Below are 72,089 nucleotides of genomic sequence, written 5' to 3' on the forward strand. Positions count from 1 at the left end.
GGAGAATCACACGCGACCTATTCTGACAGTGTCCGAGTGATAACCCATAGCTCTCCCAGGGACTCTAGGAAAGAGGAAAAGTAGGCGTGGAATCACAAGGACTGCATTAAAAGAGCAGTAGCGTGCGACCACGGGGATTTATTCCAGGACTGAACCCGCTCCTCCCGGACCTAGGCTCCTAACAAATGTGTCTTCTTGATTTTGGTTCTTAGCATCTTTATCATCAGTTCCTGGAAGGAAGCCTTTTGTCTTCCTCAGCTAACCTGTTGAAAGAGGCCACATGGTCACCCACATATTTCCTCATTTGAGCTTCTGAAAAAGCAGTGGCCCCCTCCAGCTTCTGCTCTTCCTTCAGAATGTCCTTGAGACTAATCATTCTTGGTTCTCCACCTGAACATGATGGAAATGACAGTCTCAAATTCACGTGGTACCTTTCACACACACACACACACAAACACACACGCACGCACGCACGCACGCACGCGCGCATGCATGCACAATCTCCCATTCAACCTCATCTTTTTGCATTTAGCAGATGGGAAAGCTGAAACGCACACAGATGATGGTAGTGAACCCAAACTTCCTGCACACAGAAATAACAGCATATAAGTCGTGGTTTAGTCTTGGGCTCAGCACTTTTCAACTGTTGTCTTATTTAGTCTCCAAACCCCTCTTAAAAGGATACAATATGAACCCGTGAGACAGCGAAGCAGCTAAGGGCCTTTTCTCCCAAGCCTGATGACCTCACTTTGGTCACCAGAGCGCACCGAGTAGAAGGACAGAAGTGACTCTTGAAAGTTGTCCTCCAAACTCCACACTTGTGCCATGACACATGAGCCTGTGCCCATGTGTACATACACAATCAGGATAAATAAACAAAATCATAGAATTTTTAAATGGCTACCATTTGGGTTCCTTACTTTCAAGTTAGAAAACTAGGGATATTTTTATTCACAAATGTTGCCATAATGCGGTTTAACAAATGACCACAGAGCCGGGCGATGGTGGCGCACACCTTTAATCCCAGCACTCGGGAGGCAGAGGCAGGCGGATCTCTGTGAGTTCGAGACCATCCTGGTCTACAGAGCTAGTTCCAGGGCAGGCTCCAAAGCCACAGAGAAACCCTGTCTCGAAAAAACAAAAACAAAAAAAAACCAAAAAACAAAAAAAACAAAACAAATGACCACAGATTCTCAAAGACACCCAACGGAAGTGATTGTGGGCCACAGAGGTCTGTGAGTTTCTAGGAGACTGGCTACACTAAGTTGGGTTCACACACGATGGCTCTACCATGTGCCTCTTTTATCTTCATTGGACTGGTGGTATTCTGAGTCATGCTTTCCCCTGACGGCAGAGAGGAAGCCTACAAGTGTGGCACAAGAAGCCACTTATACTTAGAACAAGCATAGGAGTGCATGTACCCACGCATGTCAGTCAAGCCATGTGGCATCTGAAAGTTAAGGAATGAATGAGGGTGCTTTAGATGGACCTTGGCAAAGGTGGCTGAAGGCAAGGGTTACGAGAATGCAGCTAGCTAAAGTTGGGATTTGGCTTTGTAGCACGGTCACCTGGCTTTAAAATCCAAGCTTTCAGCTGCAGTTACATGCAAGAAGACTTCACAAAGGGGCTGCTATTGTCATCTAAGAAACTCAGGTGGATCCGTGGAGACACGTAAATGAACATGGGCAAGGATACGTGGAAGACTATGAGGTGGGAGATGCATTGAGGCTGAAACTCCGCTGCCTGGTGTCCACCGTTAGAGTAGCCGCTCGTGTTTTACTTCTCTATTTCAGCCCAAATGAACAAAATGGCCCTGTTTCATCTTCTGAGATGTTGATATTGGCACATGCCAAATGATTTAAGATTAATCATCCACTTTAAATGATGCGTGGGAGATGGGTGTGGTTATCACATTGTGTTTGGCTTTAGCTGTCTGTCACGAATGATGCTCTTCTGAAAGACTGCAGACACCTCAGCACCATGCTTAAGAGGCGTCAACCTCAGAACACAAAGTCAGCCGCACAAATCAGGGGGAGATACGCCGGAGTGACTGGAACAGCATTTCAAAGTGACCCTTGAGTATAAATGGATTTTCAGAGAAATAACAGGCGAACTGGGGAAACAGTGGGTAACTAAACACACTAAAAACATTTTGCCTGCCAGGGGAGGGAGAATCTATTTTCTATTTTAGGAAACTAAAAGACAGTTTAGTTAGTGATTGGTTTAGCATTTTACACCTGGAACTTTGGACCTCAACCTAGAGCAAGATTGCTGGTGTCTGCCAGCCATAATTTCACCGGATAGTGACCTGTATCAAGATTAGCCTCCAAAGGTCATCCCCCAGCAAGGAGCTGGAGAAGAGCTGAAGACATCCTTCTGAAAGAGAGATGACTAACTCCAGGCCATCCAATGCCTGCTGCCTGGATTATGACTTCCGACTTTCGTCCTCTCTTTGGCCGTCACTAATTTGGATAACTTCAAACAATGATCCTATTGATTGTCTTTTTGCTCTTTATCTGAAATAGCATTTAAGAAGCCACTCTTGCTTTGCCCTAGATGTGTGTGTGTGACACAGAAATTTGGCTCACTGAGAGAAATGAAGAGCCAGCTAGGCTGCTGAACACCAGACAACTGTGGGAAAATCTCTATAGAGGCAATGATGGGGACGAGGGCAATAGAGGTTCTTATGGGATGAGAGAGTTAGCTCTCTCAGTGGCATTGGTGGGGAATGGATGTGAGTGTGAATGTGGAGGCTGAGCAGGCAGCAGGGATGCAGAGGACCACTGCGATATTTGCGGATATTCCTTCATTAACACTTGGTCATTATTCCTTATACCACCCAGCCTTCAATTCCATGTGTCTTTCTCGAGGGGGCAAAGTCCTTTTTAGTGATACCTTATGGATTCCAGAATAACAGACTGCTGGAGACTCGGAAGTAAAGGAGAGGATATTGGGAAAGTCTGTTCACTGAAAATCAGATCACACACAATAAAACATGTCACCAGAAGGGAGGATGGTAAGTAGCTCTGTGTCCTGAGATGCTTTTCTTTTCTTTTTTTTTCTTAAATAACTGTGAGAATTCCCTTCCTGTATTGCACCTTCTTTACAAAAGCTATGGAAGAAGAAATAGGAATCATAGCCTTAATGACCAATATTTACTCTGCCCTTTGTCTGGGATTGGCGAGGTGGGCCAGAGTGCTTTAATAGCTCTTCCTTTAAACATCGATGTCACTGAAAGTTCTTTACAATCCAGGTCAGCAGACAAAGGCTAGCCATCAAACCTGACTGCCTGAGTATGGTCCCTCAGGACCCACATGGGAGGAGAAGAGCAACACACACACACACACACACACACACACACTATGCACTCACACACACACATGTGTGCGTGCGCACATACACATACATGCACACCCCCCCACAAGTGCACACACATACAGAAACACACACTTTATAAACATTGATTGGAAAAATTTCTACTCAGAATTTTGCCCTTTACACTTCTTGAAAGCATCTCCCACTTACACGAAACCCAAGCACGGTCCATGAAGCAGCTACTTAAAGACTCTGTAGGAGTACACTATGAGCCGAGGACTCTGTCTTTCCTCCAGGGGACTCTGATTCTGACTTTGGATGTATGCCCAGCCCACACTGAAAAGCAAATTGTCTCTTTTTCTTTGAGAAAATGTGATACCCTGAATCTGGATGTGCGGTCTCTGGGGCTGTGGAAAGCCCTATTCCTTTCCTGTTGCATTTTGACTGGCCAGTATATTATCACTCTTTATCCAATAACAACACCGTGACGTCATTTCCTGTGGGTCATCATTGTCTGTGGGTCGGGGAGCCAGTCTGTGGGTGAGTGTATGACCTAGATTTGGGCAGTTGCATATTCCAGCGTTGGGCATAAATCCAGGAAGACGATGTAGTTCTTATTTGAGAACTGTATCTGGACAGTGAAAAAGAAAATCTTCCATGGGTCATGTTGAGAATGAGCTCAAGGCCCCAAACTGCTGAAGGGCTTAGTACCTTATAAATAAAACTTTCAGGGGAAAAAAAGTCATTGCAAAATTAAATACAAAAACCTGCTAAATCTTATAATACCTCTAGAATCTTTGGATCATTCTGCTCTGGAATTCTCTCTCAGTTTATTTTAGTTCATTGAACCAAGCCCATTCTTCTTTTTCTGTTTAAACCAAGTTGTTTTGTGTCCCAACTCATTGTATCCAAAACCCTTCTCTCCAGTTACAGTCTGTGAGTCCATGGAAGAAGGCACATCTCTCGATGCTGGGCTAAGAACTCAGTTCTTTAGGAGCAAGATGTGGAAATGTCTTCATCTAATGGGGACAGCAGCCGTTTGACTTTATCAGAAGCAACAAGCCAAAGACAGCCCATGTATTTCTGGATTGAGCTCTAAATCCCTGGGCAGAAGAGTTATTCCAGGCTTGTCTTCTCTTCCCCTTCTCTACCAACAGCCCCGGACTCCCAACTCTCCCTATCCTCTCTACCTCAGGTTATTTAAATTACAAAATAATTGAGATTACACCGAGAGCCCCTGATTATTAATAGAATCCCAGACTATGTATTCTTGAGTGGACCATAACTCATTTTGGCAGTCAGACCACCTTCAAATTCTGCTGAAGTTTTAACCCATTCAGGAGACTCGCCCTCTGCCTCCCTCCTACACCCAGCCCACCTGAGGTGAGTCAATGGCTCCTCTCAGCCTTTTGCATGTGACCTCCATTTCAGGATTTATCATTATGCTGTTTGTTTTTCTTTACTTTTCCACTGGATTCTAAGATAAGAGACTTTTATCCTATTTTGTCCCTTTTTACTCTGTGAGTACATAAATAATAAATAATTGTTCCCCTGTACACTTAGTTGAGCTTCATCCTAATTATGAGTCAGTTTCTCCAGTCACCTCATTCCCTGGGGAAAATATATTGGCCTTACTTGGGAACTTGTTAGCAATATAGATTCTCAGGTCCCATGCATTGAATCAAATTCAAGATGGGCATAGTACCTTTCACCAGGAGATTCATTGCCCTAGCTTATTCCTACTTGATGCATGAGTCTAAGGACCACAAACATCAGCATCTTAGGAGTTGTCAAACACATCAGATCTCAGACTTCACCAATGACCTATTGATGTAGTCAAGAATCGGGGTTTTAACAAGTTTCCAAGGTTGTTTATGTACTCTGAAAACTACTGGGCTATCTAAATTGTTGAGAGCATCAAATTCCCTAGGAATCTTTCTGTTGTTGTTGTTGTTGTTGTTTTTCGTTGTTAGAAAATTCAACACACTATACCCAAAGATCGGTGCCATCAGTCCACATGAATGAGTTTAAATTCTCCAGGACTGAAGAAAAATTAGGGAAGGGGTTTCACTTCAGACGTACCATCAAGCCTTCACCCCAAATCAGACAGGAGAGCTATGTTCTCTGACTTATGTGCTATGTTTCAAGGTAAAAATTTATTTCAAATGAGAATTCTCTACTAAACAAATCTTTTAAGTAACAGTCTTAGAGAAAATAGTCAACCTTTAAAGTGATAGACTTGCAAACCTAATTATAAAGTAAATGTCATAGGGTAAATTAGCGTGTGTGCAAGAGGAAGCTGGTGGGGACTGTAGTTGTTAAATTCTCTAAAAGTTTTTTTTTTTGCCAAATCTCCATATTGAATAAAATTTGGAATATGGGGTTGAAATGAAAATCACTGATTTCTAATCTCCTGATTTCTAAAGTCATAACCAGCCCTGGGTCTCCGCTGGCACTTCAGCTGGCACCTCTGCACTGCCTACTTCCTGTCACAAGCTGGATGGCCCTCGTGTTTACATAGTGCTCTCCTCTGGCGTCCGTGCATTTAGAAGTCAAGTTGAAGCATTTTCATATTTTCCCAGACAGAGACGTAACCAAGCTCTCTTGGTCTTATAACAGCACAGTTTCCCTAGTAGCATCGACCCCTCTTTCCTGACATCTCCGTTTTCAGATGGGTGCCACATTCAATCTTTTGGAATAATACCTCTGATTTCTCTTTCCTTTTATGTTTATGGCTGTCAGCTCAATGCACAGCTTACTCGGTTTGTGTGTGCAGTGTATAACATTGACATTTTGCATTCCCTTCCCCTTATGTCTATCTGACTTTAGTTCATTTTGCCAGGCTAACTTCTGTGTAACCTACGCTATGCCCCACCCTTGTCAAGTACGTTGGCCATTTCCAGAGCCTGGAGAAAAAGAGAGAGAGAGAGAGAGAGAGAGAGAGAGAGAGAGAGAGAGAGAGAGAGAGAGAGAGAGAGAGGAGAGATTTCTGCTGATGTTGGTGCTTCCAAGTTTACAAAACAAACACTCAAAGGCAGAAAGGGTCAGAGAGGACTGGTAGAATGATAATGGGAGACTTGAATGCCCCTCCCTCATCTTTATTTATTTACTTCTTTCTTTATTTATGCAGTGTTGAGTGTGTGCTATATGGATGTGTTCATGGGAGTGTTTGCAAGTGTGTGTGTAGGTGCACATATGCAGAATACAGCCTCGCCGAACCAGTGAGTTCCAAGAATCCACTTGTCCCTGCCCCTCTAGTGTTGTTACACCAAGTTCTGGATCCTCTTTTCTAAAAAGAATCCAATTTATTTATTTACATATCTGTTTTAAAAATTCCTAGTGTCAAATGAAAATGACAGCACAGCTCACAGGAACCTCTGGAATATAGCGAATGCAGTGCAAAGAAGAAGGTTTACAGCTGTGTGTGCTTCCACTTCGAAATCAGAGGGATCACAAGTGAGTTTTTAAGGATGCACCTCGAGGTTCTAGGAAAACAAGAAAAAGCCAAATCCAAATGCAACACTTGGCAAAAGAATCATAAAGCTTGGGGCAGAAGTTAATGAGACAACACCAAAAGAATAATATATACAGCCAATTAAACAGGGGCTTATCTCTTTGAAAAGATAAACAAGATTGACACATTCCTAGATAACCTAACCAAGACAAAGTCCCAAATTAAAATGAAAACTTAACGATGGAAAGGAAGTTGTTACAACAGATTCCGAAGACATCCAGAAAATCATTAAGGATAGTTTGAAAATTTCTATTTCAAAAAGGTGGAAAACCTGGAGGGAACAGACAAACTTCTAAATACATGTGTCAGGCTACAATCAAATAGACACAGACCAGCAATTTTTCCAGAGAGGTGATTAAAGGAGTCCTCATGTAAACTGAGGACCAGAGGTGTTCCCTACTGGACACCATCACATTTTTAAGGGACAGCTGACACAAATTCTTCTCAAACTATTCTGAAATAGAAAAGAAACACTACTGTGTTAGTTAAGGATTTTATTGCTGTGGCAAAACACCATGACCAAAAAGTAAGTTGGGGAAAAAAGGTTTATTTTTGTCCATATCATTGTCCATCGGAGAAAGTCAGGACAGGAACTCAAACAAGGCAGGAACCTGGAGGCAGGAGCTGATGCAGAGGCTATGGTTGGGTGCTGCTTACTGGCTTGCTCGACATGGCCTGCTCAGCTTACTTTCTCTTGGAACCCAGGGCCACTAGCCCAGGGATGGCTCCACCCACAATATTCAGGACCTTTCCATGTCAATCACTAATTAAGAAAATGCCCAGCAGCCTTGCCTACAGCCTGATCTTACGGAGGCATCTTCTCCATCAAGGCTCCCTCCTAACTGATGAGGCTAGCTTGTGTCACATTGACATAAAACTAGCCACTACAACTACCAAAGTCATTCTATGAAGCCAACAAACTCTGAAATCAAAAATAAATAAGAATTCATCCCATCCTTTAAATAAGAAGAAACAAAATAAAACTATAGACAGATTTACCTGATTCTCAACAATTTTAGCAAACTTAATTTAAAAAACCATTAAAAGGATCACATATCACAACCAATTTGATTTCATACCAAATAAAAGTATGGCATAAATCAATAACTGCTAACGTGTTGCCTGAATAGATATAATGAAAGAAATCACATAAATATCTCAATAGACACAAAAGACAATTGAAAACCTTCAATGCACCTTCATGACTAAAGTCCCGAAGAAATCGGCAATAGAGGAACTTAATGTAATAAAGGATACATATGACAAATCTATAACCAATATCATGTTAATGGAAAAAATTCAAGATATTACCACCAAGATCAGTAACACTGATTCTCTTTCCATTCAGCATAGAGCTGGAAGTTGCAGCTGGAGAAATGAGACAAGAAAAGGACAAAAAATAAATACAAACAGAAATATAGTTCTATTTGCAGAAGATGTGATTCTATAATAAGAGACCCTGGAGACTCCACCAGAAAAGTCCCTAGAGCTGATAAACACATTTAGAACAGTGGTAGGACACAAAATTAACATACAGAAATCAGTAGCTTCCCTGTGTACTAGTGGTAAACATGTTAAGAAAGAAATCAGGGATACAGTCTCATTCATAATAGCCTCTAAAAAATTCTTCAGATTAAATAGCTGAGGAAATGAAAGCCTACTACAATGAAAAGAGTAAAGCATTGAAGAAAGAGGTTGAGGCAGACATTAGATAGAGAAAGGCCTGACTACTCATGGATTAGAGGATTTAATCTTATAAATCTTTACAAGATTATTTACAGAATTAACAGGATCCCAATCAAAACTGCAAAGAAATAGAAAAAGAAAAACTCTTATAATTAATCTGGAAACACAAGAGATACCACTAAGTCAAAAAGATCCTGAGCAAAGAGAATAATGTTAGATGAATTAATACGTAATTTTAAGTTATATTATGGAGCTTTCATAATTAAAACAGAATGGCACTGGCACAAAACAGAAATGTAAATAAATGGATTAGAATAGAGGATCCAGATTAAAAAACTCCACACAACTACAGCCACCAGATTATTGACAAAGAGGCAAAGCACACACTGGAAAAAAGAGAGTGTCATTAACAAATGGTGCTCAAAAAGCTGGCTCTCTACCTATGGAGGAATTAAACTAGATCGTTATTTCTCACTGTGCACAGATCAACTGCAAATGGATCAGAGGCCTCATTGTAAGACCTGAACCACTAGAGGAGAAAATTTAAGTATAGTACATATCAAAGTATAAGCATTGGTACAGAGTTTCTGAATAGGACTCCAATCAGCAGGAAATGAGTTCAACAACTGACAAATGCGAGCTAAAAAAATTTAAAAGCTTCTACATTGCAGAGTAAAGTGTTAATTGAGTAAGAGGCCACCTATATAATGGGAGAAACACTTCAAGAGCTATACACGTAACAGGATTAATAAGAAGCATATACAGAGAATTAAGAGAGTGACAACCATAAACCAACTTAAAAACCAATGGGCTAAATACTAAATATTAATACTAAAGAGAGTTCTCAAAAGAAAAACAATAGAAATGGCTACAATTTTTTAAAAAGTGTTCAACATCCTTATCCATTTAGGCAAATCAAAACTCCTTTGTGGTTTCATTTTTATCATTGTCAGAGTGAATACCATCAAGAAAACAAATGACGACAAATGCTGGTGATCTGTGGGGAGAAAGGGACCCTTACTTACTGTTGCTGAAGTCTAAATTGACAAGGCCACTGTGGAAATCAATGCAGAGGTTTCTAAGAAGGAAAATAGAGTTTCCATACGACTCACCTTGGCATATACGCAAAAGAATCTACACTGCTGCAGAGAGACAGCTGCACGTTAACGTTCAAGCTTCTCTACTCACATAGTAGGCAGTGGAACCAGCCTAGATATCATCAACCAACAAGTGGATAGCGAAACTGTAGTAATACACACAATGGAATTTTATTTATCTATAAAGACAAATAAAATCATGACATTTGTGGGAAAATGGATGGAATTGGAGAATATTATATTAAGTGAAGTAGCTTGGACCCAGAAAGCCAAACACAGCATGTTCTCTTTCATATGCAGATCCTATGTTCAAATTCTTAGATTTGTATGTTTAACTTGAAGTTCCTAATGCCAAAAAGCTTAGGAAGGGACTGCTGGGGGAAGAAGGGAAAGACAGACTTTAAGTGGGGGGATATAGCAGGGTATGTGCATATGAAATAGAGGGAAATGTTAAGGATAGAAAGGTTTAAGTGGAGATTGGGTTAGAAGAGAAGAGGAGAGGAAGGAGTAGAGGAAGAGTGAGTCAAACCAACGATAAAATAAAAATAAAATAAAAATTGCCAAATGAAAACCTACTACTTGGTGAATTTATTTTAAATTATAATTTTTAAAAAATTTTAAATGAAGATACTCTAAACGTTTGGGTGATGCCCTGCCTGAAGCCATAGATTGCTGAACAAAACTCCCAGTGACAGACAGGAGATAACCTCATTAGGAGTTATTGGCAGTGGAGGTCCCAGAGGCTCCAGAGTTCCCTCTCAGTAAGGTGAGAGCTATTGCTCTTGGTTGCCCACCACAAGCAGATGATAAGATGCATTGGCTCAAGTCACCACACACTCGGTCTTAGGAAACAGAGAGGTCTGGCTGGAACTGACCTGGAAGGCTCTGTTCTACAGATTAGCTTCACAGTGCCAGAACTATGTCAGAGGCTGGGGAAGAAGTCTTCGGTAGTCTTATCCAGTTCTCATCCCTAAAAATACATTATCAACCTTCCAAGCAAAAGCACTCACTGGTGCAATAGTGGTATCATTATCAAGGAGTTAACCAACCTCTATATGATTGAATTTGAGGCTCACTCCATGGGAGGGACCTTATGAGTGTATTGTAAATCTAGTCAAAAGTCTGTGACTGGAAAGATCACATATCCTTAGGGTCCATGGACTAATAACATTGGTTTTAGCTTATAGTGTGTTGAGTTGTTCATTTGCTAAATGGTAATGTGTTTGTATCTATAGATTAGTCCCATTCTTGGCCTTGGTCAAAGAAGCTTCTTTTTTTTTTTTTTTTTTTTTTTACAGTGGGCATTGATTAATGCAAACATTAATTAGTCATCGGTCATCAAAAATAATTGGTCATTGTGCTGAGAATAAGTCACTATTAGTGTTCAGCCATAAATGTTACTTCTATATCATTCCTTCCAAGGTTTGGTGAGCACTGTGGAAGAGGGGGCGGAAAGAGTGTAAGAGCTGGAAGACAGAGGAGAGGGCTACAACAACGGCTTCTAGACATGATGCGGCCTTCCACTCATGAACTTGTCAGAGCTGTGGTCAAGGGGCTGATGATATCACCTGGGGAACTATTCATGGCTACCAGTTGCTGGGAGAAGAAGGTGTTGTTTTTCTTTAGTGGTGTAACTGCTGATGAGTTGCCCATTCTTCAGTAAATGACCATCCTATCCACGCACCTGCAAGCAACCCTAGTTAAATTCAGTGCACCATAAACAAATAGAGTTTAAAGGAAATAGCTTGGTAGTAGGAGGGAATGTGTTGAGAAGGATAATTTGAGAGGGAGAGAAGGAGGATGAAGAAGAAGATTAGTGGATAAAAAACTAATAAAAGAAAGGAGACAAACAGAAATCCTCGTTGGGAGGAGGCATTTTCTGGGAAGGAACATGTTGACAAGATGGGAATGAATTAAAACCCTTAGAAATAAAATTCCCTTTTCAGAATAGTAAGAAAATATCACACAGTCTCAATAACAGAAAGGCAGAAAACTATGTATGTGGCTATTATCTTCACACAATACCAATCACTTCAAAAATTTACTAATCAATAAATGTGAACCTTTCTTCCTGACCGTTTTGTGGGAAGAAATAGAAACAGGAAATGAAGAATAGTCAAATGTCTGAGAGAGAGAGAGAGAGAGAGAGAGAGAGAGAGAGAGAGAGAGAGAGAGAGAGAAGAAAAGGCATTAAGGAAATTGTTTTATTAGCATGGGCATGGTATTAAATTGAACTGTATTAAGTTACCAGTGCTGAAGTATTTAAAACCTTTGAAAGCTGCAGTTTCCTGTGATTCCATCTGATACATGAAGCCCCTTGGGAGGCGGTCCCTTACTGACCTCTTTTTTTCTGACATCCTGTTTATGATGCTAGGAGAGCTGGGAAGACCACTCCTTATCCATTGTCTGTCTGCAGTAAGCAAGGGACCCAACATTAATGTGATGTGAAAGTATCTGTGAGATGGAGATCAGATGCACTGGCTGCTCGGACCCAAGCTGTGTGTCTCTTCCAGAGGAAATCTCTCTGTATATGGCATTGGGCTTCACTGTATCGTCCCAATGAGATTAGAGTGTAGGGCGTGGATGTAAATATGCCCGTGTTTGTGTTCATTGATGTGCTGTGAGGAAAAAAAAAAAGGCCTTGACTCTGACCCAGGAATAGCCTCTAACATCCATGCAAATAACAAAATAATTTAATTTTAAAGTGGGATCAAAAATCAAAACCCAGTCTCAGAATAGAACATAGCACAGGCTGTTCTCAATATTGTAGATTATAAGCATTGAACCATGGCTTAGATCTCTCAATGACCATTTTAGAAACAGGAGTCTGAAAACACCTTCAAGAAGAACCTTCATCACCTTTCCAACCTTATCCTTCAGGATTTCTTCACAAGAAGTGAAAAAGCTGGAAGGAGAAACAAAAATGGGTTGTGGCCCCAGGTTCCCCTCTTAGATAACATATCAATTTCCTGGGCAAGGGATCCTGTAGTATGAAGACATCCAAATCCTTCTATTTTTAAAAACCCGGGAATTGACACTTGGGCAGCGACCTGAGATTATAAGCATGGCTGCCTTTGAATGTGGCCCTGAGTGGGTCACATCAGCTTTCTTCTTTTCTAGGCTGACCATTGATGAGAACTAACTGGTTCCCCCCAAGAATGCCACAATTGTGGAGTTGGCTTTTTCATGTAAATCTTTGGTCCCTGATTCATGCAACACCATTGCCCCTGACATTTCCTTTCTGACCCTTATCAGCCGCACACTAGGAAACCATGGAGACAAAGAGGACAAAGAAGGACCATGAAAGGCTTACAACCAGGAAGTGTATTGTGACTGTGGCCAACAAGGAAATTTGGAAACGGGTGACTAAACACTAGGGACATCCTGTCAGCCAGTCACAACTGCATTTGTTCAAAGTGTGTCAAATGCTTAGCACCATTTCAAGGTGTCACATGGAGATACATAGGAAATGACAGTCTCGGTGGCTGCCTAAAAAGCACTTGGAATTTAATAGGCGAGAGAGTGCAGTTAAGTGCCTAGATAGCGGCAAACACACAAGCTGGCCCTTCCCCTGTTCCTTCACAGCACTTGGAATACTTAGCTTATTTCTTTATGTTCTTGCTATACAGCTTCCACTAAGCTGGGATTTGCCCTGGATGAGACAGTGTGTCCGTTCTAATTACTCAAGGCTGCTGTTTGGATTTCACTCACTGTAATATAAAACCAAGTACATGTGTACCATGCCTGTGAACTCATAGCCATTCTAAACACACCTAGGAGATGCTAAAATAATAAAAATAATGATTAACAAATAAACAGAGCAGTCAGACAAATATTTCAAGCTAGCAGCAACTCTACAAATTATATAACCTATTTTCTAGATGCTGCTACTAACTCATGAATAAAAAGGATCAAAGACACAAGCAAATTTCTGAAGAGTTGAGGTGGTAGCTACTAACAGCACAGTCAAGGAACTCCTTTGCACTTCCTTTCCTTAGTGACTATTGGGATCATAAATTCAGAATAATAAGTAGAGCACAGACCTTGGTCAGCTGGTTTCTAATTAGATTCCAAGTGCAGTGGGATTCTCCTGCACAAAACACAGACTTGGAAGAATCAGAGTTGAACACATCCCTGCTGAGGTGTCTCATATACAAAGTTAGAGAGTGAAGCTCAAGGCTATGACACCCAACAGCACGCAGAGGGATCGTAATGAAGAGCCTGGTCTTCCCCACGCACTTGCCTTGCCCTTTGTCCGGCCCTTCGACTCTCGCTCAGACACCTCCTTCATTCAATGGTGTCTTGCTTAGGTTTCTGTGGCTGTGATAAAACACGTGACCAACAGCAACCTTGGGGAGGGAAAGGTTTCTTTTGCTCATACTTCCACGTCACTGTCCGTCAGAGTGAAGGAAGTCAGAGCAGGAACTCAGGGCAGGAATCTGGGGACGAGAACTAGAGACCAGAAGGAGTGCTCTTGATTCTCCTGGCTTGCTCAGTTTGCTTTCCTAAACACCCCTTCTAGGACCACCTGCCCCAGGACAGCATCCCACCTCAATCATCAATCCAGAAAACACTTTAGACTTGCCTACAGGTCAATCAATCATACCAAGGCATTTTCTTGATTAGGATTCCATCTTCCCAGATGACCCTACCGTATGTCAAGTTGACATAAGGAACTAGCCAGCACAAATGGGGTGTTAATAAGTGTGATATAGTCAGAGGTTTGAACAGTGTCTGGACGCTGGGGCTTGATCCCCTCCTGCAGATCATGTCAAACCTGCTGAAAAAGGGCACAGAGAGCATGAATATGGCCCCTCATGCAGGTTCAGACTGAGGCTGCTCAACCAGCTGCCTGCCACTTAGCTCCAACGCATCGGTGAGTACCGCCAGCTCAGCAGAATTTTCTCACAGGTCTACAGGTGCACGCACCACTGAGTTTTAAAAGGGCTTACTTTATAGCTTTCGAGTTGTAATAGCTAGGTAGTACAATATTCTTCTAGAGCAATAAAAATTAATTACCAGCAAAACAAATGTTTAAAATGCTAACATGACTCTTTATTAGAATATAGAGTATTTTTAAGCTCATGGCTTGGCCTCTGTGCAACAGCACACTCCTTCACCTCAACCATATTCCCATCACTATGGCTAAGCAGGCCAAGGCAGGAGGCAGATGCGAAGAAGTGCAGCATGGTCCGTGCCCGCTTTGTGGTTGTCCTTCCCGGCACTGCTGGCGACGTAATTCTCATACACACCATCAAGGAGTGAAAGCAGAGCTTCCATGGTTTCCTCACAAGTGGACTGGAGTTGGGCTTCAGGCAGAAAGAAAACCATGGGCAGCATTGTCCCTCAGCTCAACCGTGTATTTGAAGGGGATCCCAATGTCTCGAGTCCAGTCTTTGTAGGATCCTGACATAGCATCTGTAAAGAAGACAGGAGGTAAATGTAGAAATGAGACCTTGCAAGGTGGGGTTCCATAGCCACGCCAGGGAATATGAAGGAGCTGTCCCTGGTTAGGACCCTCTGTCCTTGGTAAGCAGCCTGTATTTTATTTGGTCCCGTCTTCCTTCTGCCTGGAACAAAGCAGCAGAGACTTAGTTAAAAGTTTCTCAATTGATTAAAAAAAAAATAAAAAATTTAAAAAATGAGGCAGCCTCGAATTGCAAGGCAAGAACAAATGGTCTAATCCTCATTAGAGGAATATAAAAAGAAAAAGGAAAACTGAAAAACCAAAAAACCAAATGAATCACAGGAAAATTATGACACCAATATTAGGGAGGTGGGCCCCAGGGGCTCCTGGGGAGTGGGGGGCAAGCACTGCATCTTCCTTCGGCTGACCTCTTTCTTCCGACTGTTTCCCCAGCCTTTCCTACTCTGCCTTCCTGGCAGGTGGCTCCTCTGGGACCCTAATCAACTGACCAAGGCTGAAAGGACAATGCCCTTCCTGTTAACTCCTGTGCCTTCCAACTTGCCAGCTCTTTTTAACTCAAGCCAGGGAAAGTTCTGGTTTGAGCCAATGCGCCGTTGTTTTTCCTTTGCCCTCATACCTTATCCCTAGAGAGTACAATACTGAATCACACAGACTGCCTTTTATCCCCGGTCATTTTGATTCTTCCAGCTCTCAGTGGGTCACAGGAACTCCTGCTCTCCGGCCCATCTCACCATCATAACTTCATTGATTTCTCCTGTGCCTTAGATCCCATTAAAGAGACAAAAAAGTATTCTTACATAAAATATCTGCACTTGATCCAACTCTATAATTGGTTCCACGCTTTGCTTTCAATGCATTTGCCGCCTTCTGTCCAACTTGAATCTGTAGGTGGGAAATGCCGAGAGAGCTGGTTTTAAAAATAAACCCGACGATCCAAGGGTTTTATGTTTTGTACAGATCTATCCCTGAGGTTTTAGACTTTCTCTCTGACCTCCCATTGGGCATTTGTGTCTAGGTAGCCTGTTGGCACCCCACACTAACCACACCTACATTCCTTTTCATTACGTCCTCCACCAATGAGGCTGTTGCTATTTCTGGTCTTGCATATTACTACAACACACATGTAAAAGTCTGTAGATATCTTTAGCTTCTTTCCCCCCCTCAAAGTCACCAACGTGGATTTCCATTGCTATTACTCCTTGTCAGACTCCTTACCTCAGAAATGGTCTGTTGTGTCTTCTAACACACTTCCCTTCCTCCCACCAGGCTCTATCCCAACTGGTCCCACACAGCTTCCAGATTCATAAATCTGTGTTCGTGAACCTGCTGAAAAGCTTTCCGTGTCTTCTCATTGCCCACTGAATTAAACACAGATTGCATAGCCTGGACTTTGTGATCCTCCACAGTGTGTTCCTAAACTACCTTCCCAATACTGAATCCTCCTCTCTTTCCTTACATTGTAGTCAAACGCAAGCTTCCTTACTGTTCCTTGGATATACACCATGTCCCTCAATGTCCCTTTCTTTCTTCAGAGTGCTCCCTCTACATGGAGTCTCTACGTATTGACCTAACTTTGAGGCACTTTCTCAAATCATCTTTCTTCATCCATGGTCTTTTCCTGATCCCCCCTACGGGGTTCGCTTTCTTCCTGCTGTGTCTCTTCCACAGTCCTTTCTTCATAGTCTCTTATCGTTTCTCCCCTTTATTTTTTTCTTACAGATAATTTATACACCCCATGTCTCCTGATTCTACAAGAAATGTCTCAGAACTAGAAGATCTTCTAGGTCTCAGCCTTCCTTTCCTGAGATTCTTTCCTGAGATCCTTCACTATTAAAGCCCAACACTTTTTGGACTTCTGCTAAGTCCTGTATTTACTGCTCTCCTGAAAATCTATTCAAAATGGTCTGTTGACAGACCTTCCAAGTGTTTCTGATTCTAGACATCCCAACATGATAACCCATGTACTAATCCTACAGCTTTTCCTTAGATCCTACACAGTCCCCAAACCTCTTGTCCTTCCTGCTAGCACTGTGATGTTCAGCTGCTGGTCCCAGATAGCCATTATCAGGTCTCCTGGCACTCTCAGCTAGTAATGGCCTAGTTTTATATGGCGTTTTTGCCTTTCCTTTTGTAATTCACTTCTGGATGCTATAATGCAACAGAGAGGTGCTTGGATAGAGGTGAGAGAAGCCCAGAGAAATTCCAAAGAATTAAGCAGGCAGCAAATTGTGGTAGTGAGGTCAGAGGCAGCATCTTTTAGGTATTTGGGACTTTCTGCATGTGCTTCATGCACACACACACACGCACATACACACCTACACACGCATGTACTCACGCACACACACACGCACACACCAAACACACATGCACACACTTGAATATATTTGCCACCTTCTTACTTCTCTCCCCTCACTGCTGGGAATTCATCTATTTCTGCTCAATCATCAGCTCTTTTTCTTTTTACTCAAAAACAATTCTGAGTCTCTCAGTTCCTGGGTTTGTATTGCCCCAAGTGGAGAAAGGGGCCGAAAAAACTGACGATAAAGCGCGGGATAAAGTAGTCCCATCATTCGTACCAGGAAGAGGATGCTGAAGAGGAAGCAGGAGGCAGGAAGAGGAAAAGTCTTGCTAAGAAAATGGGGAGGGCTGGGGACAGGATTCAGGGAGTTACCGTGTGTCATACATGAAGTGAAGAACAGACCTGGGGACTTTACATGTCAACCATATTCACTGGTGAAAATCACCTAGCAAAGAAATAAGTTGTTCCTAATCATTTTCGGTTCTCATGTGCCGGTCCTTCCTTCCCTGGATGAAATTCCATGCCAGCTGGTCTGAGAAGGTCACGTGAATCACATGAATCAGCCTTAGGCCACATTTTTTTTAAATCCAAATTGTTCCTCGATTTGGTTTATTTTTATATTTCTGAAGCTCACCCCAAGCACCTATTTTATGGCCAGCCTTTACTAAGTCCATTCTTCGTAGTTCATTCTTTTCAAAATTTAGCTGTAGGGTAGCAAACTCATTTTCCCTTCTTTGTTGATGGAAGAACCTTAGGGTTTTTTTCCCCGTTATTAATTACTATGAAGAAGTAGAAAAACAGAATTGTGATTCTCAGCTTATAGATGGATTTAGTCCTTTCTGAGAAGACAAAATAGAAATTCCACAAATTTCAATTTGTTGTTTTATTTAATTTTGTTTTATTTTATTTGTTTGTTTTTATTTTAAACTTTATTTTTATTTATTCTTTATGTTTTACATTTCATGTATCTTGATCCCATTTGTCTCCCTGTCTCTTCATATCCACCCTCTGTCCTTGCACCCTCCCCCCAAAATAAAATAAAATCTAAGAGATAAAAAAAAAGAAAAGAAAAACCTTATTATGGAAGCTTTAGTGTGACGCATTGAATCATGCGTTATACCCTTATATCCATATATCTTTACTTGAGTGTTCATTACAAAGAGTCATTGGTCTGGTTTGAGGCCTCTGGCTTCTGCAGGGCCCTCACTGAGGCTCCTCTTGGATATCCTGTGTTGTCCTGTGTCATGGAGACCCTGAGCTTTGAGTTTGCAAGACCCTTTCATGTTTAATAGGTCTTTGAGATAGGGTCATATTGTGTAGCACTAGTTGGCCTGGATTTGATTTATAAGCCAAGTTGGCCTTGAACTCACAGAGATCCCCCTGCCTCTGCCTTCTGAGTATTAGAATTGGTGCCACCAGGCCCAGTCCTCCTTAGATTTACTTCGTCTCAGAGTAGAGCGCCAGAGTAGACTTTTCTTCTGAACGTCACTGAGAGGCTGAAAGAGTGGTCATGTTTCTGTCCATCTTCTGTACTTGAAGGTGCTTCCTAGGAAAAAGGAGAAAGCCACCTTTCCAGTGGAAAATTATATACTTCTAAAGCCTTCTAGCCTGCTCAAGGCTCTTCCACTGCCCTGTAAGGACATAGGTATAGGCAGATGTACAAATGGTTTGGTTAAAGGCCCTGATGTATGCAGAAAGAAACAGCTTGATATGGAGTACAGAGGTTGTTATGAGAGGGTTTAGATGTACATAGTTCCTCGCCTTGGGAGGCAGAGGCAGGCGGATCTCTGTGAGTTCGAGACCAGCCTGGTCTACAAGAGCTAGTTCCAGGACAGGCTCCAAAACCACAGAGAAACCCTGTCTCGAAAAACTGAAAAAAAAAAAAGATGTACATAGTTCCAGGATGTAAATGTAAAACATTACAATTCTGAGAGGTGCTCTAATTTCAAGAGCAGTTCAGATATATATATATATATATATATATATATATATATATATATATTCCCATTTCTTCTACACAGAGGCTGCCAAGTTGCCCACATGCAATTTAATATTTACCATGGCTCTGGAAAGCTTTGGTTTTGTAAATACAGAGTTGTTGTAAAATAGCTCTAGAATGGAAATCTCCTAGGAACAAGGGGCTTGGTTCAGTGCAGTTGTGCACAGTATTACAGCTTCAGCCCAGGAACCCAAGGACACTGCCAAGATTCAATAAGGTTGATACATTGTGCAGAATTTTCATGCTTCCTATCAAAACATTTGAAGATGAATGGTTATGCTTATTCTTCCGCACCCGAGGCTGCAAGGACACAGAAAACTTTCCTGGTTTCTGTGTGTGAACTGATGACTTCCCAAGATTTTCATCTTAGAATCACTTCCCAGCAGTTCCCTATGCTACTGATCCAAGCATCTCCCACATACCCTTGCTAACCTGTGGCCACAGGGCTCTAACAAGAAGGGCAATCTACAAGAGGTCCTCTGACTTTTGGATACAGATCATGTAATATCTTAATTCCTGAGCCAAAAGGAATGACATTCCCATGAAAAAAAATTGAGGTATTATTATATTGAAAGATGATATCTTCCATGAAGGCCTTTCTGTTGGTGGGAGATACCTTCTCACTGAAGGTCTACAATGTCTCTGGAGAGTCAACTGGCTTTGCTTCAGTTCTCTCAGAGAGAAGAAATCTATAATGACTATCATAGAAGATGAGGAATGAGCCTAGTTCTGGGCTTGATAACTAACACATTTCTGCAAATTTCTCTATCAAGAAAAAAAAATCCAGGGATTATAATTGAGGATGAAAGAGCACATGGTTGACTGGAAATCTAAATTGACTAACGGCTTCAAAAAGTTAAAAATTCTTTCTAAGCAGAGAGGGGCTTTGTGGGGATGATACAAGTCTTTGGGCATGCAGGGTACAAGTCTAAGACCAACCTAGACGCTACCATGTTCTCCCTGGAGGGGTTCTGGGAATGTAGCTGCCTCAGACTCTCTGTCTATTCCCAAAGTGAGTTCATTATGTCCTCATAAGAGTCAAATGAGACAGATTCAATGCAATGCCCAGCAAAATCCCAGCAAAATTCTTCATAGCCCTTGAACGAACAATACTCAACGTCATATGGAAAAGCAAAAAACCCAGGATAGCCAAAATAATCATATACAATAAAAGAACTTCTGGAGGTATCACAGTTCCTGACTTCAAACTCTACTTTAGAGCTACAGAACTAAAAACAGCCTCTTATTGGCATAAGAACAGACATAAGGACCAATGGAACTGAATAGAAGACCCAGATATTAATCCACACTCATTCGAACACCTGATTTTTGACAAAGAAGCAAAAAATATCAAATGGAAAAAAAGAAAGCATATTTAACAAATGATGCTGTCATAACTGGATATCAACATGTAGAAGAATGAAAATAGACCCATATCTATCACCATGCACAAAGTTCAAGTCCAAATGAATCAAAGACCTCAACATAAAGCCAGCCACACTGAACCTTAAAGAAGAGAAAGTGGGAAGTACACTTAAATGCATTGGCACAGGAGACCACATCCTAAATATTACCCCAGCAGCACAGACACTGAGAGAAACCATTAATAAATGGGACCTCCTGAAACTTAAAAACTTCTGTAAAGCAAAGGGCATGGTCAACAAGACAAAACAACAGCTTACAGAATGGGACAAGATCTTCACTAACCCCATACCAGACAGGTCTGATCTCCAAAACAAACAAAGAACTCAAGAAAATGCTTACCAAAAAAACCATATAATCCAATAAAAAAAATGGAGTGCAGACCTAAACAGAGACCTCTCAACAGAGGATTCTAAAATGGCTGAAAGACACTTAAGGAAATGTTCAACATCCTTGGTCATCAGAGAAATGCAAATCAAAGCAACTCTGAGATTCCATCTTACACCTGTAAGAATGGCCAAAATCAAAAACACTGATGACAACTTATGCTGGAGAGGCTGTGGGATAAAGGGAACACTTCTGCATTGCTGGTGGGAATGCAAGCTGGTACAACCCCTTTGGATGTCAGTGTGGTGATTTCTCAGAAAATTAAGAAACAACCTTCTTCAAGACCCAGCAATACTACCTTTGGGTATATATCCAGAGGATGCTCAATTGTGCCACAAGGACTTGTGCCCAACTATGTTCACAGCATCATTGTTTGTCATAGCTAGAACCTGGAAACAACCTAAATGCCCCTCGACCAAACAATGGATAAGGAAAATGTGGTACATTTACACAATGGAGTACTACACAGTAGAAAAAAATAACAACAGCTTGAATTTTGCAGGAAAATGGATGAAGCTGGAAAACATTATTTTGACTGAGGTAACCCAGACACAGAAAGACAATTATCACATTACTCACTCATAGGTGATTTTAAACATAAAACAAAGAAAACCAGCCTACAAACCACAATCCCAGAGAACTTAGACAACAATGAGGACACTAAGAGAGACTTACATAGATCTAATCTACATGGAAAGTAGAAAAAGACAAGATCTCCTGAGTAAATTGGGAGCATGGGGACCTTGGGGGAGGGTTTAAGGGGGTAAGGGAGAGGCAGGGAGGGGAGCAGAGAAAAATGTAGAGCTCTATAAAAAAAAAGAAAGAAAAAAAGAAAACCTGAAGAAAAGAATCAAATGAGATAATGCCTTTAAAATACCTTTGTAAATTGTAATAATTAAAGAAAATATTAGCTACATTTTTCAAAATTATCACTTAATAAAATTTTTTGTGGAATTTTGTAGAAGGAAAAAATGTATTGCTGGGCATTTTTGACATCTGGGACTCCCTTCAGCAAAGGTCTCTAGTGGGTTATCCTTTAGCGTTGGCCTGTACTCTAAGGGTCACGCTCCAGTGGGGAAAGGACAAGGGACATAAACTCACCAAGAGGTTTCCCGGCCTCTGTGATAGGGTAGCACTTGCTCTCATCTACCCTATTATCTGTTCATGGTGAGGGTCTTCTTTTTAAAAGTTTGTTTAAAAAAGTAATGATAATAAACAGTGACAAGACTTTGATGAAGTGTGAGATTGTGCACTGTAGGTAGATATTTTAAATGGAACAATAGAAATGGAAATCAGTAAATGAAATAAAAAAAATCAAAATGAGAATTATCATTTAAGCCTGAAACTATGCTTCTAGATGTGTCTAAGAGAAGTGAAGTGAAGTCTTGGAGGGAAACCTGCACAGCCATGTTCTTGGCAGCATTAGGCAGGAGAGTAGGCTAGACCTAGTGCCCACTGCCAGGTGACAAACAAGGCATGGTATATGCATACTCGGGAATATTGCTTGCTCTTAAAAAGGAAGAAAATTCTAATCCGAAGAGACAGCTAGGCCATTAAAGGCTCACAGCCAAAAGGACAAGAAAGGAAATTGTGATTTACCCTACAGGAGATTTACACTGGGGATATTGTGCTAACTTGAATTAGTTAATTCTAAAAAGACAAATCCTGTACTTCTCCGTTGATGTGAGGCATCTGGACGACTCATACTCATAGCTGTGGAGAGAAAATGGTGCTTGCCACAGTGGGGCATAGAGGAAAATGGGGGATGCACAATAAGACAGTCATGGGGTTGGTACACAATGTTGAAGATTCTGAACTCACACCTAAAGATGGTTGCCACTGCAAATTTATGCTAAGTATTTTTACCATAATTAAAATAGAAAAAAAAACTCAGCTAAAATATAGTAAATATTACAGCAATTCTGCATTTGCTCTCCCTTTGACTTGTGACTGTGAGCCTCAGACTCAGCGAAGGGTGAAGAGCCCAGTTCTCTGCAGCAAGCCTGTGCAGCAGTCCTTGAGCAAACATGGCTTCAGAGAAGGACCAGGGGAACAAAGCACAAGCACCTGGCTCTGACTTGCATTTCCCTGGCACTTCCTCTGAGAAATATTTCTGGGCAAATGCTTCAAGAAGAGTCTAGAAGAAAACACTGCATTGTGCTCAGTAGAAAAGAGAGCAGGTATTATTTGGCCATATTATTTTAGATATGCCACATCTCGCTAACAGCTGGCAAGCTTTTAAAGCGTGGTTCACAAGCTGTAATCGCTGAATGGAGCTTCGAGAGAGAGTACAGAAAAAAGAGCGCATCCCTGCAGATTATTTCCATAATCATCTCATTTAGATTATAGCCAAACACCTAAGATCTCCCAACTTGACACTTACTGAAACAGGTAGTTAATTAGTGCAGGTAAAGCAGCATTTAACCTAGAGTCTTGCCGGCAGGCATCTGGCACAGTATTAAAAAGCAGGAAAAAGAAAATAAGGATGGTGGGGAGAATGGAGCCAAAATCTCTTGGAAATCAAAATCCGAGGCCGGAAGGCTGTGGCCCTGCAGAGGTTTCTCTAGCGCCCCTGGCACTTAGGACTCACTAGTTCTCCGTAGTTACTTGGTTTATTTTTGGTGTAACCGTATGGTGTGAGAGTAAGCTGCCCACAAGAGTGCATGGTCAGGAAGCACAGGGTGTCTTTTTTCTTGCTTTCTGTAAGGCTTGAGACTGCTTTAGTCTCTGATTCCGACATTGATTCTTTCCCACAGAATGTTAAATCTTGGCAGTCTGTGGATGCGCAATACCTGGAAAATACAGGAGGCCTCAGAAATGCGTCATAATCATTTACAAATGAGCCAGGGTGAATAGCAAAGCTTGCTCGGTACTCCAGGCCTGTCCGTGGCTGTCAAATCAGTCCTATAAGTTAATCAATTGCATAGTCACTCAAGGAGCCAATGATGAGGAGCTCAGAAAGGTACGAAGACTAGCCCGACGATCTGGACTCGAACTGCACAAACTCTATCCCTTTGTGACTCAGAAGGGAAAATGCAGCATGAAGAGGCAGTGTGTTAATAAATTCTTAACCCGTGGTGAACCTGGGGGGCTTCGGGTGTGGGACGACTGGGGATCAAATGTCAGAGTCCTAAGGCAGGTTCTCACAGATGTGTTGGCCGTGTCTTCCTTACTGGCTTCTGTCCCAGCAGAGCTGCTGTCCAGCACCCAGGTAGCCTGCACACATTGATAACAGGAAAGTCCCCTACGTGTGCCCCTCCTATGCGGCCACATAGTGGACTTTGGTTAAGATGGGATTGTGTGACCAATGTTCTAAATAAGAAAACAAACAAACAAAGCCAGAAAAATGAAGCATTTTCTTTTCTTGCAAGACCACCATGCAATGGAGACTGCTGTTTAACTTAAGCCTCGCCATTCAGTGAGTGGCAGCGTTCTTTCCCACCCCTGATTCTTCAATTGCTTCCAGTGCTGTGACCAGACCAAGATTTGCAGACACAGAAGTGCTGCAAGGAGAGGAAAATGTTTCTCTACTCGCTGTCTGCCTCCTGCTGTAAAAATTACCCAAAGACAGCATCCTGGCTTTAATCTTCTTGATGGTGAGCTATATATCTTCAAACCACATGATGGTTTAAAACGTATTCTGTTTGTGCTGGCTAGTTTTATGTCAACTTGATACATGCTAAAGTCATCTCAGAAGAGGGAACCTCAATTAAGAAAATACCACCGTAGGCTCAATGGTTAAGAAAATGCCTTCAAAAGATCATCAGGCTGTAAGCAAAACTGTAGGGCATTTTCTCAGTTAGTGATTGCTGTAGGAGTGCCCAGCCCACAGTGGGTGGTGCCATCCCTTGGCTGATGGTCCTGGGTTCTATGAGAAAGTATTCTGAGCAAGCCATGAGGAATAAGCCAGGAAGCAACACCCTCCAGGGCCTCTGCATCAGCTCCTGCCTCTAGCTTCCTGCCCTGTTTGAGTTCCTTTCTTGACTTTCTTCCATGATGAACAGTGATGTGGGATCATAAGCCAAATAAACCCTTGCCTTCCCAACTTGCTTTTCAGTCATAGAGTTTTATCACAGCAGTATGAGTAGACCTAAAACGTTAGTCTAGATCTACTCTATTCTAGTTTAGCCAATCTCATTTAAAGAGAGTTCTGCCCTAGAATACTGTATAGAAGATATCATCTCTTTAAAGGAAATAAAAGTCATCAAATGCCCAAGAGGCTACATGGGTTTTTCAAGACTGAGAAGCACATGGCTTCTCAGTCTTTTGTAGTAGCTGCTGTTCATCAGTTTATCTTTCAAGAAGGTACATACTACACCAGGAGACAATGACATTTTGATTGATATTTTCCAAGACATGTGCTATTATTATGGGATGAGTGGGACTTCCTCCAGAGAAGATCAAGAAGCAGAGGAACCATGAGGCAGCCCTCAAACATAGAAAACACTTCCTAGAACTATTTGGAAAAAAAAAAAACTTGTCTTTGTTATTGTAAAATTTGTGCATATGTGAAATTTAGCTTTGCGCAGAGGCCAACAACACTCCACATTAGGAACATCTGTACAAACTAAAGAAGAAAGATGTGTAAGCCGTACAATTGAGGGCTCGTTTGACCTTTCGTTCCTGAGCAGATGAGCTGGGTCTGTGGACATGATCTTACTTAGAGCAGCTTTGGGTACAGTTTAGGATTGAGTCCTACAAAATGCCAGGCAAGCAGTCTGACAAGTGGAAAAGACCTTTCCAGGTGGAACCGAGATTTGTTTGTGTGTTTGTTTGTTTGTGTTTTTTTGCTTTGTTTGCCCCCTTTTAAAAAAAATAGAAGAAGAAGAGGAAGAAGACTGCTAAGTAGAAATGAAGATAAAGGCAAAGGAAAGCCTTTTGGGGCGGGACTCAACTCATACTCAAAGCCAGAATGACTGTGTTAGAGAAGGGGTCCCATGAGAGAGTGTTGTAGAAGAGGAGTGCTTTCTAGAAAGGAGGAACTCCAAAGGGCTCTCATTTGGGTAGTGGTGCTTTATAAACAGCATATGGAGAAAGTTCTCTATTTACTGCATTAGAAGCCTGAGAGAATTAACCTACTGAATGGTGGCATTGGGATACACAGGCTAGTTTAGTATTTAGATATCATTTGCTCCCCCTCATGCTTCTAGAGATGATCTGGGGTAGGTGCAGGTCAGTATAAGAGATCTGGGGTAGGAGCAGGTCAGTATAAGAGATCTGGGATAGGAGCAGGTCAGTATAAGAGATCTCGGGTAGGTGCAGGTCAGTAGCTGAGATCTGGGGTAGGAGCAGGTCAGTAGCTGAGATCTGGGGTAGGAGCAGGTCAGTAGATGAGATCTGGGGTGCAGGTCAGTAGCTGAGATCTGGGGTAGATGTAGGTCAGTAGCTGAGATCTGGGGTAGGTGCAGGTCAGTATATACAGGTATATATATATATATATATATATATATATATATATATAGTAGATATAGGTCAGTATATATAAGTATATATAGTAGATGTAGGTCAGTATATACAGGTATATATATATATAGTAGATATAGGTCGGTATATATAAGTATATATAGTAGATATAGGTCAGGATATATAGGTATATATATAGTAGCTATAGGTCAGTATATATAGGCATATATGTAGTAGCTATAGGTCAGTGTATATAGGTATATATAGTAGCTATAGGTCAGTATATACAGGTATATATATAGTAGATATACGACAGTATATATAGGTATATATATAGTAGATATAGGTCAATATATGCAGGTATATATAGTATATATAGGTCAGTGTATATAGGTATATATAGTAGATATAGGTCAGTTTATATAGGTATGTATATAGTAGATATAGGTCCATATATTGGTATATATATAGTAGATGTAGGTCAGTTTAGTGCTAGTCAGGTAGTAGACAAATCATAAACACCAGGAAGATGGCAGAAGAAACAAGTACATCCAAATGGAGAATGGGTGGGTGGAAAACCATAGACAAGACCCATCCTAGACTCCAGCTCTATGGAAGTATTAGGCTTCTACATGCTAACATTGACTTTGATGAAACAATTATCAAATGGGGCTTCTGTCTTTATGCATATAAAAGATTTTCCTAGCTAGAATGGTTGCATCAGAAGAATGATTCTAACAGGGCTTCAGTACACGAACATAACCCTGGCCCACCCAGTGTCCACGCTGTTGTCTAAGTAGTGCAACCATCAACGTTGAGGTCGGGAAGCACGTAGAAGTCTAGGTCCTTAGGGAGCCTGCTGGTCCTTGTGTTGTCTTTATCATTCTGTAGAAGCTGGAAGTGAAAAGAGAAACATCTATAATGATTCTTGTCTTGGAATAATCTTTCTGTACACTGTGAAGATGTGTCTCCGCCAAGGCACCTTCCGATTGGTTAATAAAGATCCGAATGGTCAATAATTGGGCAGGAGGGGATAAATGGGCCTTCTGGGTAGTAGAGAGGTGAAGATTTCAGCAGTGAGATACAGGGAAGTCGGATGTACAGTATGGAGGAGAGGTAACGAGCCGTGTGGCAGAACATAGATGAACATAAATTGGTTAGTTTAAGGTTATGAGCTAGTTGAGGACAAGCCTAAGCTAAGGCCAAGTTTTCATAATTAATAAGAAATCTCTGTGTCATTATTTGGAAGCTGGCCGTCCAAAGAAAGTCCTGAGCAAAAAGCCTTTTTCATCTAATTTTCTGTAAATTTCAGACTAATTAGAAGCAATGGCTGTTCTCACAGTCGCAGCTTCCGGCTCCTCCTCGACTGCTTCGTCTTTTATAGTAGCGGCCTTCAAATTCGAATGCAAACAGAATTGTCTGACAGACCTGCTAATGCATTTCTGCTGTTGACCTTAGGAATGACTCTTCCTGGGTTACTTTTTATATTTGTGTTTCCAAAACTACTAACAAGAATATACCACTTTAAATTGTCTGACTCCGTTAAAGGAAAGAGGAGAAGAGATATATGAAAACTCGCCATGCTATGTGCTTTCCATATGGGAAATCTCTTGACCCACACAGCAGACACATGGGTTCTTATTTTCAAGTTCCCTTAACAGATGAGAAATTAGGTGAAAGTTTTCTTTCAATGCTGAAATTTTTCCCAATGCTATTTGACAAGATTCAATATCATCTCTGACTTCTAATATGCATTTTCTTCTACACTTAGGTAGGTTTACCTTCCAATAAACATACTTTTGGATGCAGTAGAATGGAGCAGGCTACTCAGTTTTTTGGCCAGGCTACTCACTAATTCCTTCTCACTGGAAGTGAGGGACGAATTCAGTATAGTTTAACGGAAACAGGAAAGAAGCGCTCTGCTAAAGAGCTCACTAGTGACAGGTACTCAATGGTGCAATTTGGCCTTATGAGGAAACTAAAGACACGTACCTCTTTCATAAACCACTGGCAAGAAGTAGGGCAATCCATTCTGTCATGAATTCCACAGTCTATCCAAACAATCTTCTTGGGGCTGTTGGATGGTTTGCTGATCTAGAGGGGACATTCAGGCTCCGTAACCAAATGATCCCTATTGTAAGAAACTGCACAAAATCACCAGGCTTTCATTCCCCAACAATGCCCTTTCTTGTTTCCCTCTGGGGTTCAGGAATTGTTGCAAGGATCCTGATAAAAACACCCAATGTAGTCTTTTCCAGTGCTACCTTGTTCTCCCGTCCTTTGCCTCGATGGCTGTTCTCAGACTGTACACTGATTCCCCAGAGTACACATCCAAAGAATCATTTTTTCCCATGGTTGCAAATGAAAGCAAAGGAAATAGTGTTTCTCAACCTTTATCACACGTGTTAAACCTGGATATGGCGACACATGCTTCTAATCTGGAGAAAGGCAGAGGCAAAAGGACCTCAAATTCAAGTCACCCACCCACACTAAGAGGCTAAATGTATACATGGTTTATATATTTACAGGCTTTGCATAGCTCACCCAGAGAGGCAAAGCACAATTCGTTGTGATGCTCAAGAACCCCAAAAATTTTTTAAAAATGAATCAAACCTTCAATTAAACCTCCCCAAACTATAAGTAGATCAAAGTCCACACCCCTGTGCAGTGCTCATGAAAGTCTCCAGCTACTCCTTCACCCATAGCCAGCCCCATCTTCTCCTTTCCCTGCCCATCTGCCCTCTTCCAGGAGGTCGCTGGGGATTACACTGACAATTTTAAGTTCTCTTTGGTGGAGAAGGAGTGCTATAGAGTCAGGCTGCAACAGTTGTATCTGTCTTGGATTTGTTAATGGCCTAGACCAGGCTATTTGTCAGTCTTGGGAACTGAACTGCTGAAGGCTCTTTCCCTCCACATGAACATATTTACAAGGTGAGGCAAAGGCGTGGCTGGGGTTGTGATATTCAGGGGACTTTCTTCTTGTAGCATCCCCTGTCTCTCAAGGTTTCCAGGATGGTTTCTGACCCCCTCTCTTAACCCTGATTTTCTTCTAAAATTGCCCATTTTATGATTATATGTATGTTTCTCTTTATTGCTCCCTCATGTTCTCTGTTTTACATACCCTTGTCCTGGGCAGAGAAAGTTGAGGCGTATTGGCTGATTCAGCTTAGAGTTTGAGTGTCTGTCAAAACTCAGTTTGAATGATGACCAATTAGTCAATCTCTGAGTAATTCTATGTCCAAGGCAGTAATTTTGACACAATTATGAATGGTTCTCAAATTTGGGTCTGTGTCTTGTAAATTAGCATGATTGCAGCATCCCACAGAGGTTTAGATCCTGGGACCCTAACTATAGGGATGAAGAAAAGACAGACAGGTGCACAGCAAAGTCTCTAATCACTGTAAACAGCTCAGCGGGAGGACTTGGCTGATCTCTGCAAGAGGTGGTTGTAGGTAGCAGTCTCAGGCTAAAAACATCCCAAGGGGGCTGCAGTTGCTAGTCTTTGCACTCTCACCAATCCTTCGTAAACACTCTCTTAGACTGCCTAGGACAGCTTTGCATCCCTCTTGAGCCTGGCCCATAAAGATAACAGCTTGGACAAATTGTCCCATAGGTCCGAGGCCTTGGTATCCTCTACGTGGTCATGTGCATGTCAAAATACACTGAATTTCCCTCACTCAGGGCTTCCTCTGCTCTCCACATGACTGCAGACAGTGGTGTAGGGCAATGAAATCATAATGCTAGCTTTTGAAGGTAGTCTCTTTGGATGGTAGTTTGTGACATATAGTCTTAATCAACAATACCTATGTCACCTGGAAATTTTTGGCCGAACAACCTTGTGTGGGTATCAGAATTGTCAAGAGTATGCCTGTTAAAACACAGACGGCTGGGTTCTCAGTCCACCTCCAGAGTTTCTGACACCAGAGACACAGTGAGACCTGAGAACATGCATTTGTAACAAGTCCCCAGATGCTGCTGATGTGGGAAACAAAGGATCACTCTGTGAAGACCACTGCTTTGTCAGGTATGGTGGCATAGACATACGTTCCAAGCTATTTGTGAAAATTCGTCTGACAGCACATATAATCAGAAGGGTGGTGATGTAGTCAGTGGTAGACAGTTTGTGCAGTGTGTGAAAGATTGCAAACCTCTGTCCCCTGTACGACAGAAGAGAGAGAAGGGGAGAAGGGGGAACAGGAAGAAGAAAGGTTACTGTTTTAGTGCAGCTAGGCTGACCTGGGAGCTTTCAAAGCATGGCTTGTCCTATCTTAGAAAAATCAGGCCATCTGTTTGGGAGGGACTGAGATAGAGGGTCATTTGGCTATACTCCACCAGCGATTTTAGTGTCTAGTCAGGATTGGAACTCCTTGGTTCAGACCTAAAAACTTAGAAATTCTGACCCTATGGAAGAGTCACAGATCCCAGACACTTTTTTTTGTTTTGTTTTGTTTTGGTTTTGTTTGTTCTTTTTTTGTTTTTGTTTTTTTTACTTTTTCTCACTTTTATTTATGACAGATTTCCCCCGATTTCTTCTGGTCAAAAATTCTTGGAGACAATTCCAAATCAGCTTTAGCCAATCAGAGAATAGAATCATCTGACTCGCCCATCCTGCGAATGGCGCCGCAGATAGCGTAGGTTTTAAACTGACCATTAAACCGACCTGTGACCCTGTCAACCTCGGCCACGTTCATCTGGATAACAATGATGTGGTTGCTTGCGGAGCATTTCCATGGCACGTACAGGTCCACGAACTCGCCGGCGTCGGTCTGCATGTCGAGGTCCTGGCTTAGACCCAAAATAGTCACACAGAAACCATATTATTTAAATCACGGCTTGGCCCATTAGCTCTAGCTTCTTATTGGCTAGCTTTTACATCTTGGTTTAACCCATACCTAGCAATCTGTATATCACCACGAGGTCATGGCCTACCACCAAAGTTTCAGCACGTCTATTTCCAATGACGGCTTCATGGCATCTCTCTGACTCCACCCTTCTTCCTCCCAGCATACAGCCTAGCTTTCTCCATCTAGTTCTGTTCTGCCCTTGCCATAGGCTCAAAGCAGTTCTTTATTCATTAACCAATAAAAGCAACAGAAAGAAGGACCTCCCACACCAAACTATCTCTTTGGTTATACAATTATCTGGTTATGTGATCTTGTATAAAGCACCTGACTTCTCCTGTGGGTTTGTTTCCTCTGTGGTAAAGCCACAGGATAATAAATGAAGGTTTTCTGTGTTTTAAAAACATTTTGAGAAAGGGGAGGGTTTTCTTTTTAAAACAAAACATTTAGACTAACAAGATGGCTCTGCAGGAAAAGACACTTGTCCTGAACTTGATAACCTGAGTTTGATCTTCAAAATATCCTTACATAGGACGAGAAGAGTACCAGCTCCTGCAAATTGTTCTTGGACTTCTATGAGCATGCCCATGTACACACAGGAAGGAAAGAAGGAAGGGAGGGAGGGAGGGAGGGAGGGAGGGAGGGAGAAAGGAAGAAAAGAAAAATAAAGAAAAGAAAAAACACTACTACCAACAAAGAGCAGAAGAGATGAAAAGTGATTGCTTCTGATAAATCCTTATTGGGGTAATCCACTCATGGTTTCTGCTATGTTTGGGTCCTATCATGGCTCAGAACCCTAGCTTTATGAAGAGGCATAGGCAAAGCGCAGTTTGGTGCAAAGGGCTTTGTGAACTCTCCCCACAGTTCTGACAGAGCCTCTGGGTAGTGAGCACCTTCTGCCAGGAAGGTCAGGCTCAGTCTCCACACTCACCTTCAGGTAGTATGTGAACCGGGTCTCATGGGTCATACCTGGGAGATGCTGGATCACTGCTTCTGCATGCTTCTCTCTGACCTGGCTCATCTCTGATAGGTTGAAAATAGTCCAAAGGACAGCACTGTGACCGGACTCACTGGCAGGTTGTTTGATTGCCTCCACTTGATACAAATGTTCTTTCACTACTTTTCACAACTCTGCCCTCTGCAAAAGTCACATGACAAGCAAACCAAAGAACAAAAAGAAGCCACAATGTATTATCTCCCACCTCTCACTTCCTGTCAAGGCCTCCTGGGCCAAAGTCTTAGGACAATCCCCCACCACTGACCTTTACAAAAAAAGCAATTGAGAATTTGTAGCTTTGCTAATCCACAAATGACACCTCAGAGACTGTGTGCAATAGCATGTCCTTCACACAGTCACCAGAGTTAGCCTTCCTGTGCCACACAACAAGGGCAAAAACTTCAGGACAGGCCTTTTTTTTTTTAATGTGGAAGCTACAGAACCTTGAAGTAGTGTGTGTTGTGTGTGTGTGTGGGGGGGGTGATAGTGAGGGTTGGGGTAGGGACTTAGGTCATTTGGATCCCTGTCTCACACAGGGAACACTGGTCTTTCGGAGTGAGTACTCTTGAGAGTGAGTTTTGACCCCTGCAGTTCCCTCTGGCTTCCTGATTGAGGACATCCTGGCCATCCACCCCGAGGCAATGCAGCTGTTTTGACTTTCAGCTTCCCAAACTGTGAGTTAATTAAGCCTCTTTTATTTATAATTTTAGCCTGCTTTGGGTACGTCACTATAGTAATGAAAAGTAGACTCATGGACCAATAGCACTCCTTGCTAATGTTCTAAGATTAGACAATGCCCATGTATGCCCTTCCCAGAATTTGCTTACTGAAGATTCTAAGACAGGCCCATTATAATAATTTTGATTAAACTAAATAGACCTGAATAGGTCTAATTTAATTATGGATCATATATATCAAGCTTTGAAAGAATCTTATACTGTGACTAATAAATCTATAACCAGGGTTCCAAAAGAGCAAATGTAGTGAAAAATGAAGACACATTAAGGCAGCCATCAGTTTGTCTCGGGACTCATAACACCTGAATGTCCATGTAGCTGACACTGGGCAATCCAGAATTATAGAAAACAGTACTTAACTGGAGTGTTGTTAGAGGTTGCTTGTTTGTTTCCTGGCCGCCCAGCAGCTCAGACCCAAAATAATCACACAGAAGCTATATTATTTAAAATACTGCTTGGCCTATAGCTCTAGCTTCTTATTGGCTAACACTTATATCTTAATTTAACCCGTTTCTAGTAATTTGTGTATTGCCACATGGCTGTGGCTTACCATGTAAAGTTCCAAGCGTCCATCTCCAGAGGGGCTACATAGCTTCTCTCTTCCTCCCAGCATTCAGTTTAGTTTTCCCCACCTAGCTAAGTTCTCCTATAGCTCTGCTATAGACACAAAGCATTCCTTTATTAACCAATAATATTCACAGCATACAGAGGGGAATCCCACATCACTGGGAAAAAAAACCAAATTATTTTTAAATTTTTAATTTTAATTGGCACAGATGCTTTGGAGAAAACTTGTTCCTACCTTAATAAATGCTTGACTAAAAGCAGTTTTAATTCAGTCTGTCCACTCTGAAAGAAGAACATTTTATGACATCAGGTACCGTAAACATTTGTGATGGATCAGAGCAGGATACAGGTAGCCCAAATCTCAACAAAGCTATAAACAGCAGCAGCTGGAAGTGGCAGGTGTATATTTACTTAATGCCTAATTTGTGGTAATTCAGTCAACTTTATTGTCATCATCACAATGCTTTAAGATAGATGTAACTATTCCAGTTTTACGGATGAAGAAACTAAGAATTCAGAGATTAAATGCCTTTATCAAGGTCACACAATCAGCAAGTATCCAAACCAGTGTGATCCTATTATGGAAACCAGATGTCTTCATTACTCTTCCCATTACTATGATAAAAAGTACTCTGATAAAAGCAATTTAAGGGAGAAAGCATTTCCTGGGCTCACAGTTTGAAGTACGTTCCATCATGACAGAGAAGTGCTGAAGGTAGGGCCTTGGTCACTGACTCCCTTGTGCTCACAATCAGGAGGGAGAGAGGGATGAATGCTTGTGCTCAGCTAGCCTGTTTCATGCCCAGGACTCAAGAGCAAGGATGGCTGTCTTTCTTTAGGGCGGATCCTCTTGCCTTCAGTAACTCAATCAAGACCCCCCATAGGTGTACCCAGAGACTGACCGAACCTAAATAACCCCTCAAAGGTGTGCCCAGGGGCTAACCTAATCTAAATAACCCCTCACAGGTGGGCCCAGAGACTGACCTAACCTAAATAACCCCTCACAGGTATGCTGGAGGCTAAGCATCTCCCAGGCAATTCTGAATCCTATCACACTGTCAACACTGAGGTCACACCAGATCATTGGGTTTCCATGGGTATACACCATCTTATTCAAAGACACAGAGCTGACAGTTCTTTGAGGTAACATTTACAGAGGAAAGTATTAGTTCTTTCTAGCATTCTGAAAAATTGTTCTGGAAAAAATACTATATTTTTATATGTAGAGAGTGTAAATTGGTAAAACCTATTTGGAAGGAAATTTGTGCATTTATATACAGCTTTTAGATATGTATATCCTTTAATATAAGTACACTAGCTTTAGAAGCTTATACAAAAAAAAAGGTTGTGTGTGGTATCATATAGAAATACACACAAAGCCATTTCTTCCCACTGTCTCCTTTTGGAAGCCACTGAGCATCTTCACAGCATTACAAATGCTTCTTCACAGAAGAACTTACCCTCAAAGAACTTCTGTGGATCCCTGGGTTCAGCAAGAAAAAAAACACTTCTATTGACCGAGGTTTCTGTCCCACCAGGTCCTGCAGCCATTCTATCCCAAAGAAACACACAGAGGTCTACATTAATTATAAACTGGTTGGCCTATTATCTCAGGCTTTTTAGGACTCTTATAATTTATATTATCCCATAATTCTCATCTGTGTTAGCAATGTGGCTTTGTACCTTTCATCAGCAAGGCATTCTCATCTTGCTTCCTCTGTGTCTGGGCAACGACTGCAGACTGAATCTTTCTTCTCCCCAGAATTCTCCTGTTCTTGTCACCCTACCTCTATGTCCTACCTGGATACTGGCCAATCAACATTTTATTAAACAAGTACAATAAACAAATCTTTACAGGGTAAAATCATTGTCCCACAGCACATTTCCAGTGAAACAGAACTCACTGAGGAATTGTCTTCTCTCCTTGAGTCTGACACTCACATGAGAACCAACTCTGTGCTTCTCAAATCTGCCAAGGACATGACAAACCCAAAGAAGTGAAATTATGAATCATGTTCCAGCTGGGTGCATGGGGCTGTTCCCCTTTCCTCTTCTTTGTGTTTTTAATTTGTCTTTTTATTTCATATCACCAGGTTTTGTAGTTTCAGTGGTGGTACTAATGGTGGAGGGAGAGATGTTTGGAAATCTCTTCAACTTAACATACAGGCAAATCTTCAGCTCACAGTTTGAGCCAATCTAGTTTGTGAATATTAGTATTGAAAGTAATCCATTCCTGATATATCCTAAAGCAGGTTGTGACCTCCAATAACAACATCCTTCATACTGTGTGTCCTCACTCACCTCCCCCTGGGATAATATCTCTTATAAGAATAGATCTTAAGGTCCCTCCATGGACTGGCAACCTCCTGTCTGTGATATGCTGAGGATATGGAATGGATAGGAAGATATGAAATAGTGAAGACATCAGGACTTCCTGAAGAATAGAAGCCTGATTTTAAAGATCACAAAGGGGTTAGAGAGAGGACTATAAGGTTAGAAACATTTAATTCTGTAGAAGACCAGAGTTCAGTTCACAGCACTCTTGTCAGATAGCGCATATTTGCCTATCTGCTCCCTCTTCTGGCTTCCACGAGCATTTGCACACATGTACAAACATACACACACACACACAAATATTTAAAAAAAATTAGTCACAGAAGGCATTGCACATAGGATTTGAAGTCCCAAAGCCAATGTTGAAGTAATAACTCTGATTTATCTGCTGTACTTTGAACAACTATTTAGCCATGGTGAAATGCAATTTCTTTGTCTACAGAGTGAGGATAATCATACTAACCTTGCATAGAGGTTAGAATGACTCAATAAGGTATCGTAGATAAAAAGCACTTGTAAGTTTGTAAAATATAAAATAACTAAGATGTATTGAGCTGAAACTTTTTATGAGACAGGTACTTTTCTAAGTAGTTTAAATCTCATTTACTTTCTCTCTAAAGTGTTGACACAGATTTCTTTTTTTCTCTGTTTCAGAGATGAGGAAACCAGATCACAAGGACAGTGTTAACTGAACCCAAACCCTGGCAAATTGACTTATGAGCCTCTGATATTAACCACCGCTTCAAATTTGTGGTGAGATGGAATCCCTGTGCAGCAGCTGCAACCAATGACTATCCAATGAGATTTCATCACCCAAAGCCATATTAGGATTCATTCCTAGTGTTGTATAGTCTATGGGATTTGACAGATGTTTGATGTCCAGTATAAACCAGTGTAGTAGCATACTATAGTGATGAGGCGAGCAGGCCTGCTTTTCGACCCACCTGGCTCCCACACTGCTAGCTTAGCCCCAGAAAAAAATAACACAGATACTGTATTCATTTAAACACTGCCTGGCCCATTAGTTCTAGTTCTTACTGGCTAACTCTCACATCTTGATTAACCCATTTCTATTAATCTGCGTTTATCACGAGGTCATGGCTTACAGGGAAGATTCTAACCTATGTCCATCTCAGGCCGGAGCTTCATGGTGTCTGCCACACTGCCTTCTACCCAGCATCCTGTTCTGTCTACTCTGCCTACCTAATTTTCTGCTCTATCAAAAAGCCAAGGCAGTTTCTTTATTTAACCAATGAAATCAACACAAAACAGAAGACCCTCCTACATCATTTCTCCTTTTTCTGTTTAAACAAAAAGGAAGGCTTTAACTTTAACATAACAAAATTACATATAACAAAACAGTTATCAAGCAAGAATTACAGTTACAATATTTATATCTATTTTATCTTTTATCATAACAATGGAAAACTATAATTTATCTATCCATTCTTCAACTCCATCAAAGACTCCAGAAGTATATAATATTCTAAGAAGTAAGCAACTTCCAAAAGTCTAGAAATGACAGCAACATCTCACTGCCTGGACAGTCACCCAAAGTTTTTTTATACCATTGGGACATCCATCTTCAGCCTAAAGGCCCATAATATCCAGTAGACATTTCCATGAAGCAGGAGAATTTAAAGACAGTTCAGTCACTTTATTCTGTGTCCTGTAGAATGTCTCACAGACTCTTTCATGAATCAGGAACCCCAAAGGATCATCTCACCTTTAGGCAAGTTCAGGAGTTTTCTCTCTGTGGGTTCTTTGTGTCCAGTTTATGCAACAATCCAGGCAAGAACAGTTTCTTGTCCAAATGGCTAACCAACTCCATAAGGAGCCTCCTTGATGCCCATCTACCTCAGGAAATAGCTTGGTGCTGCCAGGAGCAGATGTGTCTCATTGTCATGAAAAGCCCTGTTATTAAAACATTAAATGCCATATTCTGTAGTCTTTGAAAGATATGAAGAATGCCTATCTGAAATATAACTATGTACATCTAGAAAGTCTAACTAATATGACTACAAACTTGACTATTATAGATGATTATCTATTAACTTATATTTCTTAATTATACATTACATTTTTAAATAAACTACACAATCACAATACCTTAATCAAGACCAGAAATACATATACATATAACAAAATTGACCTTAAACTTGTATCAATAAGTCATGCTTGCTTGCAGTTTCAGAGGATGAGTTCATGACCATCCTGACAGCAGACAGCAGGTATGGTGCTGGAGGAGTAGCCCAGAGCTTATACATTGAGACAACAATGGCAAAGCAGAGAGTAAGCCAACTGGACTGGCATGGTCTTTTGAAGTCCAACACCTACCCCCACTGACATACCTCCTCCAACCAGGCCACACCTCCTCCAACCAGGCCACACCTCCTAATCTTCCTCAAACAGTTCCACCAACCAGGAAACAAGGCTTCACATAAGAATTGGGGGCATTCTCGTTCAAACCACCACAATATGTTTAAGTTCCTTCATGTCTTTCCACAGCTGTGGCAGCTCCTTTCTCACTGCTGGACATTATTCCCTTCTCCAGATATGCCACAGATTACCCATGCATATGTTGAAAGACACTGTGGCTGCTTCCTGTATAGACAGTTATCAACAAAGCTGCCATAAACACACATGTGAATGATTTTGTGCAGACATGTTCATAGTTCTATTGCGGAAGAACTAAAGAGTATGATTGTTGAACTGGATGATAAGCGTATTTTTTTCCATGAGAAACTGACAAAGTACTGTTCAAAATTGCATTTCCACCAGCCACGAGTGAGTTCTGGTTGCTCCATACTCTCGCTAGCCTTTGATGTTGGCCTTCTAGATGTGGGCTGCTGTAGCAGACTGTAGTGCATCTGGGAGCTTGAATTGGCAGTTTTCTGGTGACAGACAGATGAGATAGAGCATTTTTTCCTGGGTTCCTCGATGCATTGTGTTTTCTTTGGTGAGGCACCATTGGGGTCATCTGCCCACATTATACTTATCAGATTTATGTATTAATGTTTGAATCTCAGGGTTCCTTATACATTTTGGATCACACTCTATTTTCAGATGTGCCTTTCAAAAATATTTTATCTCAGTTTCTGTCTTCTGGTTTTCTTGACATTTTCTTTCAAAGAGTTAGAAGCCACTAAATTTTGGCATTTCCATTTTTTTCAAGGGTTGAGCCTCTCGGTGTGTCTAAAATGTCACTGTCATACTCAGAGCCATCTAGACTTTCTAACTTATCTTCTAGGATTTGATAGTCTTGTATTTAACATTTAGGTAAAGTGCATTGTGTGTGTGTGTGTGTGTGTGTGTGTATGTTCACATAGATGAGATTAGATTGCATGTGTATATATACATTTTCATGGAGACCAGAGGTCAACCTTGGCTGCCATCCTCAATAATGCTGTCTACCTCCTTTGAGATGAGATAGGGCCTGTCATTGGCCTAAAGATTACCAGCTAGGAGAGCTAGGCAAACAAGCCCCAGAGACCAATTTGTCTCTGTCTTCCCAGAGCTGGGATGACATCTACTTGTCGCCATCCAGCATTTTGGTCTAGGTTCTGAGGATCAAGCTAAGATCCTCATTTGTGGCAAACACTGTACAGACTCATCCACCTTTCCAGCCCCGGTGGCATATTTTTGAGCTAATATCTGTGCTTTCCCTGTTCTGTATGTGAGTGTCTAGTTCTTCTAGTACTCAGTGTTGCAAATAATCTTTTTGCTCTGTTGTATTATTTTTCTCCAAATCAATTGCCGATGTGCATACGGGCATAATTCTGGATTCCCTGTTCTCTTATTCTAATCATTTATTCTTTTGTCAATAACACACTGTCTGGCGACTGTAAGGTTATAGTAAATCTGAAATAAGGCAATGTCAGGCTTCTGACTTTATTCTCCTTCAGTATTGTGCCAGTTATTCAGTATCTTTTATTTGTCCATAAATCTCTAGAATCAGTTTGTCAATGATCATGAAATAACTCTCAAGAATTTTGTTTTGGGGTTGCATTGTGTCTATAAATAAAATTTGGAAGAGCTGATATCTGGGCAATACTGAGCCTTCCTTCATGTGAACATAAATATTTTCCCATTCATTGATGCCATTCATTTGATTTCTTTGTGTTTCTCTGAAGAGACATATTACAAATATTTCTTTTTGGGCACACTAGATTTTTTAAAATTTTCAAATTCTACTTGTTCTTTGCTATGTATAGGAAATCAATGAACTTTCCTATGCCAGCCAGTTTGACTGATGGATTCTTAGTTCCAGAATGACTGTTGTTGATTCTTTCTCTTTTCCTACCTGTATGTTCCTGTCCCTTTAAACAAGTCAGTTTTATTTATATCTTCCTAAGCTACATGTCATTTGTTACCTTTTCTTGTTTTATGGCATTAGCTAGGCTTGCAAGAACACCATTGAAAAGCAGCAGTGAGTGCAGACCCTGTGCAGAAATGACTGATCTCCCATGAAAGCTTCCAGGTCCTTGCCATTCAGGGTGATGTGATATTAACTGAAGGAGCTTTAAAAATTATTCATTGCATCCGGGTGCTGGTGCACTCCTTTAAGTCCAGTACTCCGGAGGCAGAGTTCCAGGCCAGCCTGGTCTACAAGAGTTAGTTCCAGGACAGCAAGGATTGTTACACAGAGAAACCCTATCTTGAAAAAACAAAAAAAGAAAGCATTCATCACACCGAGGAAGTTCCTTTTTCTTAACTATAGAAGTGTGTTGGATGCTGGGAAGGCTTTCTGTAGACCTACTGATATGATCCTGTGACTTCCTTTTTTCAGCCAGCGTATGTGATGGAGTGTTGAACAGCTATGTGTGATTGGGATAATCCCTTAGCCAGCATATGCAGTTCTTTTTATCCAACGTCAGACTGCATTTGTCAATAGTTTTTTGAGGATTCTTCTGAGTTTATGAGGGCTATCAGTATATACTTTTTTGTCTCTGTAATGTCTTTGTCTGCCTTGAGTATTAGATGGATGCTGGCCTTGTAGGCTGGGTTAGGAAGTAATTGCTAGATTAGTAATAATTGTGGAGAACTGGCAAAACTTCTGCTTTAAATGTTTGATAGGAACCTGGAAGCCACACTGGGGCTGGTGCTTCTGTTGTGGGTTAATCATAGCTTCAGTTTCTTTAAAGCTGTAGGATTGTTTTAACTGTCTCCTTAGGATTTATCTTCCAGCGGTTCACTAACGCCATTCGGAGCTCACTTTATTTTAGGCATTAGGCTAGCACCTCCGAGACCAAACACACGGACAGTTTATAATTCAGTCTCATTTTAGCCTTACAAAGTGTGATCCATAACAGGAAAACAGGGCAGGAGAAGAAAGGAAGCGACTTGCAAAGAGTTATGGAGCTAATAAGTCATGGAGTTAGTCATTTGGTGACTATGTCTGGCTAAAAGGCGTTATTGAACAAAAGGACAGGGGCTTGCCTATTCTTTGGAGGTCACACTGATAATCCACTTATCTAATAAATGTGGATGGGGCAAATGCTTTGTTGACAGCACTGATGTGTCAGCTTTAGGAGATGCTGATGCCGGTGTCTGCGTGCGGATGGTGAACGCACGGAAACTTGGACAGCTTAATTAACCAGTGTCCCGCGACTTTCATCTCTCCCCCGCATTCTTGAGCTTCTATGAAGTGTGTCTTTTCTTCCCTGCACCTTCATTTCTCTCTTTGTAAAGTGAGAAGAATAGTGGCTCCAAAGGATGCTTGTGAGAACTGAGTAAGTTAATCCGAGTTTAGCAATAAGAACATTCTCTTTTTGTAGGAAACTCCTAACAACCAAGCGGTAAGAACACAGGAGATCGAATGCAACACAACACATGCCATATTTAGCTGCCGTGATATTAAAAGCAAAGCAGCACGAAGGTTGATTTAGCCATTAAACTGGCATACTTCTTTAAAAATGTTTTAAATGGAAGTAGAATTACATCACTTCCTCCTCCCTTCCCTCCCTCCAGCTCCTCTCCATTACCCCACCTTGAATCCCTCCCTTGAATACACAAACCGAACCCACTGAGTCCGTTTTCGTTGTTTGTGTGTATATGATTTCAATACTCACTACTCTGCATTGGACAACTAAGTCACAGATCAAAACTTTTCTCCCAGAGTCATGGGAGGACAGTGACGCTTGTCCTCACTATGTCATTGTCACACCTAATATTTTGTTCTTTTCTTTCTCTCCTATTAGTATTGGGTTTTGCTGGGATTCTTAAAAATGCAACAACAACAACAACAAAAAACCACACACACACACAATTTTTTAAATCAATGTCTCTCTAAATAACTCTGGATGTCCTGGAACTCACTATGTAGACCAGGCTGGACTCAAACTTACAGAGATCTGCCTGCCTCTGCCTCCCAAATGCTGGAATTAAAGTCGTGTACCACCTCCCTGCTATAAAATATCTTGATAGGATCAATTAAAATACAAATTTCTTCCTGGTGCAGTTTTGGCTAGGTTCTGAGTATCAAACTGGTGAGCATACACCTATGATTCCAGAGATGAGGAGACCGAGGCAGAAGGGTCACAAGTTCAAGGACAGCCTGAGCTACCCAGCAAGAGCCTAAATAAAAATAAAAAGCAACAAAGATATAACAAATACAGCAGAGGTCCACTGTTATTTAGGATCATATACTAACCATCAACTACCCAAACAGAATTCAATATCTGCACCTAGTTTATTTATTATCATTAATTATTTCAATACAACTATTAATAGTTTGAATTTAATAGCTCCTTGCCTTCAAAATTATGAATGTTTTATCAGATGTTGAATGAATTTTCTCATATTTTGCTTGAACAAGTAAGAAGCCTGTAAGGTTGTTTAAAGAATTAACCCAAAATAAGAGAAAGGAGGTTTAAAAGTAGATTGAAAAAGACAAGTGTTATTTAAAATGTAATAGATGAAGGAATAGCTACCATGTTTCGGATTTTTTATAAGCAATAATGTCGCAGAGTGAAAGTTTTCAATACAAAATGTATATTGGTACAAGTAATATATGGAAATTGAATGTTCTATGAAACATAAAGCATTTTATAAAAATTTTACAAAAGCATCACTGTCCTGCATCCCCATGACTCTGAGAGAAAAGTTTTGATCAGTGACTTAGTTGTTCAATGCAGCCTTGAAGTCATATACACACAAACAGTGAAAATGGACTCAACAGGTTCTGTTTTTGTACATGTATATATTTGTATATGTGTGTATGTGCAGCACCACCGCTCCTCCATCAACAGTTATTAACAAGTCTACAAATATCCTCTGAAACAGCACTAACTAGTCCTCATTGATCATCTATGCTAGTGTCCTGTACCCTCTGTAACAGCACTAACTAGTCCTCGCTGACTATCTGTGCTAGAGTCCTGTATCCTCTGTAACAGCACTAACTAGTCCACACTGACTATCTGTGCTAGCATCCTGTATCCTCTGTAACAGCACTAACTAGTCCTCATTGAGCATCTGTACTAGCTCCTGTATCCTCTGTAACATCACTAACTAGTCCACACTGACTATCTGTGCTAGCATCCTGTATCCTCTGTAACAGCACTAACTAGTCCTTGCTGACCATCTGTGCTAGTGTCCTGTACCCTCTGTAACAGCACTAACTAGTCCTCACTGAGCATCTCTACTAGAGTCCTGTATCCTCTGTAACAGCACTAACTAGTCCTCACTGAGCATCTCTCCTAGCATCTTGTAGTGTTTTGTCTATCTATTCAATAGATGAACATCTATGGATTCTAGCCACTTTATACAGAGCAGTAATAGGTAATAGCAAATGTTAGTAAAATTCTAATTAATAAATATTAAAATTAATTTGCTATTAATGAATAGTAACATTTATTTTCTTGATTTTAAAAATCTCTTTAATACATAACCATATGAAAAGCAAATGACATAGCCTTTAATTAACAAAGTGTGAGGTGTGATAATCTTGTGGCTGACTATCAGCTTAAAGGCATGAAAATATATTGAAGCCTGAAAAGGGAGAATTTGAACTCAAACCTGTCTAACAATAATGCACACTTCATTTGGGCAATTGTGTAGACTGGACTGTTTTAAGAACTCCATATTCATATGCATGCTATTTATTTCCCTGTAATAACAATGATCCTTAACAAATGCTATCGATGCTTTATTTTTCCTGAAGACTTAGTTACATAGATTAATCATTTTCTAAGTAGCTGTCGCTGGTTTGGACAACAAAGAGATCAGCAGTAAAGATCAATATCAAGGAAGTTATAAAAAATGTAATTATTCTTTAACATGGAGAGGAGAGAGACAAATGAAGAGAGGATTCCCTGTTCGGTCCATCTCTCCTGTTCCTCACATAGTCTGTTGATGTGGGAGGGTCTTCTGTTTGTGGTGATTTCATTGGTTAATAAAGAAACTGCCTTGGCCCATTTGATAGGCCATCCCTTAGGTGGGTGGAATAGACAGAACAGAATGCTGGGAAGAAGGGAAGTGAGCCAGACACGATGGAGCCAGCCACCAGGTCAGACATGCTGAATCTTTCCCGCTAAGCCCAGCTCGTGGTGCTACACACATTAATAGAAATGGGTTAATCAAGATGTGAGAATTAGCCATTAAGAGGCTGGAACTATTGGGCCAGGCAGTGTTTAAAATAATACAGTTTCCGTGGTATTATTTCGGGGCATAAGCTAGCCAGGCGGCCGGGAGCCAGGTGGCAAGAATGCAGCCCACTTCTCCTTCTACAGTCCATTGTGCAATGGAGCCCGAGCAGGAGAGGAGGCCTCTGAGGTGTCCTTGGAACTTGCTCTATAGACCAGGCTGGCCTTGAACTCACAGAGATCCACCTGTCTCTGCCTCCCGAGTGTTGGGAGTACAGGCCAGCACCACCACCACCCAGCTTCTGAGGTACTTTTATAACAACAGCAGGGATTTGGGTGGTGGCTGGCCATCCTCCCTGACAGTTCAGCAAATGTTTGGGCTCTGCCTTGTCACAGTCTTCTGTTTGGGAGTGGGGCACGAGTCCATTCCTGGGTACCCACAGAGATCAGTTCTACAACTTCATACAGGGCTGTTGTGCTTTCACAGAACCTACCCACCTCCTCCTGAACTCTTTAACTCATCTTTAGATTACCCCTGACACCAGACACAGTGTAAAAAGAGTTTGTACTGGTTATGTTTTATTCTCTTTCATAGACACCTTAGCCAGAGTTTCTGTTGTGTGAAAACACCACAACAAAAAGCAGCTTAAAGAGAAAAGGATTTGTTTTGTCTTCTAGTTGATAGTCCATCACTCAGGGATGCCAGGACAGGCATTCAAACAGTGCAGAAACCTGGAGGCAGGATCTGATGCACAGACTATGGAGAAGTGCTGCTTACTGGCTTGCTTCCCCATGGCTTGCGCAGGGTGCTTTCTAATAGAACCCAGGACCACCGGCCCAGGGGTGGCAACCGCTACAGTGAACTGGATCCTCCCCCATCAATCATCAATCAAGAAAAAACCACAGGCTTGCCCACAGGCCAATCTTGCAGGCATATAATCTCAGTTGAGGTCCCTCTTCCAAAGGACACTAACTTGTTGACATAAAGCTAGCCAGGACACTGGATATTTTCAATACAGAGTTAGTAGACTCACTACAGGTATCCATGGGTACATGAAAGAGCAGGACTCACTCTGTTAATGAACTGGGCTCTGAGTGGCTGTGATCCTCTGAAAATGTCACAGCACACAATCGTTGACTCAAAGGCAAGCAAACCCCTCTAGCTCCAAGATTCAGCATCTAACCAACTGAGGTCAGCAAATATCTATTGCTTCTGGACCCAGCACTGAATAGGTGATCACCTAATATGTAACACGTAATGGTCTGGAATACGATGAAAGCCTCTGATTAATAGTTAGTAGATTTTTATGTGAAAGAAACTAAAACTCAATGCTTAAAACTCAGAAAATGTAACTGTGAGTTTAAGTGAATGCTTTCTGCATTTCTTGAGGGGACACAGCACATTAGCCACCCAAGTTCAGAGCACTCTCATCTTACTGGGCAAATGAAAGGATAATTGGTCTTTATGTATTCTTTTTGAGCAGATATTCACCAAATGCTTGAAAGAGAAAACACTCCTTTGGGGTACATTGTTAATAAGCACTGAATCAAAGAAGGGCTGATGGAATTTTGACGGGAATGTACAAAGAGGTAAAAATAACAAATGTTGAGGCAAATTTCGTACTTTAAATACTTAGTGAATAAACAGTAGCATGAATATTTCATGTAGAAAAGTATTTTCAGGTTTTTTCCTTACAAAATTAACATATATTAAAATGGAGAAATTAAAAAGTATGGAAAAAAGGAGCAGAAAAAAATCTGTAAAAATGATAGAATAATTCTCAACACTCCGGTGCTCCCAAGTGGCAATGGTTTGGGCACAATTTTCTTTCAACCTTTGGTCTCTGCACCTATTTCAAGTGGCTTTATTTATGTATGGATGTTTGGTCACTCCATTATATTCTTTATCCTACTAGAAACAGTTCTTTACATTGACAAACTCCTTTAAAATATTATTTTTTGTGGCCATATAAACAAATATCCACTGCATACTATTGTTTATTGCAATGCATTCTTCTGTGCTGGACAGAACTGTTTTTCTCAGAGGGGATGGTGGGTGGGTGGGAACTAGGAGCTATTGTAGGTGGTCCTGTGGAGAATAAGTTATACAAATTTCTGCTCTTGTTTCTGATGATTTCTTGGAGTACATCCCAAGAAGAAAAGTGAGGACAAAGAGGAAGAATACTTTCAAGCCATTTGGTTTAAATCACAAAAGCCCAGTGATTTTTACAGAAGTACACTTCTGAAAGAGAGGGGGGGGAGCATGAAATTTTTTTGATATGAATTTCTTTTTTATTGATTTTATTGAGCTATACATTTTTCTCTGCTCCCCTCCCTTCCTCTCCCTTCCCCTTCAACTCTCTCCCAAGGTCCCCATGCTCTTAATTTACTCAGGAGATCTTGTCTTTTTCTATTTCCCATGGAGATTAGATCCATGTATGTCTCTCTTAGGGTCCTCATTGTTGTCTAGGTTCTCTGGAATTGTGATTTGTAGGCTGGTTTTCCTTGCTTTATGTTTAAAAACCACTTATAAGTGAGTACATAAGATAATTGTCTTTCTGGGTCTGGGTTACCTCAACTCAATATGAGGTTTTCTGGCTCTCTCCATTTTCCTGCAAATTCCAAGATGCCATTATTTTTTTTCTGCTGTGTAGTACTACATTATGCAAAGTACCACAAAATTGTCGAAGGGCATTTAGGTTGTTTCCAGGTTCTGGCTATGACAAACAATGCTGCTATGAACATAGTTGAGCACATGACCTTATGGTCCAATTGAGCATCCTTTGGGTATATACCCAAAAGTGGTATTGCTGGGCCTTGAGGAGGGCTGTTTCCAAATTTTCATACTGATATCCAAAAAGGCTGTACCAGCTTGCACTCCCACCAGCAATGCAGGAGTATTCCCTTTACCCCACATCCTCTCCAGCATAAGTTGTCATCAGCATTTTTGATTTTGGCCATTCTTACAGGTGTAAGATAAAATCTCAAAGTTGTTTTGATTTGCATTTCTCTGACAGCTAAGGATGTTGAGCATTTCCTTAAGTGTCTTTCAGCCATTTTAGATTCCTCTGTTGAGAGTTCTCTGTTTAGGTTTGTACTCCATTTTTTAAATTAGATTATTTGTTCATTTAATGATCAATTTCTTGAATTTTTTGTATATTTTGGAGATCAGTCCTCTGTTTGATGTGGGGTTAGTGAAGATCTTTTCCCATTTTATAGGCTGGTGTTTTGTCTTGTTGACCATGTCCTTTCCTTTACAGAAGCTTTTCAGTTTCAGGAGGTCCCATTTATTAATTGTTTCTCTCAGTGTCTGTGCTGCTGGGGTTATATTTAGGATGTGGACTCCTATGCCAATGTGTTCAAGTATACTTCCAATTTTCTCTTCTATAAGGTTCTGTGTGACTGGCTTTATGTTGAGGTCTTTGATCCATTTGGACTTGAGTTTTGTGCATGGTGAAAGATATGGATCTATTTTCATTCTTCTACATGTTGATAACCAGTTAGGCCAGCACCACTTGTTAAATATGCTTTCTTTTTTCCATTTGATATTTTTTGCTTCTTTGTCAAAATCGGGTGTTCAGAGGTGTGTGGGTTAATATCCAGGTCTTCTATTTGGTTCCATTGGTCTTTCTGTCTGTTCTTACGCCAATGCCAGGCTGTTTTTAGTACTGTAGCCCTGTAGTAGAGTTAGAAGTCAGGGATTGTGATGCTTCCAGAAGCTTCTTTATTGTACAGGATTGTTTTGGCTATGCTCAATATTTTGCTTTTTCATTTGAATTTAAGTACCAGTCTTTTGAGGTCTGTGAAGAGTTTTGCTTGGATTTTGATGGGCATTTCATTGAATCTGTAGATTGCTTTTGGAAAGATTGCCATTTCTACTATGTTAATTGGACCTACCCAAGACCATGGGAAATCTCTTCACTTTCTGGTGTCTTCTTCAATTTCTTTCTTCAAAGATTTAAAGTTCTTGTGATACAAGTCTTCCACTTGTTTGGTTAGAGTTACTCTGAAATTTTATGCTATTTGTGGCTATTGTGAAGGGTGATGTTTCTCTGATTTCTTTCTCAGCCCATTTATCATTTGTGTACAGGAGGGCTACTGATTTTTTTGAGTTAATCTTGTTTCCTGCTACATTACTAAAAGTGGTTATGAGTTGTAGCAGTTCCTTGGTAGAATTTTTGGGGTTGTTTATGTAAACTGTCTCTGGGTGGGTCTCCGAAGGTGCTTCCAGAAATGTTTAATGAAGGACAAGCTACCCTCTGAATGTGAGTGGCAGTATACTGTAGCTGGGGTCCTGGAACAAAGGGAGGGAGGAAGTCACCTCCGCACTAGCGCTCATCTGTCTCTGCTTCCGGAGACCAGCTGCCTTCCTCTCCACCATCGCGCATCCTCCATTATAAAGGAAGAAAGCTCCAGCTCTGGTGTAGCTGCAGTGCGACCAGCTGCCTTCCTCTCCACCATCGCGCATCGTATCCTCCATTATAACGGAAGAAACGCTCCAGCTCTGGTCAAAAGAAAGCCGCTTTTCTTTCCTTTGGTTTGTCAGGCGTTTGTCACAGCAACAAGAAAAGCAACTAAGAAAGATATTCACTCATTAAAACGGTAACTGTGGAAAGCTAGTCACATTGAAAAATCATGTTTCACACTGCAGGATAGACAGGCAACATAAAAGGCAATGAAAGTAAGAGGGAAAAATTATACTAAAATGGTGATAATTGCCTTTGGTTCGTGACTTCTTTTCCTTTTCTGTCTACTATCTTCACCTTGCCAATAGTCTGCAATAGCATATGCAGCGCTTGCAGGCCAGGGAAAGACTGCCTGCTCTGCCCAGGGTCCACATGGGAATGACGAGGCACAGGTAGCCGACTTAGAGATTAGGGAGCCCGTGGACAGATCTTTATGACTGCGAATGAGGGAACCATTTCAAAGCTTCTTGAGTTGGTCCTTTAGGGTGTTTCTATTTTCATTAGTACTTGCCGATCTAAACTAATATTTACAAACTGAATAGGATAGTGTATTCCTGTAATACCAACATTCAAGAGACTGAGACCAGCGAATCATGTGTTTGAGGTCAGATTGAGCTACATGTAAGATCTTGTCTGAAAAAAATGTTCAATAGCACTTATGTTAACTCTCTGAGACTTTCCTACAGCACATTCCGATCGGATCTACCCTCGCCTAACTTCTCCCATATCCACCATCATCGCACCACCCACCCAACTTTTGGATTAGTCTCCATGTTTTATTCTTGGAGTTCAGTTTATGGTGTTACCACACCCACACGCCACCACACCCACACACCACACCCACACACCACACCCACACACCACCACACCCACATGCCACCACACCTACACGTTACCACAAGCACACATTACCACATCCATAGCCTACTACATCCACATGCCACCATATCCACAAACCACCATATCCACACGCCACCACACCCATGTGCCACCACAACCTGCTTTTCATGGCGTTGGGTATCCTAACTCAGGTTCTCATGCTGGAGAAGCAAGTGCTGTACCTACTGGGCCATCTCCCCAGTCCTAGCTCTTGAGGTTTTAAAGCAACCTCTTTATTCCATATTATCCTCATGAAATATGTATATGTCTTTGTCTCTAATTTATGGATAAAGAATCTCAGAATGGAAGGGAAATTACCTATTTTCATTAAACCACACAAAGAAAAGGTAAGAATAAGAAAGAAATTTCTAAATGGTTTTACACAGGTTGTTTAGCATCATACTGAATGAAGATTCTCTTTATATACTTAAAATCTAACTCTAGCCGGGTGGTGGCGCACGCCTTTAATCCCAGCACTTGGGAGGCAGAGGCAGGCGGATTTCTGTGAGTTCGAGACCAGCCTGGTCTACAAGAGCTAGTTCCAGGACAGGCTCCAAAACCACAGAGAAACCCTGTCTTGAAAAAAAAAAAAATCAAACTCTAAGGACAAGGGGCAGCCTGTGCCTTGGAGTCAGTGTGTAGTGAAACTCAGAGTGGATCTTTCTAGTCAGTGAGAGGAGATTTGTTGCACAATTGGTTTAACCATGAAGCAAAAGAGAAAGCAGCAGTTAAACCAAAAATACTTGACAAAAATACACCAACGGTGGAAATAATGAACTATGCGTGAACAAGGTTAAGATGTATCTATAAGAAAACCGTACACAGGTACACACAGTTGAATGTATATTGTAAGTTCAGAGAAGTTATGATCCTTCAAGAATAGGAAAGATCACCAAAAAGTGGGTAAGTAGCATGAACAGGCAATATATAAAATACTAAACTGAGTCAAACGGGAGACAATGTTAAACCTTATCATAAACCATTGAAATGCAAAGAATGTGAATAGTGGGGTGTTTTCACCCATCAAGTTGGCAAATACTTAAAAAAAGAAACTGCTTTCATACATGACTATTAAATGTGTTAACGGAAGCAGCCCTTATTCAAGCCACTTTATAACAGGATACTTAAATATATCTTCATAACTCAGTAATTGCACATCCTATAACTTATACTGGATTATGCTATTCAAAGATTTGAAAGAAATTGGCTGGCTGTTCATCATAATATTATTTATAAAATCGTGATGTTAACTAAATGATGGAACGTTATTAAGAAGTGTGCTATGCTTTAAATGCATCATGACTGCCATAGGAAAATTACTGTGATTTAACTGAAATCCCAGCAATAGTATTCTAAACATAATTAGCTATCTATCAGAAACACTAACAATAACTAACTCTAAGTGAAATTATTTGACAATTTTAAACATTTTTCTTAATAACTAGAGCAATATGATTTACTAATTGAGAAGCCATGACAATAAGAGAGATAAATTTTTTATTATAATTTTCTTTTCCTACTCATAAAACATATCTAGTAGCATTTGCAACAAATCTTACCAGGAAATTCTTGTTGGAAATGTATTCAAGTTTCTAAGAGTAATGTTCAATCATGGAACTTTAGTGCTCTTAGCTATTCCCCTCTCAAGGTGATACACATGGGTAGGAAGTGGGGCGGTACCAGATCAGCTGATCATGAAGTAAATATTCCATTTAAATAATTAAGATCACAAGTTGGCCCATCTTCCCCCTTCCCAATCACTGCCTCCTAGGAACCAGCAGGAACCAGCAGAGCTAAAAGGCAAAGGGTCCACAGTAGATGCTCTACTGTTCTGCAGAAAGATCTAGAAAACGCAGAGCCTTTGTCCAGCTACTTTATCTATGTTGTTGGTATCGGTTCAAACAGTCAAAGGACATCTCAGCAAAAGCAGACTCGAGCGCTGGCTTCACAAACTCCGCCATGGGCTCATGTACCCTTTTTATTTTTATTTTATTTATTTATTTATTGATTGATTGATTGATTGATTTTCGAGATAGGGTTTCTCTGTAGCTTTTGGTTCCTGTCCTGGAACTAGCTCTTGTAGACCAGGCTGGTCTCAAACTCACCGAGATCCGCCTGCCTCTGCCTCCTGAGTGCTGGGATTAAAGGTGTGCGCCACCACCGCCCGGCTCATGCACCCTTTTTAAATAATGGAAAACATTTTACTATTTGACATTTTATTTCTCCCCTTAGGGCTAACTCCTGGCTTGAGAAAGCATACCCTCCCTCTGTGAATCCTCCCTGGAGTGGTTCGGGGACTCTCTATCACCTGTGTTCACTCCACAGACCCTGGCTCCAATCCAGGGGAATATCCCCTAATTTGCTTCATGGATATGGCCGTTATTCTGAATCTCCTCACCCTCCAAAGTACCTTGCTTTATCTGAGCCTTGTGCTTTTTCTTGCTATGGTGTATCCCGTGAGTTTCTTTCACCCCAACACCCGTCTCATACAAATGACCATCTCAAGACCTAAGCATGTAGTTCAAGGAACGAGCACTTGCCTAGCATGCAGGTAGTCCCAGGGTCCCCAGCACTGATAAATAGAACAAGACTCTATCAGACACCCTACCGTGTTTTCTCACCCAATGACCAGTAAGAGTAAAGTGTCTGCTGCAGGTTGAACTCGGCAAGGTGGAGAAGAGCGTGAAGCAGAGAGGACTGAAAGGGCCGTCACAGGAGCCGCTGTGCGAGGAAAACGCTTTCAGTCTGGAGGAGTTACTTACTGGGCCAAACATTTAAAAGCAGAGTCAGGCAAAGAGTGGGCAAAACAAAACAAAACAAAACAAAACACCTTCAGATCCAATGAGAGGAGGGTCCAGAGAAAAGCAAGGTTTTGGCAGGGCAAAAGCCTCACCTCAAAGGACTGAGGGGCTCTGTGTGGTCATGATCTTCCGCATTCCCTTGGTCTAGCTAGCTCAAAAGTCTGGACAAGGGATAAAATACACCACCCACAGCTCTTCGGCCCTCCCCTGAGGAAAGAGACAGACGCGACAGGATCCCTGGTGTTGCTAGTGCTGGAGCACAGGTTTGAATGGGGCTGTGAGCCCGGCAGACGGATGGGCCTAGGACTTGAGGGTCCTCTTTTCATTTTGTGCACTCCGGGGTGAGATGGAGGTGTACACAGGACAAAGGGGTACACAGGCAATTCATAGAAAAAACAAGTTCACAGAACTCCCCAACAAAAGTTATTCTGAAGTAATATAAATAAAACATTTTAAAAACAAGAAAACACACAGTCAAATGATACATTGAAAGCTGCCAGCAGAAACCTGTAAACATTCTTTTCAAGTGCCTCGTGAGGCCATTTGGCATGACTACGCAGGGTTTTCCTAACACTTGCTGATAATTGGATTTTCCCCAATCCCATGTCCAATTTTCCTGTAATATGTGGTCCCCTGCCAACTCCACTGGCCAAAGATTATCTTTCTGTAACCTTACGGAAGGCAGGCAGTAACCCAGAGCCTCAAGGCCAGTGAGCTGGAACCTCAGGCTCCTTGCTAACAGGGGTGAATTATTACCACGTCTTTCCTGGTGATTAGCTTATCCCTTATTGTTGTGTTTTATAGCTTTCTAGTTAGTCATCCCAATACAATTTATTCACAATAATAGTGTTTTTATTATCGCTGTTTTATAGTTTCTATAGCAGTAAAATTTATTCTCAGCTCTATTATCACAATATTCGACTACTAATGGAATTCTTGCTCTTACTTGATTGTATTTTATAAGTCATAACAATAAAATTTACTCCCAAAATCATGACTGCAAGTTTTATGCTCTTTAAACCACTTGATAAAATGCCTACGAATACATGTGATTCTCTAACCCCCATGAGAGAAAGTCTGCCAAAAAATAAACACTGTTGGAGGCAGTGGATACGTGTGTGGCTCCTACTGTGCAGATATGTGTTCTTTGACTGATTAAATAATGGAGGGAAAGAAATAAAAAGACGAGGCTGGAGAGATGGCTCAGAGGTTAAGAGCATTGCCTCCTCTTCCAAAGGTCCTGAGTTCAATTCCCAGCAACCACATGGTGGCTCACAGCCATCTGTAATGGGGTCTGGTGCCCTCTTCTGGCCTGCAGGCATACACAGAGATAGAATATTGTATACATAATAAATACATATTTAAAATTAAAAAAAAATAAAAAGACTTTACAAATGCCTTATTTAAAGGAGTACTAAATTCTATTTGGCAAAAATATTTGTTAATAATAATAATCAAAAATTAATAATAATAACTATTTTTATTACCTGCCAAACTCTACACATGTCTCACATCTTTATTCTCCAAAATTATGTGCTCTCAAAATAAAGTTTGTGACTTCTCTGAACTCCACAATTCATGGTAGGTTGCCATAGAAGTTGGAGAGAAGTTGTTTTGAAATATTATCAAAGGCCAGGGTCATTTTGAAAGCAAGCAAACAGCTTCAGTGACTTAGGAATTAGAAGGCTCATGGCCAAGTCAGTAGGCCACCTCAGCCTGTTATTGATATTTTGACCCTGAACACAAGGACATTGTAGTAAGCCTCATCATTTACTGTGCTTGGAACACGCAATCATAGAGGTTAGAATGCGGGTTTGACAATAATGCAAAGCATTAGCAAGGATCAAGCAAGAGCTATGGCAGACTTGTGGCAATCCAGGTGTGGTTAGGGAAGAAGATGAATGAGCTGACTTTAACAGATTTGCTACCATCATCTAAAGCAGCAGCTGAGCAGATGAGTGGCTGGATGCATGTATGCATTTCTATTCTTGTCAGAGATACTTGAGCCTCTCCAAGCATAAGTAAAGGCAAGAGTTTCGCTTGCTGCTCTGAGGGCCACTTTCTTCTGCCCATTGCTAAGCAAGTGCATAGCTAAGGTCTTTGTTCAAGATACTGTTTATGGTAGTCTTGAGAACCTGAGTCACTATTCAGGCTGAGACTGTGAACCTCATGAACAGCTCCAAACAATGGCCAAACATAGTGTGGAACAAGGGCTCACCACTGCACTTACTAAGAGGGCAGCGTGCCTCTAGGAGCATCTTCTTGAAGCCAAGGCACAGATGGGAGCCCTTTGCAACCTCTCTTGGGTTTCCTTGCAGTAATGAACATCATAAGCAAAACCAGCTTAGGGAGGAAAGGGTTTATTTCATCTTACACTTCCATGTCCCAGTCTATCACTAAGGGAAGTCACAGGGAGAACTTGAGACAAGAACTTGGAGGCAGGAACTGACGACCCCAGCATAGAGGAACTTGCTCAGCCACTTTGCTATATGGCATGGGATTTCTGCAGTTGGCTGGGCCCTCCCATATTCATTATTAATCAAGAAAATGCCTCCACAGGCTTGCACCCAGGCCAAAGTGCCAGAGGCATGATTTAGAGTTTCTATTGCTGTGCTGAAACACCACAACCAAAAGGCAAGTTGTGGAAGAAAGCATTTACTTGGCTTATAGTTCCATATCGCTGTTCATCATGGAAGGAAGGCAGGACAGGACCTCAAACAGGGCAGGAACCTGGAAGCAGGAGCTGCAGCAGAGGCCATGAAGTGCTCTGCTTACTGCCTTGTTCAACCTGTTTTCTCCTAGAACCCAGGATCACCAGCCCAGGGATGGTACCATCTACAATGGGATGGGCCCTCCCCCGTCAACCACTGATTAATAAAATGCCCTACTTCTCAATGGAGGGTTCTTTCTCTCTGATGACTATAGCTGGCAGCAGGTTGACATAAGACTCAAGCCATTTCTCAGATGAGGCTCCTTTTCTCAGATGACTCTAGCTTGTTGACAAGAAACACCAGCCAGAACTTAATTCCCAGTTCTGTTTTCCTCCTCTCTCTCACAGCTGACACATCTGCACCGTGGATAGACGCTGCTGCCTATTCTTATTCTGCTCATTGTCTTTTATATTGTTTTTAACCCACTCCCCATTGTACACCTTTTCCACATTTAATACTGTCTTGGCACCTGCTTCTCCCATGTCCTAATCAACACACCAGCCAGACTCTAGGACAAGGGAAAAATTAATAAAGACAATTCACCAGGAGCTCCAGGGGCCTTTGTGGACTTTGTAGGTAATTACATGCAAAAACACAATGGAAGTTTGGAAATAGCTGAGCTCATTCTACATGGCCAAGCCTTAGCAGGCTTTCAAAACAGAGCCAGCAAGCTACAGAAAGTCATACACTAATTAAGTAGTCCACCACACTGCTTGGTTTAAGAAAGAAAAGACAAGACAAGAAAAGAAAATATGTTACCTAAGTCATTACTTGCTTGCCCTACCTAATTTTGTTTTCAGCTACCATGTGGCATTGGCAAAGACACCAACCTTTTATGAAGACACATTTTGTTCCTTTTCTGACCTTGACATATCTTCTATTTAGATCATCAACAAGAAGGAGATGAAAGGAGGAAGGGTGTGTTCTCAAGAGCTAACCATGGAGAGACAGGAGGGCAGGAGGAGGAGATGAGGCCGGGGAGATTCTCAAGCACAGCTGTCTACAGTCCCTTCAGCAGCCTGCATGGGTATGGAGTGGCGGTAAGAGCAATCCCTTGGGAGTCAGCCACTGGGGCTTTCCATCACTCTCCCAGCTGGAGACTATTTCAGTCAACATCAGCCATCACCTAGTTTTCCAATAGAGAACTTCTGCTGCACCACCCAAGATGCTTCCTCAGAAAGCTTGATAAAGGTTAGCATTCCGGGGCGCTGCTTCTGTCCATCATTCAGCCAGTTAACAGGAAGACACCCAACTACAAATTTCCTTCCGGCCTCTCACTTTTGCCACAGGTTCATTGTTCCGTATCCTTTCTGTTGGTAGATGTAGCAGGGTCACTACAGATTATGACAGATGAGCGTGGCTATCTACACGAATAGTCATGTGCATGCATAGTCCAGCATTGGACAAGCCAAGTGCACAGCCCCAGGACAGGGATCACAAACCTTGGGCTCTCATTCTGGTTCCACTATTTTATCAGCCATGAAATTTGTTGGCAAGTTTCACCCGTCTTCTTTTGTAAAGGAAAGGAAAATTATTCCTGTCTTGTTTTACACATGTGTTTGTGAGGCAAATTATAAGGAGTAATGCAGGGGGATGCCCTCCAAAGACTGGGAACCCATCAATATGCACGGTGTAATTATCCCCGACACTAATAACAATGAACCGCAATTGGATTATGGGTCCGTGAAGGGTAATTCCAACAGGAGGCCACACAATACAGAAGAGAAACGCCAAACTCCCACAAGCAGATTACTGGAACTGCTTTCTCTTTCACCACAATAGAGCTTATTTCAGCGTTCATCCTGAGATTTTTTCTAAAGATGAGAGAATGGGTGGGGGCCCCAAACACACACCCAAATACAGCACATCCAACAGAAAGAGGGGCGAAGGGAGAGGGAGAGGGAGAGTGGGCGGGGGCGGGGGGAGACAGACAGGGATCGGGAGAGAGATTTTAAGTGTGGTGTGTATTTGGAATGAGCCAGACATTAGCTACTAAAATCAGCCATGTATGCTCTACTTCATCTTAGGGCTCTGTTTAGAAAGTAGCAGAGCTTTGGCATAATTGACTTTTTCTATAAAAATATCCTTAATCTGATGGAATTCATACACTCCTTTTTCTATGAATTTACCCTATAATCTCTCAAATGGTTTCTATAAAAGGAGAGAAAATGAGACCCCCACTTTATTCAATAAATTGATAATTAATTTTATACACAGAAAAATAACTGCTGTTGAAACCATTATAAACTTTAATAAACACAAATACACTCAAGAAGTTCAACACCACACTCCGAGACAACACAGATCTCACAAGCTCCGTGCTTGCTGCTTTTATTTCTGGACATGCTGGGGAGTGGGAGTCCTCTGCTTGTCCCTTTGCACAGCTTATCAACACCGAGTTCTCTTCATTTAGAAGAAGCCATAGAGTTCTAAAAGGCTGGCAGAGTTGTTACCGAGCAGGTGTGGGCTATTGTATCATGTCTCCAATCCTAAATTCCTATTCTAAAATCCTCAGTGCAAAGATGCTAGGAAAAGGGGGGACTGGGTCATGAGGATAAAGCCTCCTGGAATATGATTACTGATCTTACAAAGCAGTTTGAGGGAACATGTTTGTCTCTTCTGCCATGCGCAGACTCTGCAGGAAGGCACAGACTATAAAGTGGAGGGTTCAGCCCTCCCCGCCTGTGGAATCTGCTGGAGGTCTGGATTGGACTCCCAGCCTCTGAATCTGAGAGTAGTGAACTCCTGTTGTCTTTCAGCTACCTAGCTCGGCATTTTGTCACAGCAATAGGGAGCCACTACTAAACGCTAAGCTGTAGAGTTCAAGCATGGATAGAGAGAAAGTTCATACATGGAATAACTGCATCCATAGTCCTGGGTTGACCCTCAGACCCCACCCCCAGATTTAATGTGTGTGTGTGCGTGCACAGGTGCACATGTGCGCATGAGTATGGTGGCCAGAGGACACCTTTAGATGTCATTTGTCAAATGCCATATACCTGTGGTTTTTTAAATTTTATTTAGTATATTTTTTATTAATTAAATCTATTCATTTATTTTACGTCCGGACCGCAGTTTCACAGATCTCCCTTTCTCTTCTCCGACTCCTTCCCCTCCCCTCCCTGCTGCACTCCCTCCCCCAAATCTATTCTTTCTATTTCTGTTCAGAAAAGGACAAGCCTCTCATGTATGTCAACAAAGTATGGCATACCTAGCTGCTGTAGGACTAAGCTCCTCCTGTGGTACTAAGGTGGACAGGGTCTCATTGTCCTGGGATTTGCCAAGTAGGTTAGGCTGGCTGACTAGTGAGTCCCCTGGTGTTCTCTCCTCTCTGCCTCCCCGACATGGGGTTACAAAGCATACACCCCCCGCACCTGGACATATATGGGCATTCCGGAGGAATCAAACTCAGTTTCTCATGCTTATGAAGTGAGCTATCACTCCAGCGTCTGCTTCAGCATTTTAACAAGGTCCTTGGACTGTTTCCTTTTGTTAGGGAGTTCTCATCTGCTTAACAGGGCCCTGTCTGGTCTCATTAGCATTTCCTTCATTTCCACCACTCTTCTCTTTCCTTCCTACTTTGTCTAATCTTGGTTTTGTTTATTTGTTTATTTTGTTTTTGTTTGGTTGGTGGTTTGTTTGTTTGTTTGTTTGTTTCAGTACTGGGCTTTTATAAAACCTAGGCTTTCACACTGAATGGCTCCCCGAGTTACACAGCTCATCAGGAAGCTAGAGACTTTTGAGTACCATTTTAATTCTCAGTTTGTAGGACAGAACCCGGCATAGTGGGTACCTGGTAAACATTTGCTGCATGAGTGGACTCTATTTCCATAATCATAACGTCACTATTAAAATTTATCCACAAACCTTTCAGCACTAATCCTGCTTTCCCGTCTTTGGATTTTCTCACAAGTCATCGAAGCCCTCCAGAAAAATCACTTGCTCTCACTAAACCTTTGTACCCTCCCCTCTGTAAAGCCAGGGTGGAACTCCTCTCTCATGGTGCTACCAAGAGGGTTAAATTAAGTCAGCATGCAGTCCATAGCTCAGCAGTTCACTGTAGACTCTTGTTAAGAAGCTTTCCCATCTCCCTGCTCCTCAGACCAATTACAGCAGAGTTTCTTGGGTTGGAGCCCTGGAATCAGTGTTTCTTAGATTTCTATAGCTGTTTCTAATGTGTGTTTGGGTATAAGAGCCATTGGCATCCATTGCATTGTGCTGTAGATGCCAAATAGGGTTTAACCATGGCATTTTTCTCACGCAGGCTTTGTTGAAGAGTGAACCACTCTGAGCTGATTCCCACCACTGCCTTCCTCAGAATCAATCCCTCTCTTAGCCAGTGTAAGTTCTAGTTGGTCTCCACTGGGTTCTCTATAGTTGTAGCTGTGAAGTCCGTCATCCCGACCCTAATTTCCCTTCCATCCAATTGCCGCCTGCACCCCACCCACTGGCCTGACTCATGTCACTTGCAGCAGTTCTCTGTATGTTCCAGCCACACATTTATGACTCTGGCCCAGGCCTAGGTGAAGCTTAAACTCAATGTTGTAAAAGGATGTATGGTTTTAAAAAATGTAAAATTGAGACTCTCATATAAAATGGACAAAGATCAAAGATTTTATTTACTGCATCAATTAGTGAGAGAACCAATGAGATGTTAACCACTTCAAAGGGGAAATCAAAGAGCCACATGTTTGTAGGCAATAGGGAGGCTTTGAAGTGAATTCACAAATAGATACGAAATGAACCCAGTGCGCTCCACTGAGCACTTCTCATTTGTATTTCCACACCAAAGAAGCATTTGGATTACTGTTTATTTTCTGCCATGTGCACACTTTAGAAATAGATCAAAGATGATGATGTTGATGATGATGATGATGAGAGAGAGAGAGAGGGAGGGAGAGAGAGAGAGAGAGAGAGAGAGAGAGAGAGAGAAAGACCCACAAATGCTGCCTTAAAGGGTGGTGTCTTAGTTTGTTCATGGCAAATATGCCATGGTGTCTGTGGTCCATTTCCAACCTCTCTCTGTCTTTCCCAACAGCAATCAGAATAACAGCCTGTCCCTAGACTCCTTTTGGCTTAGAATAGATAGGATGAGTAAATGAACACATAAGACTTTGCAGGATTCTGAACGAAATGCGTCTGGTTAATGGTGCCCCCAAACCTACACCACGATGAAGCCATTAGAGCAAGTGTATAAATTTCACTGATTAAGATGTCACCGGAAATGAGTTCTAATTAATACTGAACTAATGAAGTCAAGGTTTGGGAATGATTTGGAACCATGTCAACCTGCTGGACAGCACCTCCACGTGGGAGTGATGGTTTCAAGATGTACCTGTGTTCAGAATCAGGATAATAATTGTAACCAAAAGTTGTAAGAATTGAAAAGTTTAGTCGCAGGGTTGTGTAAATGTCACTGAAGTACTGTGTTAGTTATTTTATCATTGATGTGATAAAATACCTCAAAGAAGTGGCTTGAGGAAGGAAAGATTTATCTTTGCTTGTAGACTGAGAGAGACAGGCCATCATGGTCTGGGAGGACATGGCTGGAGCAGTTCATCTCAGGGGCATCTCATGCAACAGCAGGAGTGGATGGTGGCCAGCTGAGTCCTGTTGGTCAGAATCAGAACTTGCCAGCTATAATGACTGAGGAAGACACTGTCTACATATGGGCTTCACACACATGTGCATAAACACATACATCTTATATGCATATATATGAGAGAGACACACACAGACAGACACAGACACAGAGAACTTACCAGGAACGGGCCTGGGCAGACACTAAGCCGAAAGCTCTGTCCTTGTTTATAAGCCTTGACCTCATGATCAAAATGTTCCACAACCCTGCCAAATAGTGCCCCAACTCAGGGTCAAATATTCAAACACGTGAAGCTGTAGGGGGACATATTACATTCAAACCACAACAATTACTTTAGAGAAGAGTTTCCCCATAAAACTTTAACATCAATATTTAACATCAAGATGTTGGTTTGACAGCCAACATCTAAGGTTTGTGCCTTGTGTCTCACAAAACTGTGTTTGAAAGCAAATCTACTCACTGTCTAGATATTTCCTTTCCTCACCCAGGACTATGGGAGTGCCCACTGGATTGTGAAGAATTCATTAGAAGTAGAGCTCAGGGAACAGGGGATATTTGGGCCTGCCAGAGGTCACATCTCAGCCCTGCCTCAACCCTAACACTTCCTGTTAGTATTTCCCTCCCAAGGCCTCACCCAAGACCAGTTCCTCCTCTGGACCAGGGTTACCTTTCACATGCTGCCCAGCCCAACCCTGCTGGAGCATCTTGTCAACAAGACTCTGGTCAACACCCTTCACAGCTACAACCTTTGCCTCCTGTTACACCCACCCTACAAATCCACAAATCAGCTCGGGTCGTTTACACCATCTCTCCTACCTTCTCTCCCCTGGCTTCTGAGAGCTGTGGAAGACAGAGCACAAGTACCATACCCATAGCCGTGCTTTCCTAGTCAGTGTTTATTGAGTGTCCACTCCACTGTGGATTAGAAATAATAAAAGAAGAAGACTCAGAAGGATATAACCATTTAATCAACTTCTCCTGGGGAGAACTGAGCCATGTCTGTCAACAAATGGTTCCTAGATAGGGAATCAATGACTGAGCAAAGCAATAATTCCACCAGAACAATTTGGAGAACCAATGAGTTTATTGGGGTCACTTACAGGAGTGTGGATGACCCAAAGGCAGCTACATCACTGTCACCGTGGTGATAGCTTACAAAATCTTCAGCACTAGAGCTCTCTACATGACCTGCGTTATCTAGTTTCAAGAGTCCCCTCTTCTCAACCATGCTTGTGTTTATGCAACCTTGGAGAAGGCCTGGCCAATCTTGTTTCAGGAGCTTTCTGGGTTTCTGTGTTTTGCAAGACTTCTGCATCTCATGGGCCTCTCTCCCTGCATGGCATGTTTCACTTAAGGGCAGATGTAACCCAACAACAGTAAGCAAGAGCAGAGTCTCTTCTCAGGTCCAGCGACTGACTGGTGATAGGAAGAATAGAATTCAAAACTGAACCTCAATGCGATCAAATTAATCAGAGTGGGAGCTCTGAACATCAAGGAAGCCTCTGAGGGAGGCTCCTCAGTCCAAGAGTCAGAAAGCCAGAGAAGGCTTTCCCGCTTCATTAGTCATGACCTTTAACTTCAGTGGAGCCCTTGTACAATTGCAGAAGCCTTTCCTCGCTGTCTCTTCAGCTCCACGGGATGGACACGCCGTTGCCCTCCTCAGACCGCTGCTCACGCTGTTTTTATTTATCCTAATCATCTCTCAGCATCCGCTGAGACAGGCTCTGAGCTTAGGGAGGAAGTCTAGACTCCTGTGAGTCCCTCATCGCTTCAGCCCGTCACTACTGTTTCACGAGAGAAAATGTCTTTCCTTTCCTTCTGCCTTCCCACTCGGTCTCTGTTGCTCCTAGGGAACCAGGAGTCTCACAGCTTGTCTGATTTTCTCCGTGACTTATGTTTTCTTATGCTGATACTTTTTCTCTTAACAACTCTGCTAATATATAAGCCTCTCTTATACAAAAAATAAACTACAAGTAATTAGGGCAATGTAAAGTTTTCTAGGCTTTATTAGCTTCCATGATAGGTGACAATAATAATAATTTATAATACAAGAGATTGAAAATCTTATCCAGAACTTTGCAGGTTATTCTGAGTCAATCTCCACCCATACCTACCTCCAATTAGCTGAGGTTCCCAGGGAAAGTGGGCCATATGTTTATGGAAAAAGTTCCATGCATTGCTTGCTCCAATGCCTCCCTAGCCACTGGCCTCTTCCAGTCCACTCTCCCCTCTGTGTCCCATGGTGAGGTTCCATCATTCACCACTTGCACTATTGCCTATGAAAATCACAGGAGAGTGAGCAGCAGTCCTCACTGCCAGCTTTGCCTCAGCTGAGCCAGGGCTCCAGGCTTGTCAGCTGAGTCCCCCTGCTGATGGCTCTGGCCATCATCTCCAGCTTCGTGTGCCTGGAGAACTGAGCAGTGCAGACAGAAGTGAAAGTCAGGGCCTCTTCCCCTCTGCCTTGCTCTTCCTTAAGAAACCATATCGCAAGCATGGCTGCAGCAGGCCTACTGCCTGGCCCAGCCCCAGAGAACATGGCACATACTATTTCCTTCATGAAAAGATATTAAAAATGATCGCTTTTGCTCTCTCTCTCTCTCTCTCTCTCTCTCTCTCTCTCTCTCTCTCTCTCTCACACACACACACACACACACACAAACAACCACACACATCCTTTGCCAGAGGTAATCTTATTTTTACAAATCTTACCACGTAGCCATGTCCCATATCTGAACCATTTGTGGCTACATCTCTAGGTTACCTAGGCAGATCCCCGGTCTCTTATAAACAAACCTGTGGGTATCAACACAAATCTCAAGTGAGAAGGGTGTTTCAGTGTGATATAATAGACTTTCACAAGCTGTGGAATAGCCATGACTCTGCTTACGAGACACAAAGCATCTCTCTTCAATCTTGGATCCAGGTCAGTTCCCACCCCTCCTTTCCTCCCTGCACAGTCAAGCTCCATGAAAGAAGAACCTCCACCTGCCTACCTTAACTACATTTTGGTGTGTTTTTATTTGATTATTATCTTCTTTGAAAATAGAGCCGTGAAACTGAAAAGGTGCCGTAGTCTATCGATGGCTATCCTTAGACACAAGGATACACCAACTTCCTGTACATGTTATTGGAAATGTTGTATTAAACACAAGCAAAGCTGTATGGAGGAATGAGGGAGATCAATTGGTGGATAATGTGCTTCTAAGCATGTGTGAGTACCAGAGCTGAGATTCCCAGTACCCGCATAAAAGCCAGGTGGGTGCAGCAGCCAGGGAATTCTAAGAGCAAGATGGCTAGACTAGCTAAATCTGCAAGCTCTGGCTTCAATGAGAGAAAGAGACCCTGCTTTATTAAATGTAGTGATGTGATTGAGGAAGAGACCCATTGTTAACTTCCGGCTTACACATCTACATGTGTGTGCATGCACACACACACAAAAATACTTCTTCCATCTTTTGAAAAATAACAATACCATCTTAAATTCTTTCATCTTAATATTGTACCGAGGGTCATTTCACATCAATAAATAATTAATATTATCATTCTCTTTGGAGGAAAAAGAAACAAGTTATTGTACAGTTCTGCCATAATTTATTTCAAGTGTAAATTTCATATTGCTAGGTTTTCATCTTTGTGTATGTGTGCTGTGTGATTGCAAAAAGAGCTGTTCTTAAACAGCCTTCCATCACAGAACTAGGAAACTGCATTTCAAAACAAGGGGAAAAATCAAGTATTGTCTAAATGGAATGAAAAGTTTGCTGTGTGACTGGTCCTCAAAAGATATGATCAGGGTGGGACCTGGAGATTGGGAAGCATTTTAAAGTATCTTTGAACCCCATCTCTCTGTAGTGGAGCACTGGGTGTCTATAATCTCCACGTCATGACAAAGAAAGAGATTTCACCATCATTATTCTTGAAATATTTTTAATATAGCCCTGGAATTTGGAATCCATTAAGCCCATCTAGAAAAGCTGAAGTCAAAAGTCTACTTAGCTGCTTCCAAGGTAAATGAAAGCAACTAGGAAAACTATTTCACTCCGTGTTGTTAGAGCAAAGGATGTGTAAGTATTTTTTTGGCCTTGAGTGAGAATCTAAATCAAAGAAAATATAAATTGTCCTAATTTTTCTGTTAAGGGGGAAGAATAGAAGAAATAATACTGAAAATAAAATGAAGTAAAACTCCCAGCAGGTGGGTAAGGGCGAAAGGTAACATAAAGGCCAGTCATCGTAAAGATGAGTTGATGTGGGAGGACCTTCTGTCTATGTGTTGCTTTTATTGGCTAATGAATAAAGAAACTGGCCTGGCCTAATAAGGTAGAGTAGAACTGGGTGGGGAAAACGAAATGAATGATGGGAGAAAGAAGGTGGAGTCAGGAGAAGTCATGGAGCCCCACCGGATGCTGGAACTTTACCCAGTAAACCACAGACTCCTGGCGATATACAGATTAATGAAGATGAGTTAATTTAAGATATGACTTAGCCAGAAATACACTTAAGCTATTTGCCAAACAGTATTGCAAATAATATGGTTTCTGTATGATCATTTCCGGGCTGAGCAGACAGGAACAAACAGGTATCCTACTACAAATTGGCACACTAACATGGTAGACTAAAGTCCACTTAAAACCTGAGAGAGTTTGGGAAGGAATTCTAGGAGAGAAAGAGAGAGAGAGAGAGAGAGAGAGAGAGAGAGAGAGAGAGAGAGAGAGAGAGAGAGAGAGAGAGAGAGAGAAAGTTAAACATGGCTTAACCGTGTCTTTTTTAAGGAGAGGTTTTCCTGACTCACCAGTAGCAGAAAAAAAAACCTGCACAGTATTGAAACAGTGGCTTTCTGGACCATGCTGCCAGCATAAACTCTGGCTCTTTCGGGATGCCAGGCAGTTGGGAAATGAGCTAGCAGCTCCCTACAACAAAAACACTTCTTTCACAGAGCAGTCAGAGATTCATTGACAGTGGGGCAATGTGGATGCTGATTTTTAAGAATCCATGCAGGAACCCAAAGGAGATCAGAACATATGCACATGCACACACATACACCAGCATCCACACCAGATCTCTACTGGTCAAGGAAGCCATTTCCTCAGCTCTTCTCTTCCCCACTTCTTCCACTTTAGAGAGATCTGGAAACAGACTGGAGGGTCGATAACAGCACACAAACACACATATGAAGACAAAACATTTAAACATGTGATATATGAAGGGTTGTGTGGCTCGAGTACTATCACACAAAGACTACTTGGAGATCAAGAACACTAGCAGAGTTGAAGGGGAATAAAAAGATTGTTCCATCCAGAAGACTTAGTATTCTCCTGGGCAAGCACCTCCTAAGAAAGTGTCAAAGTAAGAAAGCCAAGAAGTAAGAGAATGAAAAGAAAAATGTCTAAGAAACCATAGATTTGATAAGTTTAGCATGTCTCTGAGTAATTGATAAAGCAAATAGACAAAAAGAAATGACACAGAATGTATAAATGATATTAGTTCCATCACTAATTGACATTTCAGAAAAAATACTGAATATGTACAATATCAAAAACCTACGAATTAGTTTCAAATGTGTAAGCACTTGCTGAAGTGGATATGAAATACATGTTCTCAACCTACAATAATATAAAATTAAACATAGACCATAGTAAAACATGTTAGAAATCTCCCAAATACTCAGAATATTAACTAAATTAAATATCTATCTTTGTTTTTTTCTAAATATAAATATTAAAGTTTACTGTTGAGGTACATTACATTTTTTTAATTAATTAATTTATTTATTAAAGATTTCTGCCTCCTCCCCGCCACTGCCCTCCATTTCCCTCTCCCTCCCGCTGAACATAGCGGACAATGAGGGCTGCTGAGAACTCATGAACAATGGCACTGGGTTTTGATCCTACTGCACCCTACTGCACGTACTGGCTTTGTGGGAGCCTAGGCTGTTAGGATGCTCACCTTACTAGACCTGGAGGGAGGTGGGAGGTCCTTGGACTTCCCACAGGGCAGGGAACCCTGTCTATCTGTAATTGAACAACCAATGAGTCAAAGAAAACAAAGAGAAAGGAGAAAATACGAAGTGAACAATGATGAAACTATAACATCAAACTTTACTTTTTATGCATAAAAACCTAACTGAGAGTGAAAGGTTAAAACAGTGTTTGCTAGCGTTTCTCTACTAGAAAATTAGAGTGGTGTGATCAACCAATAATCTAAGTTGCTTTTCAGAAGCCAGTAGAATATGCTGAAGAAGCCAGGACAAGAAGACAAAACAACATAAGCCCAAAGTAAAAGATAGGAAATAATATCATAGCAGAATGAATGAGACAGGAAAGAGGAGATAGAGAAAAGAAATCAATCATTTTTTTCCTCTATCATTTAAAATTGATACTTGGCAAAGCTGATCAAAAAATGTATAACTTTCAGGCAGGTGATAAAGCCTTGGAAAGAGAAAATAGGACATGTCCTTCCTCATGTGAAGATCCTCGCCTGTAATGTACATGTTTGTGTGCAAACAGCTGTTTGTGTGGGTTTGGTAACATTTGCAGAAAAGACAAAGAAAGGGTAAGAATAGATGATGAGGAAAGGTGCAGCCAAAATGGCACATGAGCCCTGAAAGAGGAAACAAATGTGTAATTTTGTGGTTACAACCCTGCCAACTTCTTCCTTGTGGTGGACAAATTGCGTACAAATGTAACCGAGAGCGGAAATCCAAACCCGTGGCTTCAGAACGGCGACTCCAAGTGTAGAGAAGTTCACTGAAATGCAGAGTCTGGGAACAGGTGTGTGTTTCAGTGGCTAGCTTGATCTGGTAGTGTGGTGTTTTTATTTGTGAGTTAACTGCAATGAAGTGATTTTTTTAAAAAAATGGTCAAAGAAAGGAAAGAAAGAGTGGGAAGGGAGGAGGAGGGAGAGGAAGAAGAAGGAAGAGGGGAAGGGGTGGAAGGGGAGTAATGAAAAGTGTAGCAAAAGATTTCATTACAGATTGATATCTGTAGGCATTGATACCTTGTTTTAATTTTTCTGAGATATAATTATATTATTTTCTCCTCCCCTTTTCTTTCTCTAAACACTCCCATGCACTCTCTCTTGCTCTCTTTCAAACTCCTTTCCTCAAATGTTGCCACATACTATGTGTATGTGTGCATGCATGCCTACTTGTGTGTGTGCATGGGTGTGTATGTGCATGCATGCTTGCATGTGTGTGTGTTCAATTATACAAATACCACCTGCTCAGTCCCTGTAATGTGACTTGTATGTGTACGTTTCCAGGGCTGACCATTTGGTGTTGGATAACCAATTGATGTGCTCTTCCCCAGGAAAGACTATTTCTCCAGCTCTCAGAATTCCTTGGCTGCCTGTAGTTCTTCGTCTACTATTGAGGCCTCATGAACCCCCCCACCTTGCCCACATCAGGAACTCTGAAAAGTTACTTATAACTTAGGCTTACAAGCCAGCCAGCCTGCTCCACATGCGGTCAGCAAATGACATGAGCCATCCACGGCGCTCACCTCCTCGAGTTCCATGGTAGCAGCTTCCCAGGTGGCTGTTATATAAGAGTTAAGCTTAGGCCCAAGACACCCCAGGGACTTCAGACAAAACTTCCTGACCTTTGCCTTAGAGGGGACTATGGCTTTGTTTTCCTATACAGAAAATAATCCTTCCCCCTGTGCCAGGCAGAGCAAATTACCTCTGTCTTCAAGAACACTCCCGACACAAACATCTTGAAAAGTCGATCTTGGGAGAAGGTACTCAATCATGTCTTCTGAACAAATTCCTTAAAAATAAAGTATAATTTACAAAAAATGACACAAAACTTAAAACAGAAAACTGAAATAACTAGTCACCAAGAGAATAAATCTCCCAGTTGTCAAGGACCTACTGCAACCACAATGAGGGCTGTTTTACAACCATTTGGGACGGGTGAAACTTTAAAGTCTGTTATTACAAGCCAAGACACAGACTGTCCGTAAATTCCAAAAGAGTACAGCCAGCTTTCGGGGGTGGAGAGAACTCCGTTCAGTGTCCAGTGCTTAACAGGGCTACATCAAGGTAAAAAAATCAGCTTCCTCAGACGATTCCACATTCAAGTTCATTGTGTAGCTGCCAAACTCAGTGTTGTAAAGTGCAATGATTACCTTTTCCAAGGTAGTTAGCAGAAATAAAGGAGTTCCAGACTTTATCGATTTGACCAGTACTAATCAGAATGTTCCTTGGTGATTTTTTTTTTTTGTATTTTGTTTTGATTTCTCTCAGGGTGCAAGCCCTTCTGGGATAGCACCCACACTCTTGTGCATGCTGAGCAAGGATTTTTCCATTCAGCTACACACTAACCCTTGACATTTGAGACAGTGTCTCACTGTGCAGCTTAGACAGGCTTTGAACTCACTGTTCGAATGCCACCAGGATGGTGTTTCTTGTGTTTCTCAACGACACACGGTTGCATTCATCAGTTGATAACAAGATAAGGGATCTGGCTTCCTACAAAGACCTTACTCCGGTGCTGTAGCCTTTTGGCGGGAAGGTTGGGGTTGTTGCTGTTGTGACACATGCCTGACCTACAGTGAGTGGACTTCTTCCCCTGTGGTCACTAAGACACCAGGGGATATCTTTACACCTGTTACTGGGACAGAAAGTTCTGGTCTACCTTAAGGCACATTTAGAGATGTGATGGGAAGTGTTACATGACAGAATAATCCTACTGGCATTTTAGTTATACATCAGAGACACTAAGTATCCTGCAGTATGTGGAAGCCCCCACAACATCGGATTGTGCCAGCAGCGCTCTGCCTGAATCCCTCGGCTACCACAGCAAAGCACCATTGAGTAGATGCCAGAAATAACAGCGATTTCTTTTCTCCAGTTCTGGAGGGTGGAAAGTTCAAGCATCAGAGCTCTGCTTCTGGTGCGGGCTCACTTTCTGGCTCATGGTGGCCTTCTCTGCCGTCAGGGACTTGAGAGAGGTAGGAAGACCTGTGGCTCTCCTTACCAAAGCAATGATATCACCTTTGAACCCTCCCTCACCTGGTTGATTCCTTAATTACATAGTAACAGCAGGACTGAGAGTCCTATATAAGATTGATTGAAAAGGGGACACAAGTCAGGACCCAATTTGTTAATATTCAGATCAGCAAAGGGTGAACCCTTGCAGGTAAGAGTTACATCAGAACACTGAAACTAACGCTGATCCTTCAGGATGTAAACAACACCTTCGGGATCCATCTAACAGCCTGGCCGTGGTATTGGAATCCTTTATTTTTTTTTAGCTTCATTCTGACCAGATCCCCAAATAGCTCAGTGTGTTTCCAATTCCATTCCCACCTCAACCTCTTTGTATTGCATGCTAAGAAGTTTCTTTTGATTTTAGTCTAAGAGATGACTTACCTTACCCTTAGAAGGTTCAGCTCCCATGATTCTTTGCAACATTTTCTCACCACCATCATCATGTCATAGTTAGTTCACTCCTGTTTTGAACTGTAAGCAAATAGTAAGCCATCTCTTGCCGGGGCTTGAACTCTTAATTGGCAGCAGTTACAGCCGCAAACTGTGTGCTCAGCAAATACTTCTTCAGTTTCATTAAAATCTAACTTATGCCCATTGTCATACCATATATTTTATCTCCAATTCCATCTTGTGTGTTTTATTGATTCCCCTTATTAAGATTTAGCACAAATACCACTTTGTGCATTCACTTCCCTCCACATTCTTTTGATATTGTTAGATAACCATGTTTTAAAGTGATTACTTCTTGCCTAATGGATAGTTAGTTATGTAAGCAATAGATAAATGTATTCCATTTCTTTTTTAGTTTTTATATAAATAAATATAAATATAAATAAATACTTTTATATAAATAAATACTCTAAATCATAATCTTAGGTAAGACTTTGGTCCTCGAAACTCCCTCCTACCAAAGTGTCCACAATACCAGTAAAGAACCTCTTCATAAAAAAATGTTGACTTGCCCCAAATCTGTGGTGATCACTTTGCTGAAAATTTTACCATATTTATGCAAAAAATAAAATGAAATTCATAGTTCCAAAGCAATGAAGAGTTCCTGCTACAAATCTCAGGCTTTCTGATTCGAGCAAAATTTTGTGGCATAAATGAGGGAAGCATGACATTTAGAGACTGCAGGGTCTGGAGAAAGGGTGCATGGTGACTTATGTCCTGGAGAGGATTCTGGAGAGAAACTGCTGTTGATTGTTGACTTCGCTAGGGTCTATCGCTAGTTGACTGATTGCCTTTGCTTTGGTTTCTTCTTCACTATTTTGGACTAAGACCAAAGGACAGTCTTCGGTCCTCTTAGGGCGTCTATCAAGGTCACCTGGAGTGCTGTTTAAAGCACAGACTGTAGGCTTGTCCCAGAGTGTGTTGCCCCATACCGCTACAGTGTCCCCTATGCTTGTGAATCTCTGACTGGCCTCAGCACTGCTTCCAGTGTGGGACTCTTGCTTTGAGAACCCCTAAGCTAGCAAAGGGAAATGTTGAGAGAACAAACAGAAATTGGGGTTCCACATGTTAAAGAGCTCTCTTCTGGTAGTAACTTCAGAGATAAATTAGACTAGTGGCGGACACTAACGACCTGAGCAAGAACCAAGACAAACCATGAGAGTTTTAACAGATGCTTATGCATTACACGGTGCAGGAGCCATTGGTGTGGAATACTCACCATAGAGCCATAGCAAACCTCTGCTTGTCTGTCCCAAACCAAAGCACACCTAGCTTTCCAATCTGGACTATCAGCCAGGCATAGAAAGCCACACTTTTCATTTTTTTGTAAACATAAAATACATGAATGAAATAAGATTTTAATTTCCCCTTGCTTTTCAATGCTACACACATAAATTTTGTGCTGCTAATTAGCTCATCCATTCAAGGTGGTGGTACCTTACTCATCTGAGCAGACGATGTAATGTCGTAAGAGAAGGCAGATTCCCCAAGAAGGGAAATGTGCATCACTAGTCCCTAACACATAAAAGATGTATGTTGAAAATCAAAGTCCATGCCCAAATGTGCAATGTATTTTTATCTTAAACC

General features: G+C 41.6%; 2 protein-coding genes across 2 annotated transcripts; both read right to left on the reverse strand.

The window, feature by feature from the left end:
* Nucleotides 1–14,757: 14,757 nt before the first annotated feature.
* On the reverse strand, nt 14,758–32,412 carry Cpo (carboxypeptidase O). Its single transcript, XM_057761306.1, is given in 9 exon segments — nt 14,758–14,931; nt 14,933–15,030; nt 15,838–15,922; nt 23,738–23,939; nt 25,457–25,495; nt 25,497–25,569; nt 27,354–27,444; nt 28,543–28,644; nt 32,323–32,412. Coding segments are annotated over 9 exon segments (954 nt in total).
* LOC130870226 (40S ribosomal protein S21-like) lies at nt 31,128–31,322 on the reverse strand. Its single transcript, XM_057762845.1, has one exon. The coding sequence runs from the start codon at nt 31,320–31,322 to the stop codon at nt 31,128–31,130; it is 195 nt and encodes a 64-aa protein (XP_057618828.1).
* Nucleotides 32,413–72,089: the final 39,677 nt, after the last annotated feature.

This window comes from Chionomys nivalis, chromosome 2 (genome assembly GCF_950005125.1).
Source record: "Chionomys nivalis chromosome 2, mChiNiv1.1, whole genome shotgun sequence".
In the NCBI taxonomy this organism is placed as follows: Eukaryota; Metazoa; Chordata; class Mammalia; order Rodentia; family Cricetidae; genus Chionomys; species Chionomys nivalis.

Coding starts and splice junctions, on each gene's coding strand:
- LOC130870226 (XM_057762845.1), bottom strand. CDS start 31,322: ATGCAGACCGACGCCGGCGAGTTCGTGGACCTGTACGTGCCATGGAAA.